Source organism: Henckelia pumila, unplaced genomic scaffold (genome assembly GCF_033568475.1).
Source record: "Henckelia pumila isolate YLH828 unplaced genomic scaffold, ASM3356847v2 CTG_525:::fragment_3, whole genome shotgun sequence".
NCBI classification, from domain to species: domain Eukaryota; kingdom Viridiplantae; phylum Streptophyta; class Magnoliopsida; order Lamiales; family Gesneriaceae; genus Henckelia; species Henckelia pumila.
Genome location: NW_027331857.1, coordinates 3789779 through 3860137, shown reverse-complemented (window position 1 = coordinate 3860137; position 70359 = coordinate 3789779). Strand labels below are relative to the sequence as shown.

At 34.4% G+C, this 70359-nt stretch overlaps 5 protein-coding genes across 8 annotated transcripts; 2 read left to right on the top strand and 3 right to left on the bottom strand.

Annotated features, from left to right (window-relative positions):
- Positions 1 to 12917: 12917 nt before the first annotated feature.
- LOC140873224 (zinc finger BED domain-containing protein DAYSLEEPER-like) lies at positions 12918 to 16275 on the top strand. 3 transcript variants are annotated; one of them, XM_073276267.1, is made up of 2 exons: positions 12918 to 13048; positions 13923 to 16275. In XM_073276267.1, exon 2 carries the CDS (start codon positions 13952 to 13954, stop codon positions 16052 to 16054), a length of 2103 nt encoding a protein of 700 aa, XP_073132368.1. In that variant the 5' UTR covers positions 12918 to 13048; positions 13923 to 13951; the 3' UTR covers positions 16055 to 16275. The 3 variants fall into 3 exon arrangements, with proteins under 3 accessions (XP_073132368.1, XP_073132369.1, XP_073132370.1); XM_073276268.1 differs by having other exon boundaries at positions 12988 to 13094; XM_073276269.1 differs by having other exon boundaries at positions 13031 to 13101.
- A 136-nt stretch (positions 16276 to 16411) lies between these two features.
- On the bottom strand, positions 16412 to 20560 carry LOC140873159 (probable galactinol--sucrose galactosyltransferase 6). The gene is made up of 5 exons (XM_073276162.1): positions 20444 to 20560; positions 18855 to 20224; positions 17876 to 18085; positions 17554 to 17688; positions 16412 to 17368 (listed from the first exon to the last, which is right to left on the bottom strand). Exons 2-5 carry the CDS (start codon positions 20189 to 20191, stop codon positions 16702 to 16704), a joined length of 2349 nt encoding a protein of 782 aa, XP_073132263.1. The 5' UTR covers positions 20192 to 20224; positions 20444 to 20560; the 3' UTR covers positions 16412 to 16701.
- A 24949-nt stretch (positions 20561 to 45509) lies between these two features.
- Positions 45510 to 52891, top strand: LOC140873017 (uncharacterized). The gene is made up of 6 exons (XM_073275979.1): positions 45510 to 45940; positions 47944 to 48030; positions 48533 to 48709; positions 48805 to 48891; positions 48988 to 49059; positions 50701 to 52891. The coding sequence occupies exons 1-6, from the start codon at positions 45743 to 45745 to the stop codon at positions 52660 to 52662; spliced, it is 2583 nt and encodes an 860-aa protein (XP_073132080.1). The 5' UTR covers positions 45510 to 45742; the 3' UTR covers positions 52663 to 52891.
- Positions 52892 to 54028: 1137 nt separating this feature from the next.
- LOC140873265 (heptahelical transmembrane protein 1) lies at positions 54029 to 56703 on the bottom strand. The gene is made up of 4 exons (XM_073276346.1): positions 56249 to 56703; positions 56071 to 56163; positions 55015 to 55054; positions 54029 to 54925 (listed from the first exon to the last, which is right to left on the bottom strand). Exons 1-4 carry the CDS (start codon positions 56530 to 56532, stop codon positions 54248 to 54250), a joined length of 1095 nt encoding a protein of 364 aa, XP_073132447.1. The 5' UTR covers positions 56533 to 56703; the 3' UTR covers positions 54029 to 54247.
- Positions 56704 to 61332: 4629 nt separating this feature from the next.
- On the bottom strand, positions 61333 to 69348 carry LOC140873020 (probable sucrose-phosphate synthase). 2 transcript variants are annotated; one of them, XM_073275981.1, is made up of 13 exons: positions 68940 to 69348; positions 68760 to 68849; positions 66988 to 67229; positions 66571 to 66634; positions 65715 to 66413; positions 65351 to 65464; positions 65058 to 65189; positions 64778 to 64954; positions 63910 to 63963; positions 63762 to 63824; positions 62717 to 63649; positions 62362 to 62489; positions 61334 to 61864 (listed from the first exon to the last, which is right to left on the bottom strand). In XM_073275981.1, exons 1-13 carry the CDS (start codon positions 69120 to 69122, stop codon positions 61585 to 61587), a joined length of 3159 nt encoding a protein of 1052 aa, XP_073132082.1. In that variant the 5' UTR covers positions 69123 to 69348; the 3' UTR covers positions 61334 to 61584. The 2 variants fall into 2 exon arrangements, with proteins under 2 accessions (XP_073132084.1, XP_073132082.1); XM_073275983.1 differs by lacking the exons at positions 68760 to 68849; positions 68940 to 69348 and adding an exon at positions 68564 to 68732 and having other exon boundaries at positions 61333 to 61864.
- Between the last annotated feature and the right edge of the window lie 1011 nt (positions 69349 to 70359).

The window sequence follows — 70359 nt, the reverse complement described above, 5'->3', positions numbered from 1 at the left end:
ATATAAATTTTAAAAATAAATTTTAAAAATAAATTTAATGATGATTTGTTAATTTTTTAATTTATTTAATTATTTATTTAATAAAATTTAAATTATTTTTAATTTGACGGGTCCAACGGGTCCAACCCGGATTAAATCCGTCGAGTCCGTGGGGCGGGTCCACGGGTTGGCGGGGCGGGTCTCGGGTTTGCCCAAACCCACCCTTTACTATGCAAGTTTAATATTTTCGATTATATGATAGTAAATATTTTTTCATCTTGTTATTGACAATAACTTTATTTTTCCTCGAGAATATTGATGATTAGTCATACACATTTATTACAATTACATATTTTTGTCCAAAAACTTGATTATCATTTTTTGTTATGTTATTGTCAATTTATATTATTGATTCACAATTTTGCCATTTTTTTTGGATAACTTCATTTTTTATTGAAGTGTTGACATGATATGGATTAACTTATAAATGTATATGATCACATCATCATTTTCAAGTTCACGCATCAGTATTGTATTCTGATATGAAAAATGATTACAATCAAAAGATAACAAATTTATCAGAAAAATGATTACAATCAAAAGATTACAAATTAGTAAATTAAAACCGTAAATTAATGGGTAACATGACAAAAAATTGAAAAACGTGTAAGTTACGTCGCAAAATATAATATTCCCAAAACCCAAGTTATGATATTACGATGGAGAAACTATACTACGAGCATCAGTATGGGCTTTAATTTTAAACTTAAAGTCGTCACGATGTTGAAGTTAATACCAAGATAGCAATGGGCCATTGTGAGATGACACCCAATTGAAACCGAGTCCGGCCAGAAACCCAATCCAACAACACAAAGTACGGCATAGGATAATTAAAGAAATTAAATTAGAAACCCAATCCAACAACACAATCGAAAGTACGACATTGATCTTTTAAGTGGGCTAATAACTTAGAAACCCAATCCAACAACACAATCGAACGTACGACATTGATCTTTTAAGTGGGCTAATAACTTAGAAACCCAATCCAACAACACAAAGTACGGCATAGGATAATCAAAGAAATTAAATTACTTTAATAGCGAAAGAAGAAGCATAAAAATAAATAAATCATTCCAACCAATATCTCAATTCTCAAACATTAAATTTCGATATTATAAATCTAGCTCACTCTGTCAAATCGAATAAATAAATTTCAAAATTTTTAAAATGTGTCATTGTAATTTTTTTGCAATTAAAAGAAATCAATTATAGCCACGACATTTATTTTAACTATCTCGAATTCTCTTTAGACAACATTATTTATATATGGTATGCCGAATTTGATCATTTGGTGCAATTCCATAGTTTTTCGAAAATATTTTTGGCATGATATTGTTACGTAACTTACGTTGCATATTATATATTATATATATAAATTATATGTATAAATATGTGAAACAATGTTACGCATTGATTATAGGCAAAATGTGAAATTTACAAGTAAAATTCGGGTAAATCAATTTAAAAACATATAAATATCTGGTATTTATTTTAAATAATTAATTTGAAACTAAGAATTTTTTTGAATAAAAATACGAACGGAGGGCTTTAAATTTTTTTAATCTTCTACAATTAATTTTACATGGATAAAAAATCCCTTGATCTAATTAATCCAATACCGATTAGAATGTCACATCTAAATTATGTGCTTAATAAATAAGTATAAATATTTTAAAAAGATGCTTAAAAAAATTAATCAAAGACAGGCATATCAAGGACAAGATTTCATTCGATCAATCAAAATATCATTCATGTCTAAAATTTCTACTTTAACGGCCAATATTAATATATATTATAATGGACAAAACACAAAAGCAGGTGAATATTTCAACTCTATCTATCTTTATAACAAAAAAACTCGCCTTTTGACCCGACCGGAGCTAATTGCTTTGACAAGGTGATTTAAAATTTTATCATTTTCTCAATTTGAATTATTTTAAAATCACTTTCTTATTTTAATTTTATTTTTTTGTTTAATTCAATATATCCAAGAACAGAATCAAAAGTTGGATCATACGGGAAACCAAACACACATATGAAAACAATAAAAAGCATTTGAAAAGCTAAAAGTTGAAAAGAAAATTGGTACCCCATAAGTGGATGATACCACCACCAATAAGAAATATTATTGTACTAATCTAATCTTAGTGGAAAAATAATTCATCTTTTTTTTTTGGGACAATATAATTAAAGAACTCTAAAACGAAAAAAGCCTTGATAAATTGTATACATACATGGAACAAATTAAATAGTAATTAAAGCTCATCAAGAAAGCCAACGTACACCCCTCGTGCAGGAAAATAATGTAGCAGGATTGCAAAATTAAGAATCGTATAGTAATTAACCCTACTACGTACATATGTTGGTTGATGGTTAGTTAATGCAGGAGTACTGTGTGTGTTTCATAACGAATGGATTTAAAATGCTAAATACTTGATTATAGATTCGAATATTATTTGTATCCCACTCGAAACTAGTTAATGAGATCCTACAATATGAGTATTATCCAAATCATGTATCCGATGGTCCATATCTTTATACATAAGCATAATTAATGGTATATTATTAATATGACAAATCAGGAGACATTAAATTTATGATTAGGGTAATACTCTTAAGGTATGTTCGAATCTACCGTATTATTCTAATTTCCATGTAAGATTTCAAATTAATATGCTGAAATGATGCATACATATAAGTGTAAACTTGTGATTTTTAGATATTTTTTAAGATCCCCTCACGTTCAAATTTTTTTTTTCCTATTGCACGTATTATATTTGTGTGTTATTATTTCATGTCCATATCTCATGAGAAACATGCCGACAATATCGCGATTAGGTTTAGTCAAGAAAGAAAATCTTTATAGTTATCATCATGAAGAACCTCATTTTTATGTTTTTTTATCGACCAAGTTAGGATCAAACATTACAAGGATCAATTAGAAGGTAAACTACCACATAGGAGGCTTTCATGAATTAATACATTGAAAAAGGCGAAACAAGAATTTAAAAACGCGATATTTCGGGTTTGTTTAGTCGATCGTCAATCGGAGAATAAACCGATCAAAGTTTTGGTTGCATAATACAAACAAATATAGAGATGATTATAATAAATTATAGTGCAGTGATTTACTACTAATTGAATGTTAACTATAATTGTTATAATAAAATATTGGCACGCCAGGGTGGCTCAAAATTTCAACGAACAAATAGAAGTGTAATTTAATATTGGGCATACCACAAAAAGAGGAAACATTAGGATCTGATATTGAGCTAGCCGTGGCAGCCTTAACAAGACAACAATGTTGGGTTTCATGATAAAAAGGTTGTCTTGTACCATTGAGGAGGGGAAAAACCCTAGATTTCTTGAATTTGTTTCGGTTTTCTTCTGCAATAAATTTGACTTTTTTTTTTGCACTTTCTTTCCCAAGGTGTTTGTGTGTGTGTATAACATCAGTTAAGATAAAAACAAATTGGTGAATAATACTATTCTTTTATGAACACGAGGGGCTCTGCAATGACACGTGAGCATAACAATATATAGTTATTCATTATTTTTTAAAAAAAAATAGATTATTTACTCGATTTTTTCGCTTGAGGGTATTTTACTATTTTTACGAAGAAATATATATTGGATTTATTATATAGATGCTTCACCCAATAAGACTTGGCTTTAGGGGGTGGTTGCATATGACAAAGGCAATTGCAAATAGCGTGGTCCATCTACACTTTAAACCTCACCTATCCAATAATTATCGATGGATTTTATTGCACTACTATATCACATAAATGTAAAAAAAAGGTACATATTATTAGGAGTAGAAACTCATTGATCATCCAACAAATCATTCATATTTTCGTTGGTACAAATAAAAAAATTTATATATATAACATCAGTTCGAGGATTTTGGAAAAACCTCGATCACGGAAAATTTTGCAAGTAAATTCAATGATGAATCCTCTCCGCAATAAAGCCAGATCCAAAAACACTCTCTTTATCAGCCAATTTGTGGTTGAGAACACAGAAGAAATCAAGAAGCTAGCGAATATCACACACACATAGATAATTATATCCTGTACATAAAAAATATATATAGAATCACTAATCGGAATTTACACATCAAAAGAAAGGGAAAATTTTTTCCAAATCTCGTTAATTTCGACAGGCAAAAAAAAAAAAGTCACATAACCTATGAATAAATAGAATATATATTATAATGACCGGAAAACAAAAGATTTCTTGGAATTCACTCATTAAACCACATCAGATTTCAGAGGGGGTTTGGCATCAGATCTAGCCTCCTAACAATTATTGCTCATGCAAGATTTAATCAATTCGAGTTATAAACCAATCAACACACGTACTGTACCGAAAAAGTACGAAAATCAACCGCAGCAAACAATGGCAGACGAAATTAACAACATAAATACGAGTCTGAATTTACATGTTATGCCATTGGCCGTCTCCATATCGTCCCACAGCTTTATTGAACCGCAAAAGAGAAGGCAGCACCGCCTACGGTGGCGGCCATGCGGTGGCGTCCCGCCGTGTGCAGTTCAAGAAAGCTGTGGAAAAATAGGAAGGCGGCCATATATCACTCCCGGAGCGTAATTTGCTGCAACCCTAGATAGGGTTTCTTGGAAGAAAATGGATGTGATAAAATAGAAAGGATTATTTATAAATATATATTTATTTATTTATAAGATATATATATTTATTTGTTAGTGTGGATGGATTGTAGGTTTAGGGGGAGAGGAGAGGGCTGTATTTATAGGAGAGTTGAAGTCTTTTCCACCAATCCCAAGAAGAATATTGAACTATTAAAAGCTGACTAATTTTTTATATCTTATATTTGTATTATTATTAATATTAATCATGAAAATATTAATTCCTCCATATTCCATCCTAATTCCTAACTTTAAGTATTAATCATGGAATTATACATTAATCACTATCTATCTATATATATTTTATCGATGAAATCAGAATTATACCAAATAATATATATATATATATATATATATATATATATATATAGTTCTTTTATGGTGCCCAACACTATATGCCAACTTCATGCCCAACATGTACAGTATAATTCTGATTTCATCGATAACAATTAACACATGTAGCAACGATATATAGGAAATATTCCCATATATATAATTTTATTGAAAATTTCTATATTAAAAGGGTAATTAACTTTCATGATTTTTTTTTATGAATAGGTTACAGTATTAGACATCTCATATAAAAAGAAAAGAAATCCATGAGTTATTGCATCTCATAGACAATAAATTGTCCACTTCAAGTGTATATTTCTTTGTATTAATTAAGATAACAGAAATGAAGGTAGTGTTATTGTTAATAATTAATTAAACAATCAGTAAAATCACGCTATAGTCTGTAAATTTAAACGAGAATATTTATACTCTAGAATTGTCTGATTCATGAGAACGAAGTCATGAAATTCAAATATAATCAAAGAATAATTGGAGCACAAAAATTGCAACAAGATTTGAATACAAAGGATCTCAACATGTATTGGATAAGGAACGGTGTTTCTTTATGTGACAATTTATTTTCTTACTCTATTCGCTGATTCGCACGTAAGGTTGTATGTCAATTTCCATTTTTTAATTAATTATACCTTTTCTAGATAATATTAAAATTTAAGTTAAAAGAAATTTCAGGGTGGCTGTGCGATGGGTTTTAATTTGTTTCCGTAGGGGACGAGTTAAAGATCTGTTGAAAAAAAAAATCATTTCAACATCAAATACGACATTTGTGTATTTGTTTGTTTGTTTTTAAAATGAAAAATTTAGATATATAACTTCCTTTGAAATACCTAACACCTAAAGAGTCTAAGACTAGTCTCGATCCCGAGTTCCAGCTATCCCAGAGGAAATTCGACAGTACGAAATTTAATCTTGCCTTTTGAAATATATAAAAAAAAACATATGATGATTGTTATTGTTTGGAAATAAATTAAAATTAAAAAAAATTACTTTTTTGGTCATGTATGTTTGTCACTTTGCAATTTCGATCTTTTATATTTTTAGATTTCAGTTTTAATTAGTTCACTATCTTTATTTTTTTTTGGGCAATTTTAGTCCTTTTTTTCCGATGTGGCGCTGATGTGGCACCAATGCAGTGCTGATGTAGAGCTGACGTGTACAGTTTCACGTCAGCATTTTCGAAGAAAAAAGACTGAAATTGCCAAAAATCGAAACATGCAGGACTAAAACTAAAATATGAAAATATAGAGGACCAAAATCGCAAAATAACAAACAAACAAGACCAAAATTTCAGTTTTCCAAAAAAAAAAAAAATGAAATAAGAAATAAAGAAATTAAAACAATGGATTCACATGGGAGCATGTGAGGGTGGGGTGACCCACGGTGTAAAAGATGACATGCACCCCGTTATTCCCGGATTAAGGTCCCTTTGTCTCAACGGACGCCTTCCTATGTTGTACATTCTACGTAACACAAATCCTGCTTTTTATACATATAAATTAGTATAATACGTACCGATACATTAATTATTATTATATTTTATTATAAATAATATATTTATAGTTAAATCGGTAAGAAGGTTCTCTGCTAGCTAGGCCATGTCTAAACTTTGCAACATAGTATATAATATATATATATATATATATATATAGCTGTGTGCGTACGTGTATCTCTCATCCGCATTAGATTAATTATATTGACAGTGTTTATATGGTTATAACCCGTGTAATATTAATAAACATATATAATTTATATTGTTTGTATAATGTTTTATTGCCTATATGCTAAAACGTACACTCTCTAAACTTCATTTTATCAAATTAGCTACATGGTTCTATTATATTATACGGCAACATTTTTTTTGTTATATATAAATGTTTTCCCTACCATTTAAATTTAAAAAATTGATATATTTTATTTTAAAATTTTAAAAGAAAAATACTTCCTTAACAATTTTCTTTTACGTAAATACACGCATATATAGTATAATATTGTTCCACAACCTGTTCGTATATATAATACCTTGTATAAAAAGCAAAATTTTTTGTTGTTGGGTGTGTAATAAAACGTGACGTTTGAGCAACTTTACGTTTAAAATTTTTGAGCTACATCATTATAAAAAAAAATTGAGATGCACGGTTACGAGCGGATATACTTGATCTGTATTTGTTTTTACAATCATGTATATTTGCCTCGTTTGCATGATTGCATTAATCCAGATTTCGACAAGTCATTCTAAACATATGCGTTCTTTCTTGTCAATTTAAAGGCAAAAGGCATGAGTTTTCCGGATGGGAAAATTTGGTATTTAAAAAATATATAAGATAAAAATTTGTATAAAAAATTGGAAATTTTATTTATTTATTTATTTATTAAAAAACGAAAGGTGCACGATTGGTCCATGATGTTGGACGTGTAACTTTAAATTAAAGCATCTTAAGCCTTCATCAGAGGATGAAGTTATGGAAGTTAGTGGGTAGTTGTTTAAGTTAGCTGGCAAACACTAATATATATAGATAGGCCATCTTTAATTAACTTTATTAAAACAAATTGCGTTTGATTACACTTTTAACTTTTTATAATTATACAATACATCGTGCATGGAGTAACATATATATAACTTCTTTGTAATTTATTTATATATATATATATATATTAAAATTAATAATTGAGAAAAGACATGTTATTGTTGGACTTTTCCGGTAACAAAAGTTAGTGGCAGGCTAAAAGAAGGGAGGGACCATTAATCGCTTGATTCACTCGATTTTAACATTTTTTAATCAAATTTAATTCGACCTTTTGTTGTTTCCAAACATTTATTGTTATTATTATTTGCTGTATTATATTTTTTAAAATATATTTTGACTATATATAAATTATAAACCTAATACTGTTAATTTCATAATCGATCTTAAAATATATGTTGTGTTGATTTATGTTGGGGACATATCGCATATGTATATTTACGCTAATAAATGCTTAAATATATTTAATTTTTAATGGTACCCCTTAATATAATATTATTTCTTATTGATAAACCATTGGTGCTAGACAGAAACTTATTTATCATCTTCGATCTGTGCATAACAAATTAGCCAATTTTATTTTTGGTGTTTTACGTACGTTTAATTTGGTTCACATTATAATCTTGATTATTATCATATTCAGATCAGATAGGTTGCATAACTAGATTTCATCCTCTTTTAATTCATCATTATTCATTAATGCCAAATAATAAATTAATAATATCAAACAATTTAGATTGATGATAATCTTCCTTTTAAAAAAATAATAAAATTGGAATATTGCATTTTTTTCACGTTTGTTTGTCTCGTTGCATGTGATTTTCAGTCTTATTCTGTAATCTTTATGTTTTGTTTTGTTTTTCTTTTCAAGTGTTAACGTGTATAGTGTCGTATCAATTCTCCGATAAAAAATCACTAAAATTGCTAAAAGTCGAAACATACATAGTTAATACTAAAATTTGATAATGACATTTCCCATTTTTTGGTCATTGACATGCCTTCTTAATTCCTACATAGCTACGTGAACATGAATTCAAATTATCAATATCGCCTACAATTATACTTGTCAAATTGGGGTAGGTCCGTCGGACCGACCCGTCTCGACATGGAAATGGGTTAGGTTAGGTTGGCAAATCTCAGCCCGTTTGGAGGCGGGTCAAATGGGCTGAGCCCACGCGGGCCGCGGGTTAGGGCGAGCTGGCCCGCCAATTTTTTTATTTTTTTATTTTTTGCAAAATTGTATTTTTTTATACATATTTTTTAGTTTTATTGAACTTATTTTAAATAAATTTTGATGATAATTAACTATGTAGTATTTTTAAAAAAAATTCATATTTATTTTACTAATTAATTTTATATATTATTAATTTTTCATAGTAATACTTTTTAATATTGATTAAACTATTTGATTAAATTTTATTTTTCATTTTCTTAGCATTTCAAGTGTTTTTATAATTTTTTTAATTAAAAAATTAACATTTATTTTTAAAAAAATTAATAAAAAAATTAGGCAAGCCGGCCCACCCAACCCGCGGCCCAAGGCGGGTTGGGTTGGATTGAGCATTTGGAGGCCCGCCCAAATGGCGGGCCACCCCGCCCCGCGTAAAGGCGGGTTGAGGCGAGTTGCGGCCCGCCCCGCCCCGCCGGCCCATTTTGACATGTATACCTGCAATGTACAAAAAATAATTATTTGGATTCTACCACATATATAATTATTATTAAAAGAGTTTAGTCGTATATCTAATTAAAATTAAGATAAATACTATGTATTTTCAGTGGCAACATATATATATATAAGGATCCGATCCCCACCATAATTTTCCAAATGGGAGCTAATTATTATTAGGGTTCTCCCACTCCCCTATTCCTCCGACATAACAGTTCACACCAGCTATATTATCATCCGAGCTGTATCTCATAGACAGCGCAGTAGGTTCTACATCATAATTGAATGAAATTAATTTTTTTAATTTTTATTATTATTATTTGAAAGGAACATGTAATTAATTAAATTAAATAAGCATAAAGTCTAGTTGATTTAAAAATATACGTGCAGTTAAGACAACAGATAAAAGAGATATTATTGTTTTTAGGTACGTGTGTTATTTATTAACTTTTAGCTCTTATGCGAATTCATGGTGTGTGTGCTTAAAATAAATGAATAAATAAATTCTTGACGAGTGTGAATTTGAGTCGGTTGGCATGGAACTCAGTGCCCATGTCAAAAAATTACTTATATTATTTGAGTTGGGAAAATTGTTTTTTTAGTTACGTATGTTTGTCGTTTTGCGATTTTGGTATTTTATATTTTTAGATTTTAATTTTAATCCGCAATTTTTATTTTTTTAGCAATTTTAGTTCTTTTTCTGATGTGGCGCTGATGTGACACCAATACAATGCTAATGCGGAAATGACGTGTCAAATGACACGTAAGCATTTTCGAATAAAAAAGATTGAAATTATCAAAAATCGAAACATGCGGGACTAAAACTGAAATATGAAAATATAGAGGATCAAAATCACAAAGTGACTAATATAAAGAACAAAAAATACAGTTTTCCCTATTTGAGTCCAATAATCTGTATAGTGTTGCAGCGATGATCCGTAATAATAAAGGTTGTGTGTTGGGAGCTAAGGCTAAACTAATTCGTTATGTAGGGTCTGTGAAAAGAGCAGAGTTAGCAACCATTCGTTTTGGTATGGATTTCTGCTTACATGCTGGTTTAATTTTTCAAAAATTTGCATATTTTCATATTTTCTCCTGACAGTTCAAACAGTAACTCAGTCTAGTGAGAAACGAGGGCCTGAAGGATCACTTGTGTTGGAGATTCGATCCATGCTTGCGTACCGAAATTTCTGTCAGTGACACATATGCATCGTTCGACAAATGAAGCTGCTCATGTATTTAATCGACATGTTATTTGTAATTCGACGTGTATTGAGTGAGTAAATTGTGTTCTACCTGCTTGGTTTTTTAAGGTTGTACCTCGTGACTTCGTTTCATGATCTATGTAATGTTATGGGTTTTTTCAAACAAAAAAAGAAGAAGAAAGGATTACACCAATTAAAAGATACAATCATAACATAATTCTAAAAATGAAACCAATTAAATATGTATCGTTATAACCAAAAACAATAAAAATAAGAAGCCTTCACTCACTAATAACCTGTACTAAATAATAACATACTTATCTTCTTTTATCTCTATTTTTTTTCAAATATAATCATTTATAAATTTTTATTAAATTATTTACATAATTTTTTTAAAAGTTATCTTTACTCTATATCAAAACTCCAATATTTTTTCATCATAATAATTTTTTATATTTTTTAAAAATTAAATTGTCGCAAATCACGTGCGACGATTGCTAGTATATATAACACATTGCGTACGCTGAATAAAATAAATCAAAATTTTATATAATAAAAAAACTATTACACTTGATAGTATATATATATATATATATATATATATATGTGTGTGTGTGTGTAAATAAGATTGTTTTATAACACACTCATAAGTATATATAACTAATCAACACTACAATAATCAACCAGAATCAAATTTTCATAATTGATATTCCTATTATATATCATTCGACCATTCCAACATCGTGCCGAAACAATACACTTTGGGCCCGTTCGGTAGGCTGATAACTCCAGGATTGATTTGCAAGCCCAAGTTTGTCTTAATTTTTGAGCTTAGATAAACATATGGATTGATAGAAATATACTGTAGTAGTTAGACAATGAATCTAACATTTTTGCCAATGATTAATTTTGTTCATATGATTACACACCATCATTTACCATACTACCCCTTCAATATAATAATAAATAATAAAATCACAACTTATTCATGAAGGGGTGGATGAGAGAATTGAGGGAAGTAAGGGTATTTTGGTCATGACATAAAAAATATATTAATCAATCCCACTAATATATAACACACCAAAAATAATTTTAACTATAAAATACAAATATAATCTTCTCAGGGCCGATCCTAACAATTTTTGGGTTTGAGTCTAACTTTGAAAAGAGGCCCTTAAATTATAATGTGCGTTCATATTATTTTAGACTAATAACAAATTTTTCGATTTAAACAATGTGCAATAGTCAAAATATTTCTATTTTAATTGAGAGATGAGATCAAATATGTACAAAGTGATTATTATAAAACAACTCGTCTGACAATTTAGAGCTAGCAATATTGATCAAATTGTTCAGGAATTTTTTTCAATTAATAGCATAACCAATTCATTCAATCTTTTCTTATGACATGATTTATTGAGAAAATGTTTTGAAGAGCTTTAAATTTGAGAAATTTTGTTTTGCTTTTACAACAAAAAGATTTTATAAGCAATATGAGCATTTGAGAAATATCCATCTATTTTTTTCAAGTAATTCACTACATCCATTGCCGATTTTGTTTCTTTTGGTAATGAGAATTTCAAGAATGTCAACTTCGAAAATAAATCATCCTCATTAATATCAGAACAACCCCTATGAGTCAGAAAATATGTTTTTATATTGGTCCAATTACACTACTATATAATAAATTTAGGAAATAAAAAAGATTTTTTGTTTATATTGGGCATCAGAAAAATAATTTATATTTGAAAAAAATTATCAAGAGACCTATGAATAATAAACTTCATAAATAAATTTATCAATAGGCCCATAAAAAAAATTTATATTAGGCAGTAGGCAAAGAAAAATAATTTATGGTGATATGAATGAAAAAAGCCCAAGAATAATAAATTTATATTGAATCAATTTACACTTTTATATAATATTTTTTTTTTCAAAATTATGGGCCCAAAAAAAATATGGGTCCGACGACTCTTATGTGCCTCCAAATAGGAACGGCTTCTTTTATCAACAATTTATCAATCAATTATTTAATCATTTAGTTATCTCATCCTCCTATCAAACGGAGCCGAAAAACGAGATTAGAGACGGAGCCAAAAAAATTCAATTAGATGATAGCCAAAATGATTTTTATCCGATGATGAGATGGTATAGCTAAATAGTTTATAGAAATTTGACATGGTTGCAAGATAATATATATACCTATGACTTAGTAGATTCCAAAGTGTGTGGGCTAAACATAGGAGAAGGTGGGCTGTATCATAATAAACCAACAAATAATTTTTTTTTTTTGAGTTTTATTAAAGATGTGGCAAAAGTCAAATGGACCTCAAAGTCCAATATCCAATCAATTCAGTTTAACTTTGCAACCGTTGAGTTAACGGAATAAACCTCCACAGTCCACACACCCCAAAAAACTACGGGTCCAATTCGATCGGCTCGAGCCCAATTGACTGATGTTCTCTATCTGAAACCTAGATTCGGCCCTCTTTCTTTCTCTCTCTATCTCTCTCTCTCTCTCTGGGAGCTGGAATTCGGTGATTCCGAGGAATAGAGTGCTGGAATTGATCTGGTCTCTCGAAAACTGTCGTTTCACTGGTATTTTTTTTCCCCATGACGCCTTCCATTGGTCATTTGTTCTATTGTTCGCTGTGATTCTCCTTTCTTTTCTTTTTTATTATTCTGAGGTAATTTTGATACAATGCTGAATATCCGTGATTTCGTGCCTAGTTTTCAGGATATTTATGTTTGAGAAATTAATTAAGTGGATCATCTGGTTCTGTTTGAATCCCGTGGTTTCGGAAACGCTAGATTTGCTTCGTGCCATGGTTTATTATGGTGGTTGACTTTCTTTACAGAGTCGGCGAGTATTAAATATCAGTTCTGCCCTTTTATTTATTTATTTATTTTTTGATAATTGTGGATTTTGATATTTTATTTAATTTTTTTAAAGGATATTTTATTATTAAAAAATGGTTATAAGGTTATTTCATATCTTGAGTATGAAACTATGAATCAATTTCAACCTATATTTTTAGTTTTAATTTAGTGAAATTAAATATCCACAAACTTTTGTAATGTAATTATTAAAATTATAACGGTGCTCTGCAACTCTCTTCTGAATACAAGGGTGCTTGAGATTTTGATTGAATCTGTGTAGCCAGTAGCCCTATGAATACTATATTTATACTTCCAATTTTTCACTAATGTAATATTGTATGAAAACTTTCATGAAAATAAGTACAAATTCTTTAATTTGAGGAAGATTTTTCATGTGAAGCTTGTGTTTTTGTTTATTTCTTTCCCTTTCAATATTTTTTTTTGGGGGAGGGGAGCTCACTTTAATGATGGCTCGTTTGGACCTTGCTAGTTTCAACTCCTAGACACCCTTTGTGCCATTTTCAGCAGCTATGATTTGTCTTGAATTTATGTTGGCAAATGGCAAGGGCTTGACCTATTTTCATTATTGCAGATAATTTGGTGAGTTGAAATTTTCTCAAAATGGAGGTGGATACCAGGAAGCCTGTCCTGAATTACGTGCCTGTTACTATGAAACCACGGCATATTGATTCCAAATTGCAGCTCGACATGATGGAGATTCAACCTGACATCAAGGAGACACCCCCGAATAATTTCGAAACACAGCCTCCAAGTCATCGAAAAAAGAAGTCTACCGTTTGGGAACACTTCACTATTGAAACAGTCCGTGATGGTTGCAGAAGGGCATATTGTAAGATATGCAAACAGTCCTTTGCACACAGCACGGGGTCTAAGGTAGCTGGAACAAGTCATCTTAAACGTCACCTTGCCAAAGGTTCTTGTTCAGTTGCCCTATATAGTCAGGAGAAAAATCAGTCGACCCGGAAGAGCGCACTTTCAAAGATCAGCAGTTATTCTGCAACCCTGAAGCAACGCTACCACACAGCCAGTGTTCCTGATGTGGTAATTAATTCTGATCGTTTTCGACGCGAGCTTGCTAGTATGATTATTATGCATGAGTACCCGATCCACATGGTGGAGCATTCTGGTTTTGTGGCATTTACTCAGAATATACAGCCTCGATTTGATTCAGTGAGCTTGAATACGGTTCAAGGTGATTGTGTGGCATTTTATCTAAGGGAAAAGAATAACATCCAAAAGGTGATTGACAGGATGCCAGGGCGTGTTTGCCTTATGCTGGATTTATGGTCAGCATGCCGAAATATGGGTTACATGTTTGTGACCGGGCAATTCATTGATGGTGATTGGAAGCTTCAAAGGAAACTTCTTAATGTTATAATGGAACCATATCCAGATTCAGACACGGCTTTCAGCCACTCTGTTGCTGCATGCCTATCCGACTGGAGTATGGACGGTAAATTATTTTCGGTAACTATCAATCAACCGCTGAACAATTTCTCAGTTGATAAATTGACAACTATGCTCTCTGTTAGGAACCCCTTATTGCTTCATGGCCAGTTGTTGGTTCAAAGTTGTCTTGCTCGTATTTTAAGCAGCATGGTCCAAGATGCATTAACTTCTCTGCAAGGCACGGTGAAGAAAGTTCGAGATAGTGTAAAGTACGTGAAACTTTCAGAATTGCACGGGGACAAGTTTCTTGATCTCAAGCAACAGCTTCAATTGCCTAGTGCCAAGTCTCTTGCTGTTGACAACCGAACAAAATGGAGCACGACTTACACAATGCTTTTGACCGCCTTAGAATTAAGGGAAATCTTCTCTTGCTTGGCTGCTTTGGACCCCGATTACAAGAACTTCCCGTCTATGGAAGATTGGAAGCATATAGAGACCCTCTGTACTTGTATAAAGCCACTCTTTGAAACTGCAAATCTTCTTGCCACAGGAGAAAGTCTCACAACAAACTTGTTCTTCCATGAAGTTTGGAAGATTCAATTGGAGTTGGCACGTGCAGCTACAATTGAAGATCCACTCATCATTAGCCTTACAAAATCAATGCAAGAGAAATTTGAGAACTACTGGAACAGCAGCTGGATTGTTCTAGCAATAGCTGTAGTTATGGATCCCAGGTTCAAAATGAAACTAGTGGAATTTAGTTTTTCAAAAAAGTACGGTGAAGAGGCTGCCTTTTATATAAAAACTATTGAGGACAGTATCCACGAGCTTTTTCTCGAATATGTCTCTCTGCCTGTGCCTCTAACGCCTGCTTATGTTGAAGAAGCAAATGGGGTTACTGTGAAACTAGAGGATCCTCATGGAATAGGAATCTCAAGCAGCGGTCTTGCTCTTACAGAATTCGATGTTTATATCATGGAGACGACTAGCCAGCAGTCAAAGTGCGAGTTGGATCGGTATTTGCAGGAGTCCGTTTCGCCGCGTGTCGATGAATTTGATGTTTTAGGCTGGTGGAAAGTGAACTGTATGAAATACCCCACTCTTTCAAAAATGGCTTGTGATGTCTTGTCTATTTCGGTTTGTACTGTTCCTGCTTCATCAGTATTTGATACTAAGAAGAATGAGATGGATAGTTACAGAAGTTCTTTACGACCTGAGACGCTGGAGGCTCTTGTATGTGCAAAGAATTGGCTTCAACCGCAGCAGAAAGCAGAAACTCCTGCCCCCCTAGTTAAAATGGAAGTTCCTACATAGACTCGAGACACTATTTTTAGATGAGTCATGCTGGAGAGTAATTCGTAACAACCTTTTTAGGATATGATAACATGATAACGATTCTTATGGTTAGATCTCAAGATTGAATATAATCAATTGACATTTATATTTTTTTCTAGAATGTTATTTGGTTAGACCCATTTATTGATGTAAAGCAAGTTACAAAGAATGACATTATACTTGTATAATATATTGTTCGATAAAACAGTAGGTTTTTTTTAGTTGTTTTACTGCTCTTTTCTTCTTCTTTTTGGTGCCATCGCTGTTTTAATTAGGCCGCCATCCTCATTTACCTTACAAACATATTATCGTAACTACAATGTGAAATGCATTTAATCAAAACAGCAACACTTTTATTACATTGAAATTTCATAATTTCACAGATACAGTGGTAGCCAACTCATAATTCTACGATACAAGCATCCTCCGGTAGGAATAATGTAGCAGAAAGAGGCCATTTCGAAGATTTTATTTTAGTTCTTTTTATGTAAACGTACATCTAAATCCTGAGAAACCAACTGTCAACCACTGGACTAGTTCGGCGAAAGAGACCATTCATTCGATTTCAAAGTTCAGAGCCCCCATGATCAAGCATCATCATACCCATCGACACTCTGCGGCTAAGTTCACAGTTCAATCTCAACGTGATGAACCTTTTGATCATCTGGAGGCATATCGGTCAGGTTCAGTGCCACCAAGCCGGAGGCTGCATCATATTCGAAATCGACCACAGACGATCCAACACCGCACTTTCTAGGCTTAGCCGACGAGTAGGCACCAAAACGTCCACGACCCTTTACCTCCATGGCAACAACTGCCACAACCTCAGAGCTCAAGTTCTCCACTCTCCCTCCGACCCCGCTCTCGTGTTCAACCAGCTGTGCACCGGTGTTGACCTCGTATTTCACCTCGTCTATTGCTCCACCGCCATTGAACATGTCAATGAGCCCCAATGGTGCAAAGTTGAATCCAGGTGCTAGTACTTTAATAGGTGTGACCGTGAAAAGTTCATGCTCCAAGACCTTAAGAGAGATCGGCATGGCAATGTTATACGGTAGGCAGGTGACTGTACCGGCTCGGTGCGAATACAAGGCTACATCCCCATTCCAGTTGGAGTCGAGGGCAACTTCAGATATGAGATGGACATCACGGCCCCGGACATAACCTGTGATTGCTTCAGGTTTAGTTTGGTGGAATGTGTTCTTTCTTTCAACACTGTTCCACGCTGCACCTTGGCAATTGTATACTCCAAGTACTCCTGTATGTTTGTTTATGTTCCATATCTTCAAGAGGCTGGAAAAAGAAAATGTCGTCATCAGTACTGTTGCTATAATCGGGGAATTAAAAACTGTTGGAAAGATAAAAGTATTAACATATAACAAATTCAGCATATTCTGATCAAAATCGACCAGAAGATTAAGCATTGATTCAACATCATGCAACATAGACACCAAGCTAGCAATTGAAGAAGTTCTCACCTAACTCCATCACGAGATGGATCAGAAAACAAGCAATCCTTCGTGGGCCGACCAGGTAAACGAGCTCGAAGAATCGAGCCATCAGGTAAGATAAGCTTCTTAAGAAGATCAAAGTTGTGTTTCCCAGGTGCATCACTGTTAGAAAAGGACATTATCTCAGTACTTAATGCAAATTCAAGAATATGACACCTTCATTAGGCTAGGATTTGTACAAAAATAACACACAAAATTTTGAAGTATTTTGTCAGTTGACCCTCGCCACCTACTGGATTTTCCCCTAGTTAACATGTAGATGGAATAGAGGATATGGGCAGTCATGCACCTCACGTAGACAGGTCCGCCGCTGATCGCCCTAGCCGACCCATGGTACTCGGCTGCCGGGTGGAAAGAATGGAACATATCCCAGTCAGGTAACATGATGTCTCCAATGAAAACAGTGTTGTATGCAACGGCAGCAATGTGGATCGTGTGTGATACCGGATCACGAGGGTAGAAATCATCTGATGCTCTCACGACAGCAGTTTGTTTTGAGCTGTTTTGCCAATCAACATCACAATAATTTCAAAAGTCAAGAACAATTTATATAGTTAACTAATGTTCAACCACAAATGCATTTCCACATAAGTTTGTTCCACATCCATTGGCTAAATAGCCTGGGAGTTTAACATTTAGACAAGGGCAAACCTCCCCTCTTAAGCTAGCTTTTGAACTTGAGTTAGGTAAGAGTCACATTTCTTAACATAGTATCAGAGCCCAAGTTCCGACCCTGGCCCAGTTTCGCTGCATGTGTTGGACTACCCATAGTTGGGTCACCCGTCCCATCACGCTCCAGTTGTTTTTGGGCGTGAGAGGGGTGTGTTAGTTTGTCCTACATCGGTTGTGTCTCATTTCTTAACAATCATCTCATCCTCTCAGGACAGCAGTTTGTTTTGAGCTGTTTTGCCAATCACCATCACAATAATTTCAAAAGTCAAAGAACAATTTATATAGTTAACTGATGTTCAACCACAAATGCATATCCAGTAAGTGGTCTCCTGATCAATTCACGCGCATATAGGTCAAGAAATGCTTGTAAAGAGTACTATAAGCTACTGGTTTGATTTCATCACCCTGTATAATCTTTTTCTTAGATTATCTGATCAATTTTTTGGGCTTTTTTTTTTTTTTTTTTGCGTTGCAACAGGATATATAGTTCTTGGCACAATATCTTAGTGTATCTCACTAGAGCACTAAAACTAATGTAAAAAGCAAGTGAATGGATAAGAATATCAAGAATCTTCAAATCAGATTCAGAGGCATACCAGTAAAAAGATTCAAGATTGTGGCTCATGCAGGCGATGATCTCATTCCCAGCGAAATTCCTCGCCACCGAAGCATCAAGAGCTTGATGATACTGCCTTGTCAACTCAACTCTACCTCCATTTCCAGCACCAAGAGTCTCCAATATACACTGAGCATCCACTTTCACCCCATCCACCCCAGCCGACGCCAAATAGCTATGCAACTCATTGTAAAACTTGTAAACATTCTTTGGATTCACCAAACCCAACCCTTGCAATGCGATGGCGTCGGTTTTCCATCCGGGTTCGTTCTCCATCACACCCTTGCACAAGTTCGGATATATCATAGCCGAATCATACTCCTCCATCTCCTTCACTCCTGGCCTCACACCGCCCCAATATCCTGTGATCGCGTGCCACACATATACATATTTCAATCCATGCTTTTGTTTAGCTATGTCAACGATATTCTTGATCCCCATGGCGGGATCCTCCTTGTTTTGGAACTTATTGTTTTCTTTGATTCCGGTTAGTCTCAAAAGCTTTGGTTGCTTCACTTGTGATGCTTCTTCTTCTTCTACTACTTCTTGTGTGATCTTATCCTCGTCGCCTCCGACTAACTGCCAGCCATCGTCGATTATAACGAATTTCGGAGGTGTCCCACCAGCCTCAAGACTCTCGAGACCGGCCTCCACACCTTCTTGAGTCACCTCTTGGTAAAAAGCATCCCAAGTACACCATCCAAAGTAGTCCACGATTTGAGGCAATTTCTTCTCTTGTCTCAACTTAAATGTTCCAAGATGGAGTTTCACAGCCGTGATCGCCTCGTGTATGGCTCGAAACGGATCGGTACCAGCACTAATATACAGCGAATGGGTGAAATTGGACGCCAAGATCTGATTATCCCCACTCTCCAAGCACAATTCTAGCTTATCCCCCTCACTACCCTGCAGACAAGCTTTAAATGGCCCTTCGATCAAAGGCAAAAATACTGTGTAAACAATCTTATTTTCTTCATCCCCATCAACATCCGACTCCAAATGGGATCCATCCTTAGTTTCCACCAGCAAAAACTGCGTCTCCAACGGAATATCACGCCCTTTATCTCCCATTCTCTGTGCCATCCACCACAACTTGAACCTGAAGCACGCCAAGAACCGCACGTCGCGCAATGTCCCCAGAGACACCACGTGACGGCTGCTGTCCTGGTCGAAAACCACCCCCAAGAACAGCCCCTCCACCGGCCCCGCCGCCGCGCCGGAGGTGGCGATCACATTCTCCGGCACGTTGTCTAGTATGGTCCTGTCTTTTACAACAAGCTTCTGATCCACGATACGAACTCCGGGCTTGATCGTCATCTGGGATTCCTCTTCTTCTTCTACCTAACAACCCTGTAACAAGAAAAAATTCCCACGTTAAAATCAGAAAAACATAGCAAGCTTTGGAGCTCCATGTAACGGTACGATGAAAATCATTCTGCCCAATTACAAACATCAGACACTTGCTAGCTAGCTGAACTTCGAACACAAGTACAGAAGATGAATGAGTATATATACAATATAGACAGAATTAATATCTAAAATGCCGAAAAAATTAATCATGTGACGTACCTAATTTTCAGCAAGTATGTGGTTAGGTGGAGAAAAAGCCGTTCAAGCTAGAGAGAAGGATTTCTCTTCCGTCAAAGAGGAAGAAAATGAGAAATGATAGCAATTCATAGATGCTAAATGCGAATATTTATAGAGGTTTCAAAATTACAGCATGTGACTCTCTCCCTCTCTGTAAATTTCTTGCATAATTTCTATGATGTACGTAGTGTGACAAGCTGCAGTCGATACCGTGTCTTTTTGCATGTCTTGAGTGTTCATAAATATTTAAGAATAATTATCTATGAAGGGTAATTTTTGTTATTTTCAAATCAATGTTTTTTTTTTTCATATTTTTTTATTAGTAGTGAACTAGTGACGTCTCATCTAAAAATTTACGAATAATACCAATAATTATTGATTGTTTTTTCGAAAATTATATTTTTGAGTCGTAGTGAACTAGTGATCAATAATTGGGTTAATTTATTATGTAAATAATTTAATAATTGTGAATCACGAATCACGTGTGACATGATAACAGTCACAAGTTCTTTTGTGAGATTAAATCCGTGGTCCATATTTGTAATAGAAAAATAAATATTTTTAATATTAACAATAATATTTTTTGAATGAGTTAGACTCGATGATATGATCTTATAATAATTTTTTAATTTTATTGTTCTTAATCCATGTGCTTTCTAAAAACAATCTCAAACATTCGCTTGTTTCTTTGATATTTTCTCCACTCCTCGTTTGGGTGAGGGGTATTTTTTTTTTTATGCTAAATCTTATAATTAAGAATCTCTCGTGATTTCATTAATAATACAAGTTTTATCGTTAAAAAAAAATCTCAAATACTACCTTACATCCAATACGAACAAGACTCTGTTATCGATTGAAAATGTGCATATATATGTAATGCGTAATTTTGTATGTCTACATACTTATAAAAATTAAAAACTAAGTTTATCATTATTTTTGTATTTTTACTATTTTAGTTATTTAAGTTGTCAAATTTTTGTGTGTCCTTAACAAAATTTTGTTAAAAAAAGCTAAAAATTTATTCTTAAAATCTCTCCCAAACTATACATTAATCATTTTTCAAATGATGAGTTTATGTAATACGTATGTAGAATGCATTGTAGTGACATCTACATAATGATGTGTGTTGGGATCGGTTCAGAGGGTAGAGGGGGGGGGGGTGTGAATACACTCTGAAACTTTTCTTCTTTCTTTTCAAAATGATCAAGTGAAGTTTAGTTCACTTAATCTGTTTTCTCAACTTCTAAAACGGTTTGAACAACTTAAATAGTGCGGAAATAGTTCAGAGGTTTTAGTGATGCAAAGTTTAGAACACAATGTATGAGCAATATGTAAGATAAATAGCAGTAAAGACTAAGGCACGATTTTTGGAAGTTCGAAGGCTTAATCCTTCTACGTCTCCCCTTCTTCCACTTAGGAAGGAATTCACTAGAAGACTTTGGTTATTACAACATCTTGCAATACACCCACTTCAGACTTAGGACTTATCCAATGCCTAATCCGAAACTCCTAGATTTACACAGATAAGATTCTCAGTTCTTATCAGACTGGTGGAAGCTTTCAGAGTAGCTTCAAGTCTCTTCAATAATGAGTATAGTTTGGTTGAGCTTCTCAAACTGCAGAGCGGTCGAGAGGCTTGGAAACCCTAGGATGATCCTTGAAGATCAGATATGTAAACTGTAGGCGAGGGTAGGGGTGGGCAATCGGATCGGGTAGTTCGGGTCCCGACCCGACCCGAAACCGATCGGATACGAAAATCGGGTTGTTCGGTTTTTTAATCGGGTTCGGGTAGTAACCGAACCAGACTATTATTAAGTCGGTTCGGTTTCGGGTAGCAAACTGCTACCCGAATTACCCGATCGGGTACCCGACTATCCGATTTTTATTACTTTATTTAAAAATATAAAAATTAATTGGGCTATTGGTTTGGACTTTTATTATGAGGCCCATTATTTTAGTACAAAATATGCATGATTTGGTGAATGAGGGAAGGGACTGTGTCCTTATTCTTTCATGAGAGAAAGTTTGTATTTATTTTGATTATTTTTATTTTTTAAAAATTAATTTTTTTGTTTTTTTTAAAAAACTAGGTTACCCGAACCCGAACCCGACCCGAACCCGACTTAATCGGTTACCCGAAGAGTCGGGTACCCGATGTTATCGGTTCAGTTTCGGGTAGTATAAAATACTACCCGACTAATCGGGTACCCGACCCGAACTACCCGAAACCCGAACTACCCGACCCGTGCCCACCCCTAGGCGAGGGTTTATTTGAGCAGCAAGTGAATGATCTTGTAAGTGTGCTCAAGTATTGCTTCAGTATATCAGATGAGGACTTCTGATAGTATTCAAGTGATTGAGTTGATTGAGATTTTTCGTGTTGCTTGTCTTCTTGTCACTTCTTGAGCAATCTTCCCTTTATATAGGTCAATCATCAACGTCTTTATTTTGAACGTTCTGATGCTGCATTGAATGCACATTTAATGCTTCATAAATGCATTGATGATTTTACATGAAGATCGTACACTTCTTTAAATGCAGACAACTTCCAGGGTCCAAAACTGGTATAAACGGTCGAATGCTTTATCTGTAGCCATTCTGCGTTTTTGCCATTTTAGTGCAACCTGTTGTCTCGATGCAAGAGTCAACAGATCTTCTGATACGCCGGTTCTGCTTTTGATAAAGATTTTGCAATGAACGTCTTGTCACAAGTACTTGTCTTGAGATATTTTGATAAGCAGTTGGCACTCTACCGGTAGATAGATTTATCCTCTGCTGGTTTGAATAACCAGTTGATAGGCTTGTGACTGCAACCGGTCGAGAGACAAAGGCGGTTGACAAGCTTTCGGTAGATAACTTGAAGGGTTTAGACGGTTGCGGTAGGAGTTGTAGTAGATTTCTGAAATACAAAAGATTGGTAGCACATTCCTATACAATGAGTTGTTTGTTATCACCAAAATGTCGGATTCAACAATTTCCCTCTTTTTGGTGATGACAAAACTTAAGTGCTCCAAGAACAATATGAAAGCATTAAAATGAACTTCATTGAGAGAATGAATTTCATTAATTACAATAAGCATTCTTATTACATCTACTGAAGAAAAACAAAATGAGATACAGCTACGATAAGTAAAGAAGAGACAAGTTGTTCATCTTTTGAACCAACTGGCTCCTCCTGACCTATCGCCTTCTCTTCTTCTTCTGTCGGCTTCTTCCTCACGTCTTCTTGCCTCTGCTGCTATTCGTTGCTCTTCTTCCCCCTTTTTGGCATCACCTTGGTTGAGTCGAAGGATGATCTCGGTGAGTTGAGTGCCAAGGCAGGCTTGCATAGTATCAATTTTTGCATCTAGTTGAGCAAGTAGAGTAGCTTGCATAGTGTCCATCCGATCATTCAACTGCCTATGAAGGCGGTTTTCGGATCTGACAACTTGTTCGGAGACGGTAGAGAGCGTTTTGATTTGAGTGCGATGATGGGCAGTGATCTCTTTGGACAGATGAGCAAGGTCTCGAGACACGGTCTCAAAATGCCGAATCATCGTCTGGCGTGAATTGTCAACCTATAAGGATGAGTTTGTGATGTCTTGTGAGAAGGATCGAACTGTTTGCATAAGCTCATGAAGCCTATTTATCAAAGTGTGATCCAGAGCTGCGGCCATGGCTTCAATTAATGAGTCATCAGTCTGAAGCATTTGACTCTGTGGGTCATTCCTTGGTGAAACCGGGCCAGACTCAAGATGATGTGGTGCTGGTGATCTGGCTGGAGAGCTAGCTGATGGACCTTCCAATAGTGGTACAGTTGGAGATGTAGGAGTCTCGACTGCAGCCAAGATGGTTGGTGTAGTAGCAGGATCAGCACTCGGTTCATCCATTAGGAGATCTTCCACAAACTTTTCAGTAGATGGAGACGGTTGAAGTGCTGGGTCAGCTTCAGTCACTGGCTGTTCTGGAGGTGCAAGTGATACAATAGTGCTTGGTATCTCTGTTGGGGGCACTACTGCTTCACTGCTGCAAGGAGCCTCTGTCACAGAGGTGACAGGAATCTCTTTTTCAATCACTTCGAAAGAATCTTGTGGACGACTGGGAGAGGTGTGAACGGTCGTCGCTGGAGATGAGTGAGCAGTCACAGCTGCTTTCGGTTGAATTACTGCTTGGACTGCGGTTGAGGCGGGGTCGACCGATGAAGATGCGCCCACAATCGATCCTAGAGCAGATGACTGAAACAGGTCAGCAGTGATGAGACCGGTCAGAATCCCATCTGAAAGAGTAAGAGCAGAGACGTCTTCTTCACCCTGATCTTGGGTAAGAAAAGTCTTCATCATCACCTATGCTTCCAGTCCATAAGCCTGTAAACAAGCTGCTGAAGCTGTCGTTTTTACGTTGTTAAGAGCTTGGAGGTGCTGAAGTAGTTGAGTGATTTGACGTAGACTATTCTGTAGTCCAGTCAAAATCACAAAGTCATCGGCGGCGGTAGTACTCTTGGATTTGAAGTTCTTGACACGCTCATTAATCAACAGAGATAACAGGCTTCCTCGAAGCTTCAAGTCGATGAGCTGTCTTCTTCCCAGAGCCTCCACGATGTCTTCAGTGTCAGCAAAAAGAAGCATCTTTTGCTCAATAACATTCAGAGCTTTCCACTTAGGAAATATTTGAGCAAGCGTCAGGTGAGTACGGGAATGATGCCATCTGTCAAAGCGCTGTAGGTGACGCTTGTTAGTGCGGAGAACATGAGAGATGATCAAGTTGAGCTCCACAGTAGCTGCTGGTTAAGCCTTAGGTGAGTAGATCATCACACCTTTCCCTTTGTCCTTAGGATCAGCGAGAGTGACCTTTGGAGTTGATGAGGCACCTTTCCTGATTATCACACCCTTGGTAGGACGTGGAGCAGTAGTAGCAGCAGTGGTAGTAGTCTCAACCGTTGGCAGAATTGGTGTTGGAACGGTAGGAGCAAGTCCAGAAAGGGACTTTAACTTCTTGTGCTGCCTCTTCTTCTCGCCTGCAGGCGTGGATGACACGGCTGCTTTGGAGACAGAAGGAGATGACTTGCTGAAGGCTTGAATCAGTGGAACGTTCTCACGTGATTCGTCTTCAGAGTCAGACTCTATGATAAGTTGACGCTTGGCAGATTTCTTGGTATGGGCTGGTTTGGCCGCTACCGGAACTGTTGAAAGCGGTTGAGTGACAGCAACAACACTTGCGGTTGAAGGCAGAGTGTCGACCGCAACCTCTATCTTGTTCAGAAATTTGAAGATTGTAGACTTGTTGAGCCATTTGGTGGGATGCAGAGGCTCAGTCTTGGAGAAGTCTACTCCAAAGACGCTCAAGATGTGGCAAATTTGCAGAGCAAATCCCTCGGATTGCCCTTTTCCCCTGATCATTTCACATAAGGTAGTGAACAATATGTCTGACCAGTTGATGTTGATTTTGGAGGCGATACAAGCCATGTATTGGAATTTCTCCATCGTCACCTTGTCGTATGATCCAGCCTTGGCAAGAAGATTTTTGGCCACGATGTTGGTCAATAGCCTGAATGGAGCTTTAAGAGATGTCTTCTGAGCCGGCAGTTTGATCGGAGCATCAGTGGTTGAGAACTCCTTCAACCAGTATGAGCAGTTACCATCGGGAAGATCCGCGCATTTTGTCAAACCCCTGGAGGGCAGATCAAATGTGCTGGCGAAGAACTTTTGATTGAAGGAGTAGGACTCTATCCGGATCAAGCATTTGACAGTCCCATGCTCGATTTGAGCGGTTGCAAAGAACTCCTTCAATACAGGAAGATCGCAGATGGCGCTGCTTCCCAGAAACTTCTTTAGTCCAGAGGCTTCAAGCATGGTGAAGACCTCAGTGATTCCTGCATTGTTTGCCTCAATAACGGAATCAAAGTTGATTGCAAGGCAAGTCTTCTGGATCGACATGATAGCTGTAGATAAGAACTCGAGCAGAGAGTAAGCAAAAGCTTGATAGTAATACGATAGAACTTTTAATGCAATATGAAGCTTTAGCAACGGTGAAAGGTTGATATACGAGTGTAAAGAAGTATATATAGGAACCTATGGGCCATAGGGTGACGTCATGAAAAATATTTTTGAAATTCAAAAAGTTTTGAAGAGTATAATCACCGCGCCCAATTAATGTCATTTGGTTCAAAGCACAAAGCTGCTAGTACGGAGCCTGTCAGAGACTAGCTAAAGGCGGATGATATGCCAACATTTATGGCAATGTAACAGCTAAGCTATTAACGTCACACTGGCAATCATTCTCCCTAAAAACATGCATACTAACTTAGATCTACTAAGCCAAGAATATTTCGAAAATATGAAAACTTAGCGTCCGGTAAAGGCTTGGTGAATATGTCTGCTGCTTGCTGATCGGTAGAGATGTATTCCAGCCTGATTTCCTTCTTTAAGACATGATCTCGGATAAAGTGATGCCTGACATCAATGTGCTTTGTCCTAGAGTGCATCACTGGATTGTGAGTGATGGCTATGGCACTTGTATTGTCACAGTAGATTGGAGCTTCACTCGACCGGATTCCATAATCATTAAGCTGCTGTTGAATCCAGAGTATTTGAGCACAACAGCTGCCAGCAGCAAGGTATTCTGCTTCGACGGTCGAGGTAGCAATTGATGTCTGCTTCTTACTTGACCACGAAATTAGTCTATCTCCAAGGAATTGACATGTGCCACTTGTACTTTTGCGATCAATTCTACAACCTGCATAATCTGCATCTAAATAGCCAATAAGATTAAGATTTGAATCTTTGGGATACCAAAGACCCACATTAGTAGTTCCTTTAATATATTTAATTATTCGTTTGGCGACAATGAAATGAGATTGCTTAGGTGCTGCTTGAAATCTAGCACATAAACAAACTGAATACATGATATCCGGTCGACTGGCAGTCAAATAAAGCAATGAGCCAATAAGGCCTCGATACATTGTTACCTCGACCGGGATTCCCCCTTCATCTTTATCAAGCTTGATTGATGTACTCATGGGGGTAGATACAGTTGAGCACTGTTCCATTCCAAACTTCTTTACCAATTCCTTGGCATACTTGGATTGATTGATAAATATTCCAGTTTCAATTTGCTTTACTTGCAATCCAAGAAAGAAGTTTAGCTCGCCCATCATGCTCATTTCAAATTTCTCCTGCATCATCTTAGAGAACTTTGAGCACAACTTGGGGTTAGTTGACCCAAATATAATGTCATCAACATAAATTTGTACTAGTAACACATGATTACCTTTTACAAATTTAAACAAGGTCTTATCGACCGTTCCAATTTGGAAATCATGTTCCAGTAAAAATTTTAGTAATGTATCATATCATGCACGCGGTGCTTGTTTTAATCCATAGAGGGCTTTGTCAAGTTTATAGATATATTGAGGATGAGTAGGATTGACAAAACCTGGTGGTTGTTCAACGTACACCTCTTCTTGAAGTAGACCATTGAGGAATGCAGACTTGACATCCATTTGATAAACTTTAAAGTCCTTGAAAGCTGCATAGGCAAGAAAGATGCGGATTGCTTCTAGTCTTGCAACTGGCGCGAAGGATTCCTCAAAGTCTATGCCTTCTTCTTGTCTGAATCCTTGGGCAACAAGTCGAGCTTTGTTACGCACAACAGTGCCATGTTCATTGAGCTTGTTACGAAACACCCATCTAGTTCCAATCACATTTTGATTTTCCGGTCGAGGAACTAGATGCCAAACATTGTTGCGGGTGAATTGATTCAACTCTTCTTGCATAACTTCAATCCAGCTGGCATCTGATAGAGCTTCATCTATCTTCTTGGGCTCTACCTGAGATATGAAAGCTGCATGCAAGAATTCATTAATCATTTGACCACGTGTTTTTCGAGGAGCAGAAGGGTCACCTATGACCAACCCAGGTGGATGATCTTTGTTGCACCTAAAATAATTCCCTAAAGGGTTGTCATCAATTGGTTGATGAACGTCCTCGTTTACTGGATCATTATTGGCAGGAGGATCGTTATCAACTGATGGATCCTCTTCTGGCCTTGTTTGATCACACACGGTAGAGGGAACTGGATCATCCTTCTTTGGAGGATATGGATCACTGTCACTCTCTTCCTGTAGATTTGTGTTTTCCAGTCTATGACTCAGATCATTTATGCTCCCTTGAGTTTGTTCTGTACAAAGAGTAGATTCATCAAAAACAACATGAATGGTTTCCTCGACCGTTAGTGATCTTTGATTGAACACTCGATAAGCTCTGCTAACGGCTGAGTAACCAATAAAATTTCCTTCGTCTGCTTTGGAATCGAAGGCTGTCAAATGATTTTTGCCATTGTTGTGGATAAAGCATTTGCACCCAAAAATTTTGAAGTAAGAAATATCAGGTTTTGTGCCATTCCAGATCTCATATGGAGTTTTGTTAAATCGTTTATTAATCATAGATCTGTTTTGAGTATAACAAGCTGTGTTAACTGCTTCTGCCCAAAGCCTTTGAGAAATATTTGAATCAGCAATCATAGTTCTGGCTGCTTCTTTTAAAGTACGGTTCCTTCTTTCAGCCACCTCATTTTGCTGTGGGGATCTAGCAGCTGACAGCTCATGCTTGATTCCCTGATCATCTAGATAAGTCATAAGAGTGGTGTTTAAAAACTCAGTCCCTCTATCACTCCTGATTCTATCTATCACAGTAGATTGTTCATTTTGCAAGCGTTTAAAAAGCTTAATCAGGTGAGGTGCAGCTTGATCTTTTGAAGAGAGAAAGATGACCCAGGTAAATCGAGAAAAGTCATCTAAAACAACAAGAGCATATCTCATTCCCCCTATGCTTCTTACTGGTATATGACCAAATAGGTCCATGTGAAGTAAATCTAAACATTTGTAAGAAGACATACACCCTTTATTTTTAAAGGTTGCTCTCACCTGCTTTCCTAGTTGACAAGCAGGACAAACTTTGTCCTTTATAAAATCTCCTTCAGGCAGACCAGAAACCAAATCATGCTTCCTCAAGTTAGAAATAGACTTAAAATTTAGATGATTTAACCGCTTATGCCACAACCAATGTTTATCATGATGAGCAGTAAGACAAGTAGGTGAAGAAATATGTGAGCAAGACCAGTTTACCTTGTAGGTGTTTAGGTCTCTTACACCGGTCATAAGAGTCTCACCTTTGTCATTTTTGATGATGCAAGTGTTTTTGTGAAACTCGACTGAATGATCATTGTCACATAGTTGACTAATAATTATCAAATTATAGCACAGTTTGTCAACAAGCAACACATCTTTAATAATGATGTTACCATGGATAATCTTACCCTTACCCACGGTTTTACCTTTGGAGTTGTCTCCAAAGCTGATCTTTGGTCCTTTGCACAACACCACTTCTGTTAAAAGTTCTGGATTCCCTGTCATGTGCCGTGAGCAACCACTATCTAAGTACCAGGTAGTGTCCTTGATAGAAGTGGTCTTCTCGCCCGTTTGGACTTTTAGTACCTTCAAAAAGTGAAGAACTTTTGGTACCCATATCTAGTAGGGTCCAGGTCGGATTAGCCCTTTCGGGACCCACACCTGAAACACCCTTACAGGTTTGCCCGTGTGTGTGTCCAGAAATCTGTGCGGTCGATAAACAGTAAATGTGTGTGCTTGTGAGGTTGCTGTGTGCTGCTTGCCTTTTTGATCTTTATCAGTTAGCCTGTACCTCTTTTGAACTGGCCTGCAATTAAAGTACTGGTAAGGCTTCTCCTTTGACCATCTTCTCTTAGAGTAGTTAGACTCATTCCATGGCCTTTCGAAATTAGATTGGTTTCCCTTTCTTCTTTCATTAGGTTTTGGTTTGACCCAAGTTCCTCTTTGATTGGAGATCTGGGGATCCACATATCCCAGCCCTCTATGCTTAGAGCTTCGTTCGTTAGATACTTTCTGATTTTTGTCAAAGCTGCACTCATCATGTTCATATATCATGCTGGACCTGACAAATCTTATTTTGTTAAGATTGCCTTTGTCCAGGCTTGACTGAATACAAGATTCCATAGACTGTTAATTTGTTCCAAACCCTAGACCGGTTTTGTCATGTGCCGGTCTTTGGATTTCCTGAATCTTGTCAATGGTTACAGAAGATTTATTCCAAGCCTTAATTATTTCAAGTAGTTTTTTGTTCTCAGTCAAGGTTGCTTGGAACACTCTTTTCAAGGTGTCATTCTCAGTAGCCAGTAGACTTAGCTTGACCTTAAGACCATCAAGCTCTTTTCGCTGCATGCAGCTTGATTCGCTTGACTTATCTTTTAGGTCAGATCTTTCTGCCTTTACCTCCTCGAATTCCTTGGATAATGCTTTGTATTCATTAGCCATTTCGTGTAAAGCAGTAACTAGATCACTGTGAGTAAATTCAGGTGAACCAAAGTCAAATACCTCCTCAGCTTCTTCTTCGATGTCAGCCATGAGGCATTCCACCTTTTCATCTTCGCTGTCATCTGAAGAGCTTCCGGTATCGGGGTTGTCAGAGTCAGATTCAGCCCACTTGCTTTTGCTTTCGTCTGCTACTAGAACCCTTTGGTCTCTACCTTTTCTAAACGTCCTCTTGTCCTCCTTGCCCCTTCTTCTTTCGAAGACTTGCTTCTGATCATTGCTCTTAGGCTTGGTGCAATCTGCAATGAAATGGCCTGGCTTGCCACAGTTAAAACAAGTGGGACCATCGTCTGTATGGTCCGATTTATGATAATTTTTAAATTTAGAATTGTTTTTACGCATAAATCTACCAAATTTCTTGACAAAGAGTGTCATGACTTCGTTGCTGATTTGCTCAGCTGATCTCTTTGGAGCTTCCTCGACCGGTGGACGCATCACCGTTGAGGTTAAGGCCTTGGTTGGTTGAGAGTTATATGGTCCATCTTCTGTCCTCATGTTGAGCTCGAACTCGTAGGCTTTGAGATCTGCAAAGAGATCATGCAGTTCAACCTTGCTTAAGTCTTTTGACTCCCTCATGGCCACTGTCTTGATTTCCCATTCTTTGGGCAAAGCTCTCATAACCTTCACAGCAATTTCACGGTTAGTATAAGTTTTTCCTAAAGCAATAAGGTCACAAATGATACTACTAAACCGTTCATCAAATTCAGCCATGGTTTCCCCTGGCTTCATTTTGGCATTGTCATATTTTTGAATGGCCATGGTGAGCTTGTTTTCCTTGGTCTGGTCATTTCCTTCACACAGCTGAGTGAGCTTCTCCCAAATCTCCTTTGCTGTGGAGCATGACTTGATTTTGCTGAACATGTTCTTGTCCAGTGTTTTGTATAGGATGTCCCGGGCCACATTGTCAAGATTGGCCTTCTTTTTGTCCTCAGTAGTCCACTCAGCTCTTGGTTTCTCAATCATTTGTCCTGCACCATCGTTAGAGCTGGGTTGACCTTCATGATTTTGATGGGACCGTCTGTTATGACATATAGCATGTCATCGTCCTGTGCTGCAAGATGTGCCTGCAAGCGAATTTTTCAGTCATCATAATCTTCTTTAGAAAACATAGGAATTTTGTTGAAATAAGTCATGATTTTAAAACTTTAGATCAGCAGTTGAGAAAGGAACCCTCTCTGATACCACTTGTTGGGATCGGTTCAGAGGGTAGAAGGGGGGGTGAATACACTCTGAAACTTTTCTTCTTTCTTTTCAAAATAATCAAGTGAAGTTTAGTTCACTTAATCTGTTTTCTCAACTTCTAAAACGGTTTGAACAACTTAAATAGTGCGGAAATAGTTCAGAGGTTTTAGTGATGCAAAGTTTAGAACACAATGTATGAGCAATATGTAAGATAAATAGCAGTAAAGCTAAGGCACGATTTTTGGAAGTTCGAAGGCTTAATCCTTCTACGTCTCCCCTTCTTCCACTTAGGAAGGAATTCACTAGAAGACTTTGGTTATTACAACGTCTTGCAATACACCCACTTCAGACTTAGGACTTATCCAATGCCTAATCCGAAACTCCTAGATTTACACAGATAAGATTCTTAGTTCTTATCAGACTGGTGGAAGCTTTCAGAGTAGCTTCAAGTCTCTTCAATAATGAGTATAGTTCGGTTGAGCTTCTCAAACTGCAGAGCGGTCGAGAGGCTTGGAAATCCTAGGATGATCCTTGAAGATCAGATATGTAAACTGTAGGCGAGGGTTTATTTGAGCAGCAAGTGAATGATCTTGTAAGTGTGCTCAAGTATTGCTTCAGTATATCAGATGAGGACTTCTGATAGTATTCAAGTGATTGAGTTGATTGAGATTTTTCGTGTTGCTTGTCTTCTTGTCACTTCTTGAGCAATCTTCCCTTTATATAGGTCAATCATCAACGTCTTTATTTTGAACGTTCTGATGCTGCATTGAATGCACATTTAATGCTTCATAAATGCATTGATGATTCTGCATGAAGATCGTACACTTCTTTAAATGCAGACAACTTCCAGGGTCCAAAACTGGTATAAACGGTCGAATGCTTTATCTGTAGCCATTCTGCGTTTTTGCCATTTTAGTGCAACCTGTTGTCTCGATGCAAGAGTCAACAGATCTTCTGATACGCCGGTTCTGCTTTTGATAAAGATTTTGCAATGAACGTCTTGTCACAAGTACTTGTCTTGAGATATCTTGATAAGCACTTGGCACTCTACCGGTAGATAGATTTATCCTCTGCTGGTTTGAATAACCAGTTGATAGGCTTGTGACTGCAACCGATCGAGAGACAAAGGCGGTTGACAAGCTTCCGGTAGATAACTTGAAGGGTTTAAACGGTTGCGGTAGGAGTTGTAGTAGATTCCTGGAATACAAAAGATTGGTAGCACATTCCTATACAATGAGTTGTTGTTTGTTATCACCAAAATGTCGGATTCAACAATGTGTGTTGTGTCAAAATGATTAAAATAATTAAATATTGAGATATACATGTCTAAAATTAAAATTTAACAATATAGAATTATAGATAACCGAAATCGCAGAAGAAAATATACAAAACAAAAAATGTGGTTTTCTCTAAAGTTTAATGGTATGTTTGTAGAAGTGCTTTTAAACATATTTTTAGTGTTTTATAAAAGCATAAATTTAAAATATGCGTTTGAACGAGATATTTTTTAAAAATATTTGAAATATATATTTTATAAAAAAATAGTATTCTCCTAATATATATTTTAAAAAACAATTGAGATGCACTTTTTTACATATATTTTTAGAATTGAAAGCAAATAATAGAAATCAAAGCATATTACTTTTACATCGTAAATTTTTTTTTAATAAAATAGTTGTTCAAACGCATATTTATTATTAAAAAATTTTACAAAAATTTTATAAAAAATTTTGAAAAAACATTTTTGTAAAAACGTAGTATAAATATTTATTGAAAAGGAGCCTAAAATATGAATTTTTTATGATAATTTAATTAATGCAACAAAATAGGCAGGTCAGACGTCAGTAATCTCAGATATTGTTATTCAAAAAATGAGAAATTGTCATAAAAATGATATTAAAAAAATAGATATCATCCAATTTAGCCAGGTAATCCTCGAATAAAAAATTTAAAAACGATTACGTGGTAAAGAATATGGATTGGTTTACATTACATAATTATTCATCTGGATTTGTGCCAAATTTATGAAGCTTTTTGTCCAAAGTACCTTTGGTGCTATAAAATATGTTTTTAAAAAAATTAGGACAGGAACCTGCACTGATCACCTAATTAAATTCAATTATTGAGGGTAAACGCACGGCCTAAATTTTTTGGAGGATTTAACAAATTTATCTGAAAAAATAAAATTTATTTAAAATTTTAAATTAATTCAAGAATACATAAACACAAAAATTCATATGAAACGATTTTATTCGATCAATTTTTTAAGATAGATATCCTACCTAACTCGTGAAAAAATGTTTTTTTAATGTCAAAAATATTATTTTTAATTATAAATAAAATCGGATAGACATACATATAGATTTACGAGAGCGTCTTCCAAGTTCCAAAAGACCTACTCATTTGAATAATGGAAAAATAATAACCATCTGATTTCTTTATGAAAGTTGAATATGTATACATCATCATGTTTAGGTCGGATTTTAACTTTGGATCCTTGAAATTTTATGTTACAATATAATATTATTGATTCCCTTATAAAGTAATTAAAAAGTTGATAAAAACATGTCCACTTTTTATGGTAATAAATTATCAAAATAAGTTCTCAATCATACCTTAAAACTTTTAAATTAAAATTCAATACCTATAGAGTATATTAGAAAGAAAAAACATTAATTATTCATGTAAATTTTTTTTGAAGAAAATATAATCAAATGGTTTCTAGCATAAACAATAATATATGTGCATATTATAATTATAATACGAGGCAAAAATAACGTCAATAGATCATAACTAGTCGTTCATTGATGTTGATATAATTAATGTTTGTTTTAATCCAATTATGTGGAGAAGAGACAATTTTATTAATCAAGTGTTATAAATAGTTCCCAAAACACGTGTCAAAAATGAAACGAAAACGAATTAGATTAATTATTTTTGTATGCGAGTTACGTACTGCTGCGGAAAATTATCACTAAATCCGCAGATTTAATTTATTTTTAATATGTATAATATTAATATTTCAAAGAAATATACGTAAAACATAATTAAATTAAATATTAATAAAGGCAATGATGATGATTGTCGAGATAAAGCAACATGTCTCCTCCAGGTTGCAAAAAGCAAAATAGTGCAGTCAAATTTTGCCTGCTCGCCCGCTATTTATTTATTTTTTTAATTTTTGTAAATTTTAATTCGATTTAACGAGAAAATAATGACGAGTTTCATTCGATATACATTGAATAAATGATTCATTTTATAATTTGGTAGATATTAAGCTGGTATATCAATCAACTCTTATAAATAGGTTGATTGAACCAAAAATTGGACCATGCCTTGATTTCTACAAAATAAACTCCATGAATTAATAAAACAATGAGTACATAGATTATTTACCAGAATATTAGATTGAAAGTTTATTTGGAGCCGACAAGATAAATTACAGTTCGATTTGATTGCCCCTTGTACCACACATATATGATATGTCTCGATGGAGTGTCTCTTCTCCTTTTTCTTTTCTATTTTTTTATCACGACTTTAGTTTCAAGAAGCATAATTACGGAAAATTGATCGATGAAATTGTTTTTTTAGAAAAAAAAAAAAAAAAAATTCTTGTAAAAAGAAAACAAAAATTAGCGAACCAAAGTCATCGATTAATGAAATGTTACTAATAAAGTCATGAATCATGACATTTGTTATGTTACTAATAAAGTCATGAATCATGACATTTGTTTGATTCACTCCGGTTTAATTTTGGGTCTCAGTACATTAACTTGTCGAATTTTGACTTTAATGTATTTACATTAATTATTTTTTTATTATTACCGAATTGCTCACATGGTGCTGGATATGTGACAATTCTTATAGTCATGTCATTTTTTTTATGGTGAATTAAGTCAGCAGACAAAAAACAAAAACAAAATAGATAATGTTAGTGCACCAGAACTCAAAATCTCAAGATTTAATTGATTAAAAAAATAGTTATCTCTCCTTAAAAAAAGATGGGTAGAAGAAACTTTAATTTACCACGTGTATTTTGATGAAAATACGTACTGATCAATGAAATAAATGGATGAAACCAACGAAATGTAGGTAGATATATATGTTTGGATGGAGGCATGGAGCTAGCTTATCTTCAGTTCTTCACTCCAACATTTAATGTTAAATCATTGGCGTATCATGTGAGTATTGTCTGATGAATCAGGTCCCTCAACAATGGACATGACCATATATATTATTTCGAGATACATCCCAAGATCTATATTTATATATAGACCCACCATAAGCAAATAGAGCTTTTATCTCGAATATACATATATATGCAGGATTTTTGTTTTTTTAGAGCTTTTGGATTGACCTAAATCTGGTCGAATGCGGATTTGACGTCAGTTCATGGTCTCTTCGTGAGATTTTTGGGAACTCGTGGTAGGTTATGTTAATTTATTTATATTAATCGACGAAATTTATATGAAAATCGTATTGAACAATCGTTGTTGAGCTGTTATTTGATCTTAATAAACTGTGAAGTTAGAGGGGAGATGATGTTTTTTCAAATTTCACTATTAGAGTCGATAATTTTTAAGAAAAAAATTCAATCTCAAATTTGTGGACTACCCACAGTGAGTTACGGTTCTCTAAATTTCTTTGAATTTTTGGGTTGAGTGTGAATTTTATGAGTTCTTTGAACTTTCAATTCTAGAGGAACAATAATTGTAAGGATTCTGTACATGATCAAGGTACAAAAAAATGATGGTTGAATATGCTAGGGTACAAGTTCTTTAAGGCTGACGTCACTCCTCGAGATCATAATATATAAGTTGTATTTGTTTTTTATTTTTAAATAATGTTGTATTTGTTACCAACCCATGTTTAACGTAGTTGAAATTTTTATGGATTATTATATACTAATTGTCACATAAACACCATGTGTGTGTAACTTAATAAAAGCCTCACGGTTATTCATAGAAAAAAGCCATGAAAATGATCAAGGATAACAGTTTTTTTTATTCAAGAAATCAAGTACATTTTTTAAAAAAAAATATGAACGTGGATAAAGCAAAACACCGAATGACAACCTGAAAATCGTGTGAAAAAGGATGAAAATCCATCTCTTAAATTATAAAAGAACAATAAAATTTTGGCCAAACTTTTCCCCTGCGTCAAATATGAAATATATAACCATATTAGCTCCACTAAGAGCTGGCAAAAGAAATATAGTTTGAAGTTTGATTTATAATGAAAATGTTTAAAGTAAATTTTTTTTTTTAAAAGTGGCTATACCGGGGAAAAAAAATGTGCCGAAAGGGAAAGAAAAGTTGGGGGTTTGAAATTGAAATGTTGTTTTATCCTTTGTAACTTGGTAGATTTAGCTATTAATTGTAGGGGTAATTTTGTAATATCTATTAAAAGTATAAAAATTAGTTTTCCTAAGGCACTAATGCATTATCAAATAAAAACTATATATTAAATATAGTAAATTTAATTATCGACACGTTTTTATTTTTGGTAATACTGACGATCGATCAATTCACTATCTTATTTCACTAATTTATAATGATTTTTTTGATTTTAATCATTTTTCATCGAAAATACATAAGAAATGTTCAATCAACAATTTTTTATGGTATAATATATATGCATACCATCATTTCTCGTTATTACGTCAACACTCCAAAAAAAAAATTACTAAAATGATATAGCCGAACGAAAATATTAAAATTGCATGACAAAAAATTTAATTTTTCTACCATCTTAATATCTTATATAAAATAATAACCATTAAAAAAGTACAATATTTTCTTTTGTGACGTGAGAACCCGCAGCTACTACCTTTCAGTGCGCTCTGGGTAAACTTTCAAACTAATGCAATAGCCTGCAAACTACGTTAATAAAGTAAACCACAATATTTTCGAAATTATCAGTGGTGGTTATCGAAGAACAAATCCAAATCAAGCGTCCTTAAAAAAGTAACAAAGAGTTGTTTTTTTTATTTAAAAAAAAAAGTGATTGGCCCGCTGCTTTATTTGCCTTGTCATTATCTTGATCGAGAAATTCCAAAGAAAATTGTTGTTAACGAATTATAACAAATAATATTGGGCAATATTTGTTGCTAATAGAATGTCACAGTACTTTCAGATATTAAGATAAGATTAAGATAAGTTAAGATTAAGAAAACCATACAGCATTTAAAAACCTAAACAATCAACATATTTAGAACCTTAGATATATATAAATCATATAATATAATATAAGTATTTTGTAAGATTGTTATGTACATAATATTGATCGACACGATCTATATCAAGCTCACTCGTTTTTATTAACTTCTTCAAACTTGAGTGTTATAATTAACTTATAAGAACTCAGATCAATTAAATTATGTGAATGGGAATTGAGGTCACTCAGTCAACTTGATTCACAATGTTGACATATCCATACTAAAAGATACCATTCTTTATTTTGATAGATACAAAAATATTATGGTTGAATTTAATCGCGCAAGATTTTGTGAGAAAAATAAATTAATATAAAAAAACCCATTGATATTATCGCTCTCTCCATACCCTCTCTCTCACGCGCACGCCTAATAGGAAAAAGTTTAACATAAATTAAGGGAAAATTGCAAATTTAGTCCTGTATGTTTGTCACTTTGCGATTTTGGTCCTTTATGTTTTCACATTTCAGTTTTAGTCCTGTATGTTTCAATTTTTGGCAATTTCGGTCCTTTTTCTTCGAAAATGCTGACGTGGCACTGTACACGTCAGCTCCACATCAGCATTGAATTTGTGCCACGTCAGCGCCACATCGGAAAAAGGACTAAAATTGCCAAAAAAATAAAGATAGCGGACTAAAACTGCAATCTGAAAATATAAAGGACTAAAATCGCAAAGTGACAAACATACAGGACCAAAAAAACAATTTTCCCCATAAATTAAAAATGATATATAATTTTGGGTAAATCAATTTTATAACAATTATTACATTTTTCTCCTTTGAGAAATATAACTAGTTTTTTTAGACAAAAAAATGGGGTTGATTTTAAAAATTTATATGAAAGAATTTCATCCGAAAATAACAGCTTGCAAACCATGCTAGTCAGATAAACCGTATCGCGTAAGTCTTGTGCATGCAAACCATACTAGTCAGATAAACCGTATTGCATAAGCCTTGTGCAATAGACTCACCCGAAAAATATTGCTAAGAAAAATCGAACTCCTGACTATTTTTCAATCACATATATATTTTTTCCAATCAGACACTCCCTTTGAAGTTGGTCAAAAAAAGAGATCTTTTGTTGAATATAATATGATATAAAGTAATATTATTTGTTTTGATATGATGAAAATTTCGTAATGTTAAACGACATCACAAATATTTATGTGGCTTCAATCAATAATTAAGATGTGGATCTGTTGCGCTTCAACTAATTTTCAATGAAATAGAATCTCTAATAATTGCAAAAGACAAACACAAACATCTTCACCTTCATAAAAATAATGTTGTGTTGCAAATTTGTTTCTGCCAAAAGAAAGGAAAAGGAATCGGAGCACACAAAATTTAACATGGTGGATGGATTAATGGATTCCCTACCTTTGTCATGCCATAATTAAAACAACTACAAAAATACAACCAATTTCAACCCTTTAAAGCGATATTCATAGACTTTAAAAAGACATTGATTTCAGTACTCTCGTAGAGATAACTTGATTCGTTGATTGGGATGATAAATTGAAATATATAGATAAAATATATATATTTTTAACTCCAATTATTATTATTGTAAAACTTGTTGAGATTATGGAATTTGGTTAACATTATCTCAAAAGCTAACTCAAAGAAGGATTATTGTTCAAATCATATATACAACTATCAAAAACTTAATTCAATCGATGTTGGATATCTAACACATCATTCTCAGGTTCATGAATAAACAACTGAACCATGAATTTTACAAAACATTAACATGGGTGGTCCGTAAGAGTAGTCTAATACATAATAGTGGGACTGACCTCTGATATATGTTAAGATTATGAACTGGATCTAACTGCATCACAAAATCTAGCTCAAGGCCAGTGGATGATTGTCGAAGTTCATATATACAATTACCAAAAACTAAATCCAACTGATGTGAGACATCTAAAACTTGAGTCAATCACGATGATCCAATGATGTTGAATCTTATCTGTGATGCATAGGGTTGACGAGAGCAATAGTAATTGCTGGTGTCACGAGATAGCATGAACAAAAAACGACTTATGATAGGCTTCTAGACAAACGTGAACATGAATAAATTGATCCTACACTGAAATAAGAAGAATTCCAAGATTGTGCATGTATGAGAATATGCAGTTGTTGAATGTTTAAAATATTCTATAGGTAATAGTCATATCAACAAGATACATATTCTTTTTGATATCCTATAACTTAAAAACTCCAAAGTTAAATATGATTGACTGAATACAATTCTGGGATGGATGGTCCTCTAAGAAGTTTTTCAATGAGTGTGTGAGTGAGAAAAAAAATAAAAAAGAAAGGCACATTGGAGAGAGTGACATTGATACAATGGAGACAATTACGTTATCGTTTGCACCAAACAATGCCCTATAGTCAGGGACGGACTCAGAAATTATGTTTGGGGGGACAAAATCAAGGGCGGAGCCATGTGTGCTCCGTCCGGGCGGTAGCTCGGGTGACCCAATTTTTTTTTAATTTTTTATACATTCAATTTAGTCCAATTTTTTTTATAGTTTGGTGACCCAATTTAAAAAATGAAAAGATACAAGCCCAACCTATACAAAATAGATGACTTAAAAAATTCTAATCCGGGTACAAATAAAAACATGGTTCCATCATTGTGCACACTATATATAAAATCATAAAAATATAATTTATATCAATGAAAATACGAGTAGGAAAGTTAAAACATTATATCAATTCATAATGATTTATTATACAATCATTTGATAAGTTACTAAATATATATTTTTCAATATATATCACAAATGTGACTTACAATTGATTTCTACGATTTTTTATTTTATTAAATAAATATTAAAATTATTATAATAAATACTTATATAAGAAAATTGAGGGGGGCCTATATTGGTTCTGCCCATGGGTTCGGTCGATGCTGTCTTCAGGACACTGTCCTGAAGCCAGATCGGACGGCCCGGATCATCATTGATTTGACCTGCAAAGAGTTCCGGGCCGTCCATATCCTATCCGGGTAGTACCCCATGGCCCATCCGAGTAGTACCTGGATGGGGTAGCATCGACCGGATCCTGCCCATGCCATAGTAATTGATTTTAATGGCAACCTTAGAGTATATTTTACACATATAGGCTAAATAATCTTCTCTTAAATAGCAAAAAATGAGTGAATATGGTTATTTAATTTGGTGTATTAAAAGTGTTAATACATGTTTTTAGAAATATCGTGCATGCATTTTAAAGAGTAAAATTTATTTTGGTACACGAACTATTGATAAAATATCAAATTGGTACATGAACTATTGAAAATGGCTTAATTGATACACGGTCCAACTAAAAAGTTGATTTTATCCTTCAGTAAAATTGCTTTTAAGTCCAACTATTTTTACTAAATTCAACTAAGTGCATATTTTATTTTAAAATACTTTTTATTTATTAAAAGTGTAAAACAAATTTATATTAATTTTAATATTATAAGAAATAATTATTTTACTATTTTTATAATATATTTATATTTTAATTATTAATAAATTATTTATTCAAATATAATATAATTTTAAAATATTATTAAATATATAATCAAATGATATTTTTTCTATCTATATTAAATAATTATCCACTTTTTTTGAAAAAAAATTGAAATTATATATTAATAAATCTACACTCAATAAATAAATCATATACACGATTAAAATATATTTAATACAGATAAAAATATAACAAATAAATATTTATTTATTTTTAAATTTAAGCACGATTAAAAATACAAAATTAAAAAAATATTAAATCAGGTGTAGAAATTTTAGGTCATTAGAATAGCGTAAATTGAGACAATAATTACGATTTTTTTTATTAGATTTGTTTTGTCATGACATAAATCTTTAATGTTGAACATTTTTTTTTTTTTGAATTACCAACATAACAATACTAAATTTTGAAAAACAAAAATGGTGATTATGTTTTTTTCAATAGTTTCAAAACAAGATTAATGAGCTCCAGTTATATATATTTATTTTATTATATTTTCATTAATATATTATAATATTTGTTGTTGTATAATTTGACTTGAGAATCATTTATCATGATATAATTTTAAATAAATATGATATTTTTAAAATTAATCAATAAATAACTTTGAAAATTAAAATATGTACCTAATCAAATTTTACTAATATTAATTGGACTTAATAGCAATTTAGATTAAGGGTAAACTTGACCTTTTAATTTAATCATGTACCAATTAAACCGTTTACAATAGTTCATGTATCAATTTGACAATTTATCAATAGTTCATGCACCAAAATGAATATTTGTCTTTTAAAATAATAGTAATCTACTAATCTGTGTAAACGATCTAGGTACAAAGTGCAAACCTCATCAATCTTGTGAGAGAGAAATTCATTTAGTACTTGTTTCGATTATGTACCCTTGACGTACGATATTGAAAAATTAAATAAAAAAACAAAAACATGATAACATAAACAAATATAGCAAAATTGAATTTCGGCCTACCGACTATAGCTCAGAAAACGGACGAATCTGGTGTGAGACTAGAGAATATTCGTTTCTCAATCCAAAAAAAAACTTATAATTTAATTTAATTTAATTTAATTTATAAAAAAACGTAACTTTTATTTTTATCTTCAAACTTCCACCTCCATACTCAATACAGACAATACTCCCATGAGATATTTGCATTCCCAAAAACTAGCCTCGGTCTCTTTTTTAATATAGCTTTGTGTCCTACTCACTCCTTATTCACAATCACAACATACAAACAAACATCAGTACTTTCGAAATAATAAAATAAAGTCTTCAATCTAAAACCCAAAAAAAAAAAAAAAACTTAATTCAGTGATTATCTTACCCATCGATTGTAATCATCCTAACTAATTAAATAAAAATAATAAAAAAAATCCCTAGTTAAAAATAAGTACAAACTTCTATATTGTTTATTTTTTAAAAATAAATAAATAAATGGTTCCAATTTAAGTAGATAAAGGAAAAAAAAAACAATTATATAAACACGTGTATGGTTAAATCATGTAACGTTGGGGGGATTTATTTTTTAATTTTTTAAAAAATATTTGTAAAAAAAACTTTTGTCTTGGCTATTCACGTGAGCTTCGCAGAGTCGTACAATTTTTGTTTGCATTTGGCGTACAATTGCACATGTGTTTCTTTGGTACCAACGAATTCCATTGGCAATTTCCAGCTCACTTTCCAAATTTGATACGAGTGATACAAATAGTTACTCTTCTTTTAACAATACCTTGAGTTCAATTTTGATTTGGAATATTTAAGCTTTTAACATATGATGCACATAGTTAATTCTTTTTATTTAAAATTCTTCCCCTACCATCAATCTTGATCATATTTGGACTAATCTGATCATATTTCGAAAAAGAAAATTAGTACTTCAATCATTTCGAATGTATAAATTAATTTTTCTTTTTCATCCTCGTCCGATAATTGAGCTTCTAATCCTGATGGCAAATGAGCTATAAGCTATAAGTTTTAACTACCTTTTGAGAAATTTTGAATGATATTAAATGCTAATGAAATAAGAATTGTTTGTAAATTGACTTTTCTAATGGTATATTATTAATCGACATGGAAAGCAAATGCATAGAAATTTATAACTACTATATATTATGTTAGTTTGATAATTTTTAGAAACAATTTTTTAATTATAACAATGATATATATAATGTTTTAAGGTTTACTATCGAAAAATTCCAACATTTCATGACATAAACATTGCATGCATGATATCGATGCTACCTACATTCCATTCTTAAATGAGATATCCTAATAATATTAGGTATTCAAACCTTGCTTCCCCACGATGTTATTATTAAATGAGAAAATAAAGCATAGCAAAAAAATAAAAAATATAGTTATATCTAAATCAAAATATTATATACAATATTTCTAGCTTGATAATGTTATTAATGATAAAATAAATCATAGAAAAAAAACTAATAAAATATAGGTATAGTCTAAATCATAATATTATATACAATATTTTTATGGATCAATAATTACCGATGATATTTTTGACATAATTAATTTTTTTAGGTAAACACAAGTCACAAAGCATATACGTACATTATTATAATACACAATAATCTTAAATATATATATATCGAATTTTACAAAAATATATCATTCGTTCACACGACACATGAGCGGAGCCACACTATGTAGCCCGGGTGACCCGAATTTTTTTTCAGATTTTTGTATATAAATTTTTAAAATTTTTGGATTAATTTGGTATTAGCCCGGGTAGCTCAATTGAAAATATTAAAATATTCGAAAGCTTAAAATTTTAGCCCGGATAAACAAAAAATCCTGGCTCCGCCACACAACCCAATTCCCATGAACTAGTGTCTATGCAATATGTATCTCACGAGTCATGTCAGTTTATAAATTGCGAGTTTTTCACTGACAGTTGGGCCAACCCATTAATAGTTTAAGATTGAAACTAATTACCTATACCAATGGCCCAATACAAATTGTACATACCCAAAGCCCTGCCCAACACTTTTGTGCCCAAATAATACCCAGAATCTTCACAAAATTTGTTCTAAATATAAAATATTTCACACACATATACACACATATATATACACACACTAGCATATCATCGCATATGAGATGCGTGTGTTCAGAAAAATGTTAGAGAATAAACTAGTTTTTTTTTTTAAAAAAATGAAAGTTAATAAATTTTGAAATTGAAATGATAGTGAAAATTAACTGTAAAGAAAAAAAATTAGTATATGTAATTAGATGGTTAAAGGGTGTTTTGAAATTAACAAAAAGTTTACCATCACACCAAATTAGTTAGTGAACGATGTTTAAATTTAATAAATAGTATTGTTATATGATCAATGTGTGTTCGTGTATGTGTTTTGTTTTGTTTTGTTTTTTTTAATGACAAATTAGACACATAAATTTTATCAAGTGATTTTTGTACGATAAGCTTGTACGAGAAGATATTAATTTATAGGAAAATCGAACCCCAAGACCATCGTTCATCAAATATATAAAAAAATAATTTTTAAAAAAAGAAATTTTACACGATGATGATGATGATTTCCCGGATTTTTAGGGATTAATGTTTGTTAATTTTTTTTGTATACTACGTATAATTAATAAAATAATAACTTTGAGTGATTATTTTGTAAATGAAATGAAATTCCCACTCAAGTCCAATTGTATATAAGTTCACTAGTCGCATAAATATCACACAAACAAATTATGCGTATTTATATTATCAACCTCTCTTTCTTATTTCTCTTGCTGAAATTGGTGTAGCTAGCTAGGGTTTAGGATTCTACTCAGCTCATTCTCTCTATCGAATACTCTCTCCCATTCCAATTGAAATCTTAGATTTGAATTCGAATTTGAAGGATTTCTGTGAAGGGGGCAACTCAGGTGGTTCCTTCTATCTGCGGTGCATTGTAGTGCCGTTTCAGGGTCCAATTGAATCGATCTGTGAAGTCATGGATTCAAATTCGGTGCCATTGCCCTCTCCTAACAGAGATGCGTCGCCGTTGGCCCCGGTAGCGGAGAACGACAGTGCTTTGTCTGTGGCTGCGGGTCTTGCGAAGGAAGCTGCTTTGCTCTTTCAGGCTGGGAAATACGTAGATTGTTTGAGGATTTTGAATCAGCTGTCGCAGAAGAAGGAGCGCGATCCGAAGGTGGGTAATAACATGTTTTAGTTCAATGAAATTTAGATTTATGGTTTTATCTATAATTTCGATTATTTTAGTTATATTTTCTGATATCACTAGAGTTATCAGGATAGCGAATTGGCTGGCGTAAATGGAAGTGTGTATAGCTCATGATGAATTGACAAGTTTCTTTTGCTTTTTTTTTTTTCTTTTTTTTTCCGTTTTTAATATCCGTTGCCTTTGCTGATGATTTCAAAAATTTCGAGTTTGTCATTGGATTAGTATCATTTTATTTTGAGATACCGATGCCTTATTCGAGATTCATGTTGTGGTGACCCATGGGTAAACTTCAGGCTGGGCTGTTTGTGGTTTCACGGCGAATTATATGATTACGCCGTAGCATTGCTGTCTTCCATTTTTTTACGTTCATATTTGATACCAAAATACGTGGATGTATGTTTAATAAAATAAGGCGTTTCCTGTATGAGTACAAAGGTATGAGATCCTTGGTGTTTCTCTAGATTAATCTTTTGTTCGAAAGTTGTTGAACTGTTTCTTGTAATTTTTGACTTCTCTTGGTTCTGGAAATGGGAATTGAGTTCTAGTTTTGCCAGCTGTTTTGTCGAACCATCATGTTCTTAGGCATCCAATAAATTGGTGGAACTGATCGACATTTTCTGAAGCCATGATCTTATAGCATTATTTTATATTCCTTCTTTTTCCCACATCTTTGTTATTTATTGTAAATAAATTGGTTCTCCCGAGCTTCCCTGGAGTACTTTATTTTGCTAATCAAATGACTTAGGCTGGCGTTTTGTTCAATTTTTTGATTTATTTTTTTCATTGGTAATGCAATAATGATTAGTGACCTGGCTTCATTCTTTTCTTTTTCCTCCCAAACAATAATTAAATATCTTACTAGGAAGATCTGTGAAGGCCAAAAACTGGGGCAGTTGGAGTTTATTATACATATAAATGTCTCACTCAAGTTTTCCATCAACTCCATTTTGTGTCAGTCTCTATTTGTTGCCTTCTCCAAGTCTCGGGACTTGGATAGTATGAACGTCCTCCTGTAGCTTGGCATTTCTCATATTCCAAGAGGGTCATATTATATGGAGAAAGTGACACTTCTCAACAAAATACTTCCTTCTTTTTCTCTTCCCTCAGGAAAAGTGGAAAACTAACATGTGAAGTGAGGGGGGTGGGGTGCAAAAATTTATGTAAGACCTTAGGCAAATTTCCGCATGTTCATCACCAAAAGGATTGTGCTACAAAAAGGATCGCACTGTTTCATATAAAGCAATGCTGGTTATTGACTTATCATCATCCACGCCTTTACACAATGAAGAATAGAAGGCCAGAGAGGGGGGTTTATGGAATATATGAAAATAAGAGGTAAACTTTAGCATGTTTTGTCACAACGCTGAATCTGAAAGCTTTAGTTCTGAAGGTAGGACATTATTGAGGTAAATTTTCATATGAGTACAGTGGCCCAACTAGGTCTTATTCCTTGTGTTCTTTTTAATCATTTCAGTTGTTTGAATGGTCGTTCTTTTTCTGGACATTCTTCAGTGTTGTTTTAGGTTTTGTATTTCATCAAGTTATCCCTCAAATCGCACAAGCATATTGAGATAATGCTGTGTGAGGAATACATATTTGTGATCAGTCAAACATGTCATGCTTAATAAATAATAAGAAATTGAAACATTTAACTTGGACTGAGATTTGTTTTTTAAAAGGAAATGGTGAAGGAACATGAAAGTTTTGATGCATGAGCTTGACTAACTTGACTAGTCTCGGTAAGTTGTTAAACAATCAAGTTGAATAAGAAAGAATTTCACATTAGAACTATTGGTCGGCAAGTCTGTTTCAGTTGTTGGTTTCAAAACATTGAAACTACCGATTAAAGTTAGTTTCTGTGAGCAGAATTTGTCAGGATGAATTGTGGTAAAATGAATGCTCTGTCTGTTATCTCATTTGCAATTGCTGTCTTATTGATGTATCTTTTCTTAATTGATTTTCCATTTTAGATTCTTCATAATATAGCAATTGTGGAGAACATTCAAGATGGTTGTTCAAATCCTAAAAGACTTCTTCAAGCGCTTGAAAACATCAAGGTTTGTGCTTAGATGGTGCTTTCCCACTCTTTTTATTTATGTAGGAACTTTATTCATCTTCCTACGTACAAATTTTTCTAATCGAATGAGTACCCGAGAAATAAATATTATGTCTGCGTGTTGCTGGGATGATAATGACATAAATGAATGCTTCAAGTAAATAAAAAGTAATTGTTTTCATTGTTCGTTTTGCATTTTTTAGCAGACAGGATGCATAAGGAAGAAGGAAAGGCTGCCTTTTCGTTCCGAAAGCCATTAAAATTTTCCAATTAATTATAAGCTTTGCATGCAACCTCCTCTAATTATTACCTTCACCTCTTGTTTTTTTGGTCTAGGCAATACTAAGTGATTTGTAATGCAGTTAGCAGTTGCAAAATTTTCAGTGTTACCCTTTGTAAGCATAGGATTGCTTGCCATATCAATTCCCATTTTATGTTTTATTCCTAATTTTTAGTACGAAGTTTCACTTATTCTTAAACTGGATTTCCTTTCCCCTATCTAGAAACAAAATGAAGACCTTGCTTGTGCATCTAGAGAACACCTAGAGGTTGGCCGACACACCGGAAGCAAAGAGACAACTGCTAACATGAGGGGAACTAACAATGTGGTGCATCAGGTTTCTGGTTCCCCTGTTGTTCGTGGTGATGAATTTGATACCTCGGTGGCAATGTTCAACATGGTATGTTTCATGTAATTTGGCACAGTTAATTACGTAATTTGGTGTTTACTTTCCCCCCTTAATCCCCCAGTTTGCATTTTTTATTCTTATTGCAGGCAGTTGTCTGGTTCCATCTTCATGAATATCCAAAATCATTCTCATGTTTGGACACTTTATATCAGAACATTGAACCAATTGATGAGGTAAGCAAGTATTATGTATTCCATGGAATGATGTTTCTTGTTTGTGAATTCTGATTAAAACCAATTGGCTAACTGAGTAACTGTCACTGTATACAGGGAACTGCACTTCGTATTTGCCTTTTGTTGCTGGATGTTGCATTACTTTCTCAGCATGCATCAAGATCAGCTGTAAGTACAATCTATCTCAAAATGGATGTGGTATTCTCCAGCGGAGGTTATTTTACTTTCTTTTGTCTAAATTTGAGTATCCCTTTAGTTCCAATAGTTCTTTCTCAAGGAACAGATAATATTATCATTTTTTTTATCCGAAAAACATTGTGTCTGTTGTATTCTGCATCAAACTGCAAGTGGTCAACCCTGATGGAAATTAAAATACCTGGCCAGCATGTGTGTACATGCGAAATTGCTGTTTGAATCTCTTAACTATGGACAGAATTGCTTTTCGATATTGAGATATTTTTCTTAATGTTCAAAGCAGCACTTCTTGTGACATTTTTGGAGGTTTATGCTACAATAGTTGGCGTTTCCCCTCATCTTACCTGTATGAATTTGAGTTTATTCTTTGGATGCTCTTATAATGGGGCGATCATGGCTCATGGTAAACACAGAGATTTGCAGTTTTTTTTTAAATAGTTGAATGCCAAATTTCACTATTATAAATCTAGATTAAAGTTTATGTTGACCACAGGATCTTATTCCATGTTTCGAAAAATGATAAAAGACCTGCTAAGTCCATATATAAATATTCTTTAAATTTATTAATGTCAAAGAAGGGTTTTAAGAATGGTGGTAAAAACTTTTTATGAATTTTCTGCTTGATACTAGTTTCCGAATGAATTGGAGCAACATATGATTGTGTATGATCCGAGTATTTGAAACTTCTGTCCCTAATGAACATGGGAAAAACAAACTTCGCGAATTATTATTAGCGTTTTCAAAAATCTTTTTAGTACCAGAGGCTACTACCTTCGATGTGATTTAGCTCAGAAACCGTAATCAGTCATGGAAGAAGTGGACATATTTGTTTATATATATACGTGTGTGTGTGTGTATGTAGCAATAAAAACCTTACGACGATTTGGAAATATTTCTAGTTGTTTTTATATTAAATAGTGACTCAATGAGAGTAATTATCTGGCTCTCAGTCTTTCTAAGGAATGATTCTCATAGAAATTTAAGATTGAGCACTCTGTTCGGGTCATTTCAACTTTACACACATTAGAAAATGTATAAATTCACAATGAAGTAGCATCCAGAACCTGCATTAGATATTCTGATTGATTCAGGATAGCTTTTGCTTTTCATTTATAAGTTTTGATTATTTGCACTATCACATAGGTGCGGAGTATTGACCTTTTATTTCACCTTATATTTCATATTGTTGGCTTAAAATCCTAAAACATATGTTGGGGGCAGTGGGCTAAAGTTATCCTTGTGAGAGCATATGGCTTAGAAGTCTTAGATGACCAAAGTGTTTGGGGTTAAAGTTGTTTCTCTTTGACAGCTTGCACCTTTTATTCCTGTTAGAATTAACTCTTGCTTCTTCTTATTCGATGCAGTTTTGGTATGAGCTTGGTATATGAGATCTCTTCTACTATTTCTGATGGGTTCTTTTCTTATGTAAATCTTTTAATACTGTAATTTGAGTGATGAGGACTGGTTGAAGTTATAGCGCGATAAGTATAGTCACTGTTAAGGTGTATCACCAGTTATTTGCATATATCCATGGCATAAGATTTACTATTGTTTAATTCTTCAACTCTTTATCATGTCTTTTAGATACGGGTCAAATAAGAATTATTATTTCAGGATGTGATAGGCTACATTGAGAAGGTTTTCTGTGTCAGTAGCTTGACCAATCAAGTAGACAGCAGCCTCTCTGCACAGCAGCAACCTTTGTCAGCAACAAAATCTGCTTCAATTCCCAGCAACTCAACTATTTCTGATGCTTTTCATTCCGATTCTGCTGACACTTCAAATGCACTGGAGAATTCTTTGATTGGCACGTTGGCAGAGGAAGCACTTGAAGATGAATCATTGCAGTTATTATCTTCTCTTGACATTAGTGGCCGAAACCTTCAAAGACCTGGCATCCCACCTTCTAACGATCTCTTGAGGAGCCAAGCTGTTGAGTCCCTGTCAGCTGTTGATTTAAGGCTTAAGTTGTATCTTTACAAAGTTCGTTTTCTGCTTCTCACCCGGAACCTGAAGGCAGCCAAACGTGAAGTTAAGATGGCTATGAACATAGCTCGTGGCAAAGATTATCCCATGGCCCTCTATTTGAAGTCACAGCTTGAATATGCTCGTGGGAACCATCGCAAAGCAATCAAGCTTTTACTCGCATCAAATAACCACTCTGAAACTGGAATATCTGACTTGTACTACAATAATCTTGGGTGCATCTATTATCGACTTGGGAAGCATCACACCTCAGGTTTTTTCTTTTCTAAAGCCCTAAATAACAGCTTGCTTGTAAGGAAGGAAAAACCTCCAAAACTCGTAACTTTGTCTCAGGATAAATCGCTTCTGATAACATATAATTGTGGTGTGTATTCCTTGACATGTGGTAGACCTTTCCATGCTGCCCGCTGTTTCCAAACCGCTAGCTTAATTTTTTACAATCGACCTCTTTTGTGGCTGCGGATTGCCGAGTGCTGTCTGATGGCCTTAGAAAAGGGATTGATAAAATCTAGTCCTTCCTTGAACGGCAGATCTGATATTAGAGTTAATGTCATTGGAAAGGGGAAATGGAGGCAACTTGCTCTGGGTTATCGGGCTTCACAAGATGACCAAGTTGAATTTATCGGAAAGGATGATTTGTTTCCAATTGATGGCAGACAGCCTGGTCTCTCATTGCCTCTTGCCCGACAGTGTTTGGTCAATTCTGTGCATTTGTTGGATTCAATGGAGTCGAAAAGTTCTAGATTTGGTTCAACTCCTAGTTCAGAGGAAAGTGAATCAACAGAAACGTCACCACTGCAGAGTACAAATAACAAGAATAGCACAGGTAGCGATCCCAAGGCATCTAATTTGTCATCTCCCACGAGCCAGATCAATTCAAATGGTGAAGTGAAAGAACAAAGAGTAGGGAACAATCTAATTACGTCGTTGCAAAATTCTATTCCCGAATACGAGGACTTTTGTATGAAGGAGAATAGGATGATAAAGCAAGCAGTGCTCGCAGATTTGGCATATGTGGAGCTGGGACTCGGAAATCCATTGAAAGCCCTGTCGACAGCAAAGTCTTTGTTGAGACTCCCCGATTGCTCAAAAATATACGTGTTTCTTGGGCTTATGTATGTAGCTGAGGCATTGTGCTTGCTAAATAAGCTGAAGGAAGCTGCTGACTATTTGAAGGCGTATGTGTCTGCTGGAAATAATGTGGCGCTTCCATACAGCCAAGAGGACTGTGAAAAACTGACAATGGAAAAGGAGCTTGACAATGAGGACTCGAATGGTTTGTCAGGGGTTCCTGTTACTGGCTCTTCAGGAAGTGACTCCAAACTATCTGTGTTTGCCAGTCCTGAAGAGGCTCGTGGAATTTGTTGTGCGAACTTTGCCGTCAGTTGTGTGTTGATGGGGGATCTTGAACGAGCCCAACACTTTGTGATGAAAGCTTTATCTGAAACACCGAATGCTACCCAGGCTATTGTTACGGCGATTTATGTGGATCTAAAGTGCGGCAAAACACAAGAAGCTCTTGCCAAATTGAAACAACATAGAGGAATTCGGTTCCTCTCCGGGGGTTTAAAACTGAATGGCTCTTCTTGATGGAGAATTCTGTTGTTTTCATTGGTAACTCCGGCCTCCGAATGACTTTGTCTTGAAGCAGCCTTATGTTCCTTAAAAGAGCCTCGGTTATGTTGAGGACAAGGATAAGCACTGCATTAGCAGGTAAGTTGTCAATCCTTTTGAAAGGAGAATTTGTAACATAAAATTGTTCATCTGAAAGAATAATACTTTTATTTCCGATTCTTAGTTTTTGTGGTAGTTTTTTTTTTAGTGACGTGTCATAATTTTGGTTACAAAGGTTCCCATATCTAGGTTTCGAGACTTAGTGTTGATTCAAATGTAGGCTTTGTCGGGATTCAATTGAATCATAGAGGGGCATGAGTTCTTGAGATTATTAAGCAAACACAAAAAACATTACTCTTGTAGATGCCAGCATTTTAATTATTATATGTTTTTCAATGTTAACATTTACATTTGCTTATTCATTATCAACTTTTGCTTCAGTTGGTGTATGTTTTTTAGCCTTTAGGAGGATCATCACTGATAGTCAGTCCATACTCCATCATACTCCCAACTAGGGTTTAGTGACAATATAGATTTCAAATCCTTAAAATATTTATGTTAAATGTTCTAAATACAAACCAATAATCAGTATTTGGACTGATCGGTGAACTTTCATTTCAGGTATAACTTACAACCTAATGTATTTTTGTTTTCTTTATTATAAAAATCTAAGCCTTTAAAAAATCCAGCTTTAAAAAATTTACTTGGCACTTTAGGCAGTTTTATAGTGGTGTTGCACGTGATACGAATAATCGAGGTTTTGAAAAAGTCTGCTCTGATATTACAAGGCTAGTAGGGCTAATACGGTAAACTATTTTTTCCATATGAATCACTCAATCGGGTTCTTCATATTCAGGGAACAAACAAAACCTGTTATGTAATTCGATTCATTAAATCACTTGGATTACATACAGGGTTTACATGAGATCCAAGGTGACATGAGAGGATTTTGGGCCATGTCGCTTTTGTACAAAATAATAGGATACTGTGATCGATATTTTAGGGTTTAGAGTTTAGACAATTTTAATTAGTGGATTTTGGGAGATATTTAGACAAAAAAATATGTTTCTTTGATTGAGATTATTTTATTGTTTTTTGGAATCAATCTATGATTGAGATTTTAGTACGCATTGTAAAGAGATTAGTATTTCTCCGCCCCCTCCTGTTAATCCATTCGCGATCGCAAGTTGTTTTCATGAATTTTGGTTCATACCATTTTCAACTATGTAACTAGTATGGCTCCACTGGTGTTCTATTGCCATTAAAATTATGATCTATTTAATACGTGTACAGCCATAATATATTCACATTTAACTTCGCAAGTCACGAAATAATGAATACATCATGTCATCATCATTATTTTTTAAAAAAAACTAATAATCGATACATTATTTATTCAATCATAAATATGGGACCTTAACGCCCACCTAAATATTTCATAATTTCAGTGAATACAAAATTCTATTGTAAGCATATGCCATTCATCTACATATATAAATAATATGCTTCATTTGGCAATAATCTGAACACATGCGATGAGAAAATACATGTGAATACCAACCTATTTGTCACACCCCATCTGACCACGATATCTCAAGAACAATTGTGCAGCACCATAATGTGCTAATGCCCCCAACACAACAAACACATGGAAGATTTGATGACTATGCCCCGCGAGGTCGAAGAACCCCGGCTTCCACCGCTCAGGAACCCGGCAAACGTAAAACATCGTCCCGGTCAAATACGATAAAGCCATGACAGACTCATACGCCAACGTGACATTACGGTGGGGATCGTCCCAATTCACGACGACAGCATGGACCGCGGGTATCAAACCAATCAATCCCATAGATACGAAAAGCATAGCTCGAAAAGAGCGGTATTTCCCAGTCGAGAAGGCCGGAGAGAGCAAGGTTACGATGGTGCAGATTCCGACGATCGTGATACCTGTCAGGTAAACGATTTGCCAATGTGGGGTGCACTGAAAAATGTAGTACATCGCGGGGAAATAGGACGTGATTATCATGACGGTTATACCGACATAATCCATTTGTAGTAGCAGTAAGTTAAGGTGGTGTGAGTGGCAACAGAAGAGATGGCATATGCTACTTGAGAGGAGACAGAACATGGAACCGCTCAAATACACGTAGAATGGCCAGTTCGTGGCCACGGTTTCGGGCGAGGTCCTGTCGATTTTCAAATGCGATTCTTGCTTCAGGTCGATCAATTTTGTCGGCCCCTGAAACGGGAAGCATTCGAATTCTCATTTTCGTCATTGAAAATTTAAAGAAACTTGAGGACTTTGGTACTTGAATGAGGGGAACTCACCAGGGTGATATTCTTGGATATATTTGCTGATGGGTATTGCCTGTAAAACAGAGCGATACGCATTATTTCCTTCGCTTCAATTGTCGAAACGTTAATTTGCATTTTTGTCTGAATCGAAATTAAATTGGTTCGGAATCAATATATTTCACCTCAAGAGTGCCCTTTTATCGAGGTTTGATCTCCTGGACACTTAAACAACGATACGTACAAAACGTTACATGAGGCCGTGTTCAAGAGATCAAAACTCCCATTTTCTTTTATCAATTATTAGAAAGTAAAACTAGACAGAAATATCAAAGATTTTGATGCAGCAGCACTTCAAGTGGTATGTTAGCATAAACCTCTTCCAATAAAAAATTACATTGGGTTTTAAGTTTTTTTATTTATTTATCATTTGTATTTTTAATGCATTTTGGATTTTAGTAGGTGACGGAAGAGAGAGTTTATGGTAACATAAACAGCATGTACAGAGAAAAAACCAACAGCTGACAAGTCAACTTTAAAAAAAAAAGTGGGTGACAGTTGACAGATCATAGTTAAATGTCCTTTTCTATCATTGAATTGATTAATAACAGACAGCTAATAACTGCTCTGCATCAATTTCTCTTATATTTCCATGTGATTTACTTTTGCAAGAAATTAATAATAAAATCATGGTCAGAAAGAAAGACAAAATTTTCCAGGCACTCTCAACTTTGAATATGAACCCAAATGGGACAAATTTTAAAAAACAAAAACAAAAAGTGGCAATATTTTTAACAAAGGCTAATATAAAAAAGAATTAATGTCCTTTCATCTTCTAAAAATTCAAATTTCATAGTCTTTTGAGTAATCCCTACCCGGTCGCCTCCTTCCACCAAAATCCTCCCTTTTGACCCACTCTCCAAACTTGTTGCAAGCAAAAAATCAAAATATGTCTAAAAAATTTTAAATTATGTTTTTTTTATGAACCACAGAAATTAAATATTCAATCATACACCTCCTGCCACAAAGTTCTAATTTTGAACTGAAAATACATATATGAGAAAATAAAGGGGAAAAAAATCTTGAAATTACCCAGAAAATACTGTGAAGAAATCTGCAACCTGAGGCACGTCCTTCACATTTGCCACTGTCAATCCCAAAAACAACAAGAACCCAAGCAAATGCCTGCAAGAAAACAAACAAACATGATTTCAAGATCTCAACTTTATCTTGAAACATAGTATGATCCGAAGAAAAGAACTTTACTCACGTCCACACATTCAATGTCTCATTATGCCACCGAAATACACTGAAAAAGGCCTGTTTCAGAGGCCAATCAGATCTATAATAATTCAATATATACTCATTATCCTTCATATACTCCGGCAGCTCATGATAGGATAAAAGATTATATTTTTCCCCTTTGGAATCTTTGCAACAAATCATTTTCTTGCTGACACTATTCTTCTCTGGCGTGCAAAGTTTTCCATCTTTTTCTTGATCCATCCCTTTAATTTTCCTCTTCCGAACAGACCCTTTACTGCTACTTACCATAATACAAGTTTTCTTGATTTGAAGAGATAAATAGGGACCCTTTTCATATGGAAACTCAGAGAAGAAAAGTGTGAACGGTATGGTAGCAAGCGACTGTGCAAACAGAAGAGCATTTATTTTGGAAGGCTCATACTTTGCTGGAATTTAATGTTGTACAGTTAGGTTTTGTGCACATTTGGTTAGGTTATCAATAACTTCTCCATTTAATGCTACCCATCATGCATCATTTCTTATTTTGCAGTGATCATTTATAAATATAACATAGTTTATGTATTTATTTATGAGTTATTTGCATCAACCACCCCTGTGAAATATTAAAAATGCACATTTTTACCCTATGAAATTTTAATAGATATTTTCAACTCTAACCTTTTAAAAAATCAGCACACTCGCCCCTTCACATTAGTGCTTGTTGCGCACGCACCCCTTCACCTGGTCATTTATAAATATAATATAGTTTATGTATTTATTTATTCATTTTTGGTTTAAGTTTTAGGCTATCTAGGCCGTAAATTATTATTAAATTAAGATTCTTATACGTAAAGTATGAGCAGGTGTCTCTATAGTATTTATAATGAAAAAATAGTATTTTTTTTATTAATAAAATCAAATAGAATACATGTCTTACAAAATTGATTTGTAATACTATTTTGTAGGAAGTTTTTGTTTCTAAAATATTTATTTGATTGGCAAATATGTATTGATTTTTAATGTTCTTTATAGGGAGTATGTATATTTTTCTAAAGACAAATTATATGATAGCTAGCTCTATTTTTTGAAAAAATAAATAATAAGATTTTAGTTCCGATTTGGATATCAATTTAATGAGAGTTTAAGAAAAATTTAATATATTTTAAAAGTAAAATCCTTTTAAAAAATAATAACATTATTATACATAAAAGTGTATAAATCACGAGTATCTTGTACCATGACAACACGCACTCGGTGCTTTTACTATCTTGGATTATAAGATTATAACATTATACGACTAAAACAATTAAACAAACACGTACCCCTTTGGTATGGGTAAATTATCGTTGCATAAAAAGACAAATTCACCGCATTAAAACCAAAATAAATAAATAAATAAATAATCGAAGAGGCTATTTGGTGGTTAATTTTGAGATTGAATCAATTTTTAAGTCGTTCAAGTTCGTTATATACTTTAATAAACATCAAGTTTGAGTCGACATATCATATTTTTATCTCTAATGACGATATTATATGTAAAAGCAAAGTAGGGAAATTCAATTTGATGATGAGATTTTAGTTTATACTGATATATTCGATTTCGTCTATATATATATCGATATATTTAAGAGACTGCATAATAAAAAAAACTAAGAAATTAAAATTATAAGAGGCCTTTATATTGAAAGAAAAGACAAGTTAGAAATATTTTTTTCAAGTATTTAATTTGTCCGGTGTCTATATCAATCTAGAAAAGTATATAGTGTTGAGTATTGCAATTTGCTTGGTAGTTAGGAATTTGGGGTATTTTTCCAAACCATTTTGTTGGTGGGAGTTAAGCAAATTAAATGTTAAAGTATCTTTGTTCCTTTCAAATTAAATATTCAAACTACGAATTAGGTTGTAATTAATTAATATTAATATATGTATAAATGGACAAAATGTTGCTCATAAGAAACTACAAATTAAAAATCAACCTTTAATTAAATTTTAATATTACTTGTATCAAAGTCGTATTATTTTATTATACTATGTAATAGGTGTAGTATACTCAACATTAAACCAAATGTTTTCCATGTAAATACGCTATTCTTTTTTTTTTAAAGATAAAACATCATTCATTCATACGATAATATTGCCCAAGTAATAGTTTACAAAAGAACTTACTACTTGCACGTCAACCGTATATATCTTTTTTTAAAAATTCTTAATATAATAAAAATGTGAAAGAATTAATAAGAATGAATAATTTTGTAAAATTTATTTTTAAATTAAGAGCGCTAGTGATTGTCTTAAATCTTCACCAAAGCAAAAGATTTTTCAGAATTTAAATCCTAACTTTGATTATTATTGTTGTGATAATGATAATGATAATGATAGTAGCGATAACATTTGGAACATCTATTGTTTGTTCAATAAATGCGCACGTAATGGATAGTTAAAGCCGTATAATTTGATTCCGATTGGGCATACGTATCATAATTAATTGCGTGTACAAAGATATATCGCAAATTGCAATTGATTATGCGTAAATCCATAATGTAAAATTATTATAAAATCTTTTTGGGTAAATTCATTTAAATCCCTGAATCCAAACTTGAATGTGTGATCAGTCTCTGCTAGAAAAAATTTGTGTTTAAACTCTCTGATCAAAAAATAAAATAAAAATCTGCACTCCCTGGACTCACATATCTTTTCACGGGTGAAAGTTAGTACAAAACATTGAAAATGTGATACTAATATATGATATTCGAGCACTTAATGATGCAGATCTGATACAAAAGATAATATTTTGAGTGTAAAATATGAACAAATTTACTAATATCAAAACTTCCGGCATTTGTTTGAGTACTCAAAAATCATATATTTTTACTAGCTCTTAACACATTTGGTACACTAATATCATATATTAGTATCATATTTATAATGTTTTTTGTATCGATTTTCATTCAAAAAATATAAATGTGTCATTAATATCAATACTTGTATGCATGTTTGAGTACTAAAAATTATTCATTAATACCAGATTTGAAACTGTTGATACTCAAATATCATAAATTTGTATCTTATTTTCAATGTTTTGTACCGACTTTCATCCGAGAAAAAACATGTAAGCTCAGGAAGTGCAAAAAAAAAAGTTTTATGTGGATTAGGGAGTTTAATAACATATTTTTCTGACAAGGACTGGATATAAATTTAAGTTTGGGTCTAGGGATTTAAAGTAAATTTACCTACTTTTTTACATGAAATATTTCAAGAAATATTTTTTTAATAACTATGGATGATATTTTCCACCGAACCCGATGGAGGATCCGATATCCGATCCGAATAGAACTATTTGGGTAGAGTATGGATATCCGATCCTCCAACGACTATGAAAATGTAGATGAGAGTTGAATATCCGACGAAACGAGAATGTGGATGGATGAATATGAAGTTGAATATAATAATGAATATGAGAATGGACGCATAAAATTATACTCGAACCCGATTCATTCCATCTGATTGTGTATAACATGCCCCTGAGGGTAACTGGAATGTGAAATTTGGGTCAATGTTGAGCAGATTTACATGGCGTGTGTGATTTGTATTTTGCAAGTTATTGTATATATATTAAACTTTTATGCAACATAAACTCGAAAACTGGGTCGTGGGTTCTTTATCATTAAAAAGAAAATAAAAAAGAAGAAGAAAGATATAACTTGGTGACATAAAATAAATCGGTCATACGTTTTACTTGGCAAATAAAAAGAAGATATTCTCCGATTAGAATTAGATTCATGATAAAATTGCTAATTTACATGGATTAGATTTTTCACCACTTAATGATCATTACCCGGCAATAGAAAGATGTGATATATTTGTTCAAAAAAAAAAAAGAAAAGAAAGATGTGATATATATAATAAATATATAAAGTAATATTTAATCTAATATATTTTTATTTTAATATATAAAATTAACGACAAGCATTTACTACATCCCTATTCCCCATAAAGTGAACTCTTTAGAGACGTGTGCATCCCCTCCATCTATTCTGTATTTCTGTATAAATAGTCCAAACAGAGCCTTGAATTTTTTTCTTTTAGTTTTTTAGGGAACAGAGCCATGAATTGAACTTCGTTAATTCATATGTATGCCAGAGTTGGCAGTAAATGCATACAAAGAAAAAAAAAAGAAGAAAGAAGAAGGAAAAACTCCGTCTAAAAGCATAATAATCCCCATCCCATCTCAATGTTGCAATAACAATCTCAATGTTGCAATAACAATAACAGTAATTATAATAATCATTATAATAGTAATAATAATAATAATCCCCTTTCAAAATATATATATATATATAATCCTGTCAAAAAATAATAATAATAATGTGTGTGTGTAAAGGGACAAAATAAATGTATATACAACGAAGCTAACATGCAACAAAATAATATATAGACCCACTGCCACCTAATTCCTAGCTAAGACTCAGGCTGTGAACAATAAATTGTGCTTTTAAGTGTGTGACACTTGATGGTTAACTAATTTACAACCACAACTTGGACTTGCTAACACTCCATGCAAGTGCAAATATAGGGGGGTGTATGAACTCACTCCAACATGGCTCCACTTGATCAATCAACCAGCGAACCAAAAAAATAAATTTATAATCGATTTACATATACAAAAATAAATAAATAAATGAAAGGTTCCACTTAAAAAATACAGCAAAATAACTTCCCTTGATAATTATATTTTATTACACGAGGTTGAATTTTCTCGCTATCCATGAAATCAGGCTTATCTCATATTTAAAGATGTTTATACCACCAGACCATAAATGAAGTTGAACTCTCCCTCGTAATATTGCGTACGAATATAATTATAGTCGTATGAACTTATGACAGTGTAAATTAGGTGAAGGCTAGCAAGCTAGCTCCACCATCAAAATCATCTACAGACCAATGCACATAAAATCGATTGTATGCTTTAATAACAATCACTAGAACACGCACGAGAAACAACACAACGACAAAAAGAGAGAATTATAGAATTCTTCCCTGTTGTCTTGAAGAGCTGTGCCATGACGGCCAGCGTCATAGGTTTATAAAATAACGAAATCTGTAAACAAAAGGCATCGAGGTTTCATAAACTTAAATATTGGACTGATTTCCTGGTTACCACTTCAATATATTGAGCAATCAAACAGACTTTTCACATATCAGGTTTCAAGTATGTACAGTGTGTAAATTATGTCCCAAACTATATGCTTTCACAACCTCGTATCACTGTGTTTGTGCAGTGTGAACAAACAGGATGTAAACCGTAAAACTTCATCATTCATTATTTTTGGCGAGTATGCACTTATAGTCATGAGTGAAAAATTAGAATTTGAGGAATCGTAGCTCATCCAATGAGGCTCGGAGATCAGAGCTGCTATATCCTTCAGGCATGCTGATGATATTAGGGCTATCATAGAAGATGACGTCGGATAGTGGGTAGCTTCTGTTCGCATGGAGTTGGTTGCTTGTGCTACTACAAACGCCTTTCAACACGACGGACTTGTGAACACCTCCGAGCAATCCTTCATAGTCACTGTCCCCACTTTCCCCGACAAAAACCACGACCTTTGACAGGTCCATACCCCAGCGAAGATATAAATACCTGAAAAGCAAGTTTTACATGTCGAATTATGATTCCACTCATGACATGGTTATGTGCAAAATGCCATACCGAAGAAGAGGTCAAAGATATGAAGATGATGAGATCTCCATTTAGTTGTTCAAATGGATGTACAGTCAAGCCTTCCCAAATCACCTTATAATAATTTTGATGACTATGTCATGGATCAAACAAAACAATGTCTGATCGTAAGGAGCATGGATTGAGGCAAGAAAGAAGAAAACCATCTTCATATTACTTCTCTCATGTGGTAAGTGTGGGAGTTTGAGTACTAGGAGACGCTGATCGAGCTTCAAGAAACAAAGCATTAAATTGTATTCATCCAAGGGTACTTTTTTAGGACTTAGGATGGCATATACTACAACATTATAAATGAAATGGCAAGCAAATGCACGACACTGTAAAATTTAAAATGTATAATTTAATGGCTGCAAGCACATATGTCACAAGAAAAAATCATCACCAATTAAAAATTTTACCGGAGTGCTTGGGAACGAGAAGCAAGGACCGGAATCGCATTAATCTTACATCCATTTCGACAATAAATAACATGACAACGTAGTGCTTGAATTCTCAATAACTTTCTTAGCTCCTTAGCAGGGGGAACCTGAAAGACAAATGGCATTGTTAAAATGGCATCTGATGTCCTACTATGATGGAGATATAGTAATGAAAGGCAATAAAACAGCAAAATTAATGAGGTCAAGAAATAGGGCAGGATCCGGAGGACTTAAGGACACAATAAGAGCTGCAGCATATTTCTAGTCGTTGATACAGTAAGTTCCAATACCCTATACATCAACAAAAATAGAAAAATAAGGAATTTTGGTTTACCACTCCAGGCTCCTGAACTTTGAAAGAATAACAGTAGTCAGCTGAAGTCTCTTCATCTTCAACAACATGATGTTCTTCCCTTTCTCCCTTCTTCTCAGCTGTAGAAGCCCATCGGACTAAAGTCTTTCTCAAACCTTCACCACCCCAGCGGTATTCAATATGTGAATGATAATACAAGTCTACTACAAAAGGGTTTTCTTCTGAGTGAAACGATGAATAATAAAGATCACCGCCACTATTGCAAATAAATGCGTCAAAATCAGTCGGGTTAAAGCCATTTGAGATCAGAAAAGAATATGTTTCCGTAATATTAAAGGATGTGTTTAATATAAACCCGACTGACCCTTCAGTCCTTTCCTTCTCCACAGCCGCAAAGATCTTTCTTACACATTCAGAAAGACCATCACCTTCATGGCAATCCACAGCAATCACGAACATGTATTTCCTCCTCCTCAATAAAGGGAACTTACCACCTGCAGAGTTCTGATTTCCCTTATCCATCGTCCCAGATTTCTGCACACTCTTCACAGAACCTCTAGACCATGTCAAAACAGCATTTTCTAGCTTACTCTTTTGAACTTCAGGGTTTAGAGAGTCATTCATATTTTCTCGGCTCCCATTCTTGTCTCCGTCAAATGAGAACTTTAAGTTCAAAGATATATCATGTATATCTCTTAAGGAATCACTTGGTGAATCTGATTCTGAATTTTCGTCATCATCATCTTTTTGTAACCAACGAGGCTGCCTTGGTTTGCAACTTGCTATTTTAGTGAGATAAGTTTTACAATGCTCTGGCCATGAAAAAAGATGTATATTTTTTAAACCATTCGCTCTGCATTTTGCCCAGAGATGCTTATCTGCAACCAGCTTCAAAAGGGCATCAGCAATGGACTGTTGATCATGGGGATCAATAAGGAGACCGTTGTCTAAAACCTGCAATAAGGATAGATACCAAATAACAAACTAAGATATGTAAGCTTCAGGAGACGAAACATCGTCCGCAAAATCTCTGAGATGATAAACAAAGAAAAAAGAGTTGAAATACCCTGTGAATGTCAACGGGGCCACCATTTTTTGTGGCAACAATGGGCAAACCATGTGCTGCAGCCTGTTTAATGGTGGAGAGATCAAAATCGTCACTTGAATAAATTTGAATTTGACAAGTTTAAAGTCTTCAGAAGCACATGGCATACCTCTATCAAAGTAAGCCCAAAAGGCTCAATGAAAGCTGGATTAATGAACACGCCCTGTCAAAAAAAATATGAAACACTTAAAAGTTTCAGCAGATGTTATACTTCAATACACATCCCAGTTATTGGTGGCACACATGCATGCACGGAAAAAACAAATACCTCCCAGTTGAAGCAATATATACTACGTAAGTACTCAGAAAATTCACAAGGGATTTGCATTTCCAATTTGATACCACAATCTTAAACATTTTGGCCCTATTTGAACCAATAACATTGACATGGCCAAGAGTGTAATATAGGGACTGACATTGCCGAGTTATTCACTCGCCCAGTCCTAGAATTGCAGACATGTGAGTAGGCCATGGGCCACAGATTAGATTCTATCTCAACATCTTATGTTTGAGAGGGAAACCTAAGGGTGTTAGCTTACCAAATCCAAAAGTTAAATTTGTATCAACATTGTACCAATTATTAACAGTTGAGTAATATATTCAAGACTCAAGAGAATGAATATAAAATTCTTCAACAATTCTAACTTACAATAGCACTACAACGAGTCAAATTCGAACCTTTACTATACTGTTATTATTTACCAAAGTCGCCTCCGGCGCCATCGAAGTACAGTTGCACACCAAAAGCTAGGTTACTGACTGTGAAATTAATGTGGAAGTTCTTAGATCTGTTCCACTTTCCAGTCTTTTCTAAAACATGCATGGATTGGTATTTTGAGAAAGAGTGTGGATTTATTTACTTGTTTAGTAGTTTATACGTTAGCTTAATGGTCTAATTGGGATCATGCATGTTTAATTCGCAATTCTTAGATTTACCAAAGAATATTGCTTGAGTTACAAAACAAACATGAGAGTACCTTAGTCTTTGCTGCTAGCCGATAGATTTCAGGAACTTCAACTTGCTTGTGATGTTTTGGATATGCCACTTGACCATAGAGATCATACTTATCGATAATCTTAAGAATTGATAAAAGAACTGAAGCATTAGAGCTTGACATTTCATCAATATTGTCACGGTTACCCATTATTAATGTCTGCAAAATACAAGGAAAAAAATTAAAACGGCAATACAGGTACAACTAAGCAATGCAATGGAGTTAAAGCATTCCACAAAAATGTGTTTGGGTGGGAGCTTACAAGGTTAGCGAGTTCCCTAAGAGGACGACATTCTCCAAACGCTTTTACCAAAGTAGTGAGGTTTTTCTTTTGATCTGGCCTTGCGAGTGCAAGTATCATAGGCTTCCTTGGATTTGAAAGGAAGCGCATTATCTGTGCATGCATCACCGTATCAGATACTAGCATTAACTTAAGAAATGAAAAAGGAGGGAGGTCAAATTAAGGTATTAAATAATTCATGAATTATAAAAAATAAATCAATCAAAAAGTACTGCCTTATTAGCAACAGATTGTGCAGTATATATCAGTCTAACCTCAACCCAAATAGGTGGATCTGGAGACTTGCCACCTTCGCTTGCTTCTGTTTCTGTATCCATGTCTCCATCATGAGGAGTGATGTGATTAAATTCCATTCCAGGTGGTATTACCTGGGAGTAGAAACTCGCTCTTTTAGTAAATCATAAAAACCTAAGAGTTTCAGACAAGTTCAGAGACAACGAGCACACATAACAAATTCACATTCAAAAAGCAAGTGCCATAAGGTAGTATTTATCATGCATTTTACTTACGGAGAAACTATGATAAAACAACAGAACAGTCTAAAATAAAATTTTGATCAGCAAAAAAAAAAATTAGATGCTGGTAGTTTGGGATCTGAAGTGGAATTACAGTACTTACAGCCGTGCGAGGCATGAATCTTCCATAGCAGCTCACATTGCGCTTAATCCTCGCTCGTAATTTACGCTCTAGAATTGGATCAAAACCATCGTACAAACGCCACTGCTCGTCTATTTCTTGTCTGGTGCTAGTAATGACTATCTCAGAAGCGTCAAGCGATAACTCCTCCGCCTCTATTCTACGCATTATTTTGAAGGTAGAATTAATCTCGTCCCTTGACAATCGACCCTGTCTCAAAAGCTGTTCCAGCTTATCGCGACCCAATGAATGACCAGTTAAAATCATAGGTACGTTCAAAGCACCCGATAAAAGAGCAGCAGAGTCACCTGCATCTGCATAATGCCCATGAATTGCGACAGGCCAAACAGGATATTCATTACCAATTTGTTCACCAAGAACCTTGGACATTTGTATGACGTGGTTAAGAGCACCATCAACAAATTCAGGGATATGTGGCCACAAAAGTTCTTTTGGAATATATTTATCTTTAGGTCCAAAAGGGATGCGAATGATGTAAGCGCCACTACTCTCTCCTGTTTCATTCACCAAACCTTCTGAATTTCGTGGAGGAAGCATCTCTGTGGGTTCACCGTAGCTCCAGTCTACTTCTGGTGATGATACTTGTCTAGTGAGTAAATCAACACGATACACACCAGGCATCGAACCTAAAGCCCTTGCCAGCTCAACAACATACTTCACCTGATGAAAATATAACAAATGGAAAGTAAAGCATTAATTGAATCAACTGAGAAAAAGTTTGGCAAATCACGAAACAACCCCTGAATCTTTGAAGCACCACTGGCATTAACAAATGAAAATGACATAAAATTCCTTGGGAACAGCACATAATACATACCTGGCCGCCAGTATCAGAATCACGACCAAGCTCCATGTTTTCGCCACGTATCAAGCCATGAATGCTGCAGGAGATGCTTGTGTCAGCAACCACATATTAAGTTGCATATTATATTGTTCTATATTTATTTTTAGGCAGAGGCCTCAAATAATAAATTCTGCATGTTCAAATATATGAGTTCCTCCTGGCGATCTTACAAAATCATCAGTACAAGAAAGTCAATACTCAAGTATAATCATTCTGAAACAGAAGAATGATTATCTAACTTTATTTTAGTTAAGAGTGGCTATACCCGCAAAACCAAGAAAAGTCATCAAATACCAGATTAATAAATAACAAGCGAACAAACAGGATATCAATACCAAACACCTTTTAATCACAATATGAAATATGAGATATCACAGATTCACTTCATACCTAATCAATACAATGTACAACTGTTTCCCCTTTTGTTGATTAACCCATGCCTCTAAAGTGTCAACAGAACTAATTCTTGGCAATCGACCTCTATTGCTTTCTCCATGAGATGAAAGATCACCAACGGCATCTCCTTTCTCCCCCTCTGACAAGTCTTCTGACATGTCATCAACCGCTTCCTTTCGACCTCTTTCACGTTCAAGGCGGCGTTTATTCATCCTCTGGGCCTCCTCGCTTTCAAGCTACAAAAATTAAAGAAATAATGGCAACTCAATTACACTATTGATAGATAAATAAGTTTCGATAAATAGAACAGAAGAAATCATACAATATTTTTAATACTCCAAGCATTAAAAGTATGTAACATGATCTGTAATATCGCTGACGTAAAGAAGAAATCAAAGCAATTATTGTCAAAAAGACGAATAATAAGTCAAACGAACAAATCATGAGCATTAAATTAATGGCGAGACTTTGGCGTTCTATGAAGCAAAATATATCATACTTCATGGTTATTAAAGACGCGTGGCACATTAAAGCCACCTTGAAGCCTAGGAGAAAGGCCGGCTGAGAAGCAAGCCCACTCACATACAATAGTATAGAATCTACATATATCACGAACATTTTCTCAATTAGCATCGTTGTGTTTTCTGCAAATTATTGAAGCACACAAAATTTCATTAGTGTACAAATAAATACGAATGGTGAATAGACTGAATTTCTCCCTAGATTCACAATCCTTTTGTGTTAGTCTCAAGCTTTTGATATGTGGCGTGTCCTTCACTTAAAAATTGCACTGTTTTGCACCCCATGACTGGGTGTGAGCTTTATGCACATTTAAGAACCATATGCACAATCAAAGCACATTCAGGGACAAGGAAAAGCGAAAAGAAAAGTTCCAGGATGCAACCACAAATTAATCACAACGTAGAAGCAAATTAATGTCAATTACATATTTTATAATACGAATAAAAGAAGTCGATAGACATAGAATTTCGAGCTAGAATACACATAGTTGTCATGCTCATATGAGCATAAACATTTTTAAGTATCACACGTCAATTAAGGGCACGATAAATAGGACGAAGTTCACGTATGCATGCATATTAACTGAATTCAGCATGCACTTAGGAAATGACACTGATCAGAACGTAAAATAAGCATAACCAAATAAAGACAGACTTTAACTATTGTTAGCAAATCTAACATGCTCTTGTCCAACAACTTATATCATTACTAGCAATCTGTAACAAGGCTAGCCAGTGAAAAAACAGAGTGTAATGAGAATATATCCAAAAACACTCAGGTCAATTTGAAAACACTTGCCATTACTCCAGAACTTCCCGTGTAACAACATAACTATAAACAAAAAGGATGGGTTCTCTATGACTTATCAAAAACATGCCATGATGGTTTGTGCTTACTGGAAAATTTATTAAATAGACTCAAACAGAATAACTCGCCCGCAAACCACATCATTCTTCGCGATTTTCCAATATTTTACAGGCAGCAATACAGTTGATAAGAGCGAGCCATTTAGCCAATAAATTAATCAATAAAGCAATAATCTTGTTACCATTACACATAGATATGTTATTAGATTCCAATCATTAAGCGACCCACGCATCATAACACTTCAAATACGCATCTAGAATTTTAACTCAGACTTCCTGCCCAAGCAGTGATCGACGTGTCATCACCTAAACAAATGAAACTCGGAAGAAAAACTTCAAAAAATAAAATCCTGGAATAAGGGGAAAAAAAAACGAAACCTGTTTTTTCTGGCGAGCCAAATTCCAAATACGCCAGCACATATTCTCCAGCCTCGTGTTCCTCTCCTGCGGACTCCGTGTCGCTTGTGCCTGAACAAAAAAACTCACACAGTAAGAAAACGCACATGTACACACATCAAACGCACAAAACACAAACTCACATCACCAAAACACACATACTCGGGCCCAAGCTCGGTGGAGATCGGTCTCATCGAATCCCGTGATCACCTCCTCCACGAAGTACCGCGTGGGACTAAACCTCCCCCTCTCCCGCAGCAGCAACGACGACTTCGTCTCACCCAGCCCCGGCCCCACATCCAGAATCGCCTCCAGGTAGCTGTTTATCCAATCATTTCCCGCCATTTCCCGCCACCACCACAATCACCGCTGCAGCTCCTGTGTGTAGTGCAGTTTGCCTCCGCAATTGATTCGAATATTCGTAAATGTATGCGTAATATAATTATTATATATATACGTGTTCGCACCACAGGAGAAAATGGAGTGGAGGGGGATTTTTGCTGGGTGCTGATGTTGATAAGGCCCTCCCAATTCAATTGAAATCAAATCTCAATTTAATCGAGAATTTGTAATTCTTTGAACATTATTATATAATACACATTCAACCTCACTCACTATACATGTATATATATGCCTAAAAAGTGCATATTTTTTTGTGAAAAAGAGGCCAAAATAATTTAATTCGAAAAATAAAATAATATAATCACGGCAATTAGCTTGATCTTGTTGTTGATTCAATGGACAACAGTCATTAGTGTACCACGTGATTGACAATATCTAATAATCATATTTTGATTATAGTTTTATTTGCATGCACGTGTGAATTGAAATATAACATTATTATTGGTTATGAAATTGGATTTTGCAAGTATCCGTATAATAATAAGAAACATGCATGATGATGTTATGAAGATTATAATCACTTCTACTTAAAAAATTTGCTAATTTGTGTGTTACAATTTACAATTGCTAATGTGTGATAATACTAAGGTGTCAATTGGGGTTTAAAAAAATAAATAAATAACTTCGATCAACAATTTTTTTTTAATGACCTTCTGCAGTGTATTTCAAATTCGTTTTTCATTGTATCAAATATGCCATCAATCAAATTAGAAATTCTAACCTCGCTAGTCGTTAGAAATTCGACGAAGCCCTTCAACCTTAACCAGCATCGTTCCTTTGGCACAATTTGAGTGACTTTTTTTCCCATATAACGGACATGTTTTTCATTTCTGACCATGTTATTGGTCAATTCACAAAATGCTGACACGACGCAAAAAAAATGATTATGCAATACCAGACAATGATGATGTGACACTAAAAATTGTTGATGCAACGTCGGACATTACTAATACGTCCGATCTCATGCCAACACTTCCATAAAAAAATTGGCAAAATTGGCAAAAACCTGCCGTTTATTGGATCGAGATCTTAAATTAGCATCAATTGGATAAAAAAAAATCGACAACATACAAGTTACAAAATTGAAAATAAAATATCCCCAATTTGAGTCGAAGAAGATTTTCAGTTGAAACGAAAAATAAAAATCAAGCGTAAGACAAAAAGATAAAGGAAAAATAAC

Excerpts from the sequence above, each read along its gene's own strand:
- LOC140873224 (XM_073276267.1), top strand. The coding sequence starts at position 13,952 with ATGGAGGTGGATACCAGGAAGCCTGTCCTGAATTACGTGCCTGTTACT.
- LOC140873159 (XM_073276162.1), bottom strand. The coding sequence starts at position 20,191 with ATGACGATCAAGCCCGGAGTTCGTATCGTGGATCAGAAGCTTGTTGTA. Across the intron at positions 18,086-18,854 it reads AATCTTGAATCTTTTTACTG|CTCAAAACAAACTGCTGTCG; the intron begins GTATGCCTCTGA and ends TTGGCAAAACAG. Across the intron at positions 17,689-17,875 it reads GGCGGACCTGTCTACGTGAG|TGATGCACCTGGGAAACACA; the intron begins GTGCATGACTGC and ends CTTTTCTAACAG.
- LOC140873017 (XM_073275979.1), top strand. The coding sequence starts at position 45,743 with ATGGATTCAAATTCGGTGCCATTGCCCTCTCCTAACAGAGATGCGTCG. Across the intron at positions 48,710-48,804 it reads CGGTGGCAATGTTCAACATG|GCAGTTGTCTGGTTCCATCT; the intron begins GTATGTTTCATG and ends TTCTTATTGCAG. Across the intron at positions 48,892-48,987 it reads ACATTGAACCAATTGATGAG|GGAACTGCACTTCGTATTTG; the intron begins GTAAGCAAGTAT and ends CACTGTATACAG.
- LOC140873265 (XM_073276346.1), bottom strand. The coding sequence starts at position 56,532 with ATGGTAAGTAGCAGTAAAGGGTCTGTTCGGAAGAGGAAAATTAAAGGG. Across the intron at positions 56,164-56,248 it reads GAGACATTGAATGTGTGGAC|GCATTTGCTTGGGTTCTTGT; the intron begins GTGAGTAAAGTT and ends GTTTTCTTGCAG. Across the intron at positions 54,926-55,014 it reads TATCCAAGAATATCACCCTG|GGGCCGACAAAATTGATCGA; the intron begins GTGAGTTCCCCT and ends TTCCCGTTTCAG.
- LOC140873020 (XM_073275981.1), bottom strand. The coding sequence starts at position 69,122 with ATGGCGGGAAATGATTGGATAAACAGCTACCTGGAGGCGATTCTGGAT. Across the intron at positions 63,964-64,777 it reads GGCTAGCAGCAAAGACTAAG|GGCGTGTTCATTAATCCAGC; the intron begins GTACTCTCATGT and ends TTTTTTTGACAG. Across the intron at positions 62,490-62,716 it reads AAGTTCAGGAGCCTGGAGTG|GTTCCCCCTGCTAAGGAGCT; the intron begins GTAAACCAAAAT and ends TTTGTCTTTCAG.